Source organism: Medicago truncatula, chromosome 3 (genome assembly GCF_003473485.1).
Source record: "Medicago truncatula cultivar Jemalong A17 chromosome 3, MtrunA17r5.0-ANR, whole genome shotgun sequence".
NCBI classification, from domain to species: domain Eukaryota; kingdom Viridiplantae; phylum Streptophyta; class Magnoliopsida; order Fabales; family Fabaceae; genus Medicago; species Medicago truncatula.
This window is the reverse complement of record NC_053044.1, coordinates 55,329,459-55,399,606: the sequence shown is the minus strand read 5'-3', so window position 1 is coordinate 55,399,606 and position 70,148 is coordinate 55,329,459. Positions and strand designations below refer to the sequence as shown.

Below are 70,148 nucleotides of genomic sequence, written 5' to 3'. Positions count from 1 at the left end.
TGTACAATAAGGAGGATATTCAAGCTCACTAAAATCGCACGCTTAATTCATTGTCAATAGATACTAACTATTCAGTTGACCCATCCAATGTTGGTTTCGATACCACTGTGAACTTTTACCGAAATTGAGATAAAGAAGTGTCTGAAAGAAAATTATTATTGAATGATATTATAGAATGAAGACTTCATTTTACAACTGTGCATTACTCTTTTTTATAGAGGAGTATGACTCTAACTAACCTTAATTACTTGTCAGGCAAGTAACCAGTCTGTTAGTTACCACTATCATTGCTAACTTCTAGCTTCTGTTAACAACTTTGTAACCTACATCACAAACAACAACTAATCTCTTATTTGCTAGCTTGAATTACAATCAACAATATACACATTAAGATCCCAAAGGAGGTTTTGTTGAGAAAACCTAAAAGTACAAGAGCTGCAACATGTTGTACAATTACAATCTAATTTATGTTTTGGCAGTACGAGCCAATTGTGTAATTGAACAATTATCTCTTGTTTAATTTTCCTCTTGTAACAGATAAACAATTTCCTTTTAAATTGTACTATTTCCAAGTTGAATGAACTTGAATAAAATACTATTCATTATATATGTGATGTAATGATGAAGAATTAAAACACAAAATATAGCTGTGCTCACATGGCTCAATAGTAAAGCCTATGGAAATTTAAAGGAATAAAGAAGAACTGTGTATAATTATGCTTGTAAGCACAAAATATATGGAGTAGTTATAATATGTAGTTTAGTGGTAAGATAAACAATTGTCACATGATATTCAATAAATTGCTTATTGGAATCTTCACGTAACCATATTTTAGATTCTAATCTTAGTTTTCCCATTCACAAACATGTGCAACATCAGATCATCAATTGAGATGCTTCAAAATAGTATAATTAAATCTAATTGGGTTTAGAAAAATAAATGTTATGGTGGTTAAGATTGTTACTTTGTAAACCTATATTTGTTTCTTTTGTGTACAAAAATAAACGTATGTTGTAAATCTACAAAAAGAAAGTCAAAGCAGTACAATAAAATTGATAAGGTAAAATGATGTAAGATCTGCAAGTAGAAATAATATGCGTAGAGATACTCTGATATATCAGAATTGTACAGAATAAGAACAAGGATAATATTAATTTGGCACCGTCAACGTTGCAGATCCGGAGACATGAGTATTCTGGAGACATAAATATAGTCATATTAGTTAAATTTATAGGCATAGGTACTTTTCCGTTTTATGCTATTAACATTGATGTTGTGAGTTTGTTCACAAATTCATCCCTTTTAGCGAATTTGGATTTGAATTGTATTAATGTACTCTATCAATTTGAATGAATGATTATTTTTGTTAAAAAAAAAAAAAAAAAAGAACAAGGACAATAATTTTCTCCAACAAAAAAAATGAGAACGTTACGTTTACCTTCAATATATATATTTTTGTACACACTATATTTTATTTATTGTTACGTTTAAACTTTATATCTAACTTTTTAGGCAAATGAAAATAAATATAAATTAACATTTAGGAATTAAAAATTTAATAATAATATTAAATTAACAATTTTTAATTTTTAAATACTTTAAACATTAATTGATATAAACTTTATTATGAATTAAAAATATCTTTTTATGTTATTTTGCATCTATCAGCTAATTGAACCGCTAATTTTACCAAACACTTCAAGTAGCTTATCAGTTATCAGTCATCAGTTATAAGCTATCAGTTATCAGCCGTCAACTATGAGATATATGCTCTGTTTGGTAAAAATAAGCTATAAGTTATAAGCTATAAGCTCTCTTTGGAATGTCCTAGAAGGAATACCCCATTGATTTGAATTTGGAAGTTGAATGGGTATATGCAGCAGGAACCAGCTGAAGGTGAGAAAAACACAAGAAGGGGGGGTTGAATTGTGTTTTCTTTTTCTCTTTTAAAAATCTTCTTCTGATATCACTTCAGAAGCTGTTTGAGAGTGCTTCTGATGTGATAATATTTCAGATGCAATTAAATTGCTTCTGATGTATTGTTCAGAATCGGATACGCAACGGAGTAAAAACAGAGTAAAGAAAAGAAAGAGAGACACAAGCAATTATACTGATTCCTTCCACAAACCGGAAGTAGTCCAGTCCCCCTTGCACTTCCAAGGAGATTTCCACTAAGAAATAATCATACAGATTACAACTGCTCAATACTACCTAGTATGAGACTTCACAAATGCTCAAGCACACAGGCAAGAGACTTCCTATGCTCAAGCACTAAAGCAAGAGACTTCCTTTGCTCAAGCACTAAAACAAGAGACTTCTAATCAAACAGAATTACACAGTAAATTGTTTGAGTTTGAACACTTGATATACTATCAGTGGTGTTCACAATACAATGCAATTGAAAGACTCTAGACTTAAGAATTTCTAAGATATATCAAATCAACACAGAAATTCAAAGTGCTTTTTGAGAAACAAATTTGGCAGAGTTTGGGCGCTTTTAACTTGTTGTATTGTCTTTGCTGATCTTCAAGTCTTCACTCCTTTATATAGAGGTGTGTAGAGAGACGTTGAGATCTTTAAGCACGTCAAAAGAGTCGTTGAGAAACCTTGATCAAATACCAATGATCTTTTTCCTGATTTGGATGTTGTCCTATAAAGAATCACGTTCAAATCCATTCCTATCTTGAAGGAACATTTCTGCAGGCAGAGCTGTTTTTCTTGTCTTGTAGCGTAGACACAAACAGATTCGTGGAGGTAGTGGTTGTACACTTGTACTTTGTCAACTCTTCAATGAAGGACAAGCACCCAGTGCTTTTCAAATGAACGTTGGCACCTTCCTTTTAGTCTTTCGCTCTCTTAGACGAGGTTAAATCCAATAGACAGCTCTTAGAGTCTTCAGGTTGAATCTTCTAATCAACTTGCAGTTTCTGATGTTATACAGCTTCTGAACAAATGGGTTCTGAAGGTCTTGCTTCTGACGGATTTGCTTCTGATGACGTCATCATATGCATTTTGGCTTCAGACGCACTTTAGACTTCAAATGCTGATTTCTTCAGATGCTTCTAGGTTTCTTCTCTTCTTGTTGATTCCTTTGCTCTCTTTTGTTCTTCCAAGACCTATTATGTTGATCAACTTGTCTATGGTCTTGTACACTTGAACAAATATTAGCAATATCCAATTGACAATTTTTAATACCTTGTTATCATCAAAACTCATTAAGGTTTATTGTAAAACACATTTTGTTCCAACACCAACCAGGAGGTTCATAATCAATTTTCTCACGCTTTATTGATATTTACCTATAATAAAATTGTTTTCAATTGTCCTTTAAGATAATTCAGTTGGTAAGACTAATGTGTTATAAAATATAGGGATTAGAGTTCGAACACATATATTTTCATTTATCACATAAGATGAATTCTAATCACTAGTTTACTTAGAAAAAAAAGATTGCTTTTAATAAGAACATAAATACAAATTTTATAAAGAAAATTAATGGTAAAAACTATTTTATAAAAAAAGATCATGTTAATGAGTGCGTCCGAATCACTAGTTAAGAAACTCATAAAAGAAAATTTTAGTCAAAAAATACAATTTTTAAATTTTTGATGTATTGTCTACCTAACTTCCAATTTAAATAGGGAAATGTTAATTTGTGCCCAAAAACTAAACATAGATACTTTTTCTTGAAAATTGTACATTTATTGTATTAAAAGTTTAAAATTTTATATTTTCAATACAAAAGTTAACTTTTAATTTCATTTTTAGTTTTTTAACTTGTACTCTAAAGACACAAGTTAACATATAACTCGATTTAAATATTACTATATTTGATTTTTAACTAGTCTCTTAGTTAAAGCATTTTCCTATAAAAAAAATTGAAAAACTATAAAAGATTCTTATTCAATCAAACTAGTAGAAACATGATTTATGACAGATGCGAGATGGCAGTTGAAAAATAATGATTATACAGTATTAATATTGTTGGACATTTTTTTTTTTGAAGAAGCAATATTATTGGACATTTTACTAATTGTCTATCTTTCTAAAACCAATCAGATTATATTGTTTTGACAATCATCCCATGTGGTTTCAAGACGGATCCAAAATTTGGTCTACATCTTAAGGCTCATAAGTCAACTTGCTAATGCATGTACCATTATTACACATTCATTCACTTTTTTTAATACATTGATTAATGATTAACAATGTCAGAATATTTTAAAAAGATATACCAATTAATTGATATAAAATTGCTAAGAAAGATTTGTCTCATGCTAAAACCTGTCAACGCCTTAACAATTCCATTTAAAAAAACGCAACAACCTAATTAATTCTTGGCGACATACAAATTCTTAAACTTTTGTAGGGTCTTTATGCGTATAAATTAATTCTAAGATAGGCTCTCAATTTGGTGTTCTCATTTTACAAAATAAGTTAGGCACTCAATTAACATACACGCAGAATAATTAATTAATGTAGGTTTGAGATTTGAACCTGAACTTCCATATTCATGATTAGATTAATGGACGGTGCAAATGTAGTGGTCAACTATGGATTTTGGCTTGTTTGTTGGATGCATCTTCGAGAAGGTGTTGGAGTTTAAGTGTGGTTAGTCCTTACATCAGAAATAATTCTAAATGAATCATAAATCGAATATTTAATTCAAATTTTCAATGTTTTAGGATTTTGAGCGAAAATGTGGTAACAAAATGTCTTCATAGTCTTAGTGCATGTTTCAATGAACAATATAGATTTGAAAAAATAATAATGACACATTGATTTTGTTTAAGCTCAAATGGTAGCTTTTGCCAAAGTTATGGCAGTGATAATGTTTCTACTATACTTACCGTAAATTCAAACATACATATCCTTCATGCGTAACTGTAGAGACTAATCACTCGAATTTTGTAGGATTCATATTGACCGTCAAGTGACTTTAGTTCAGCTAAAAGATATTTATATCATGTCTACTAGGTGATCTTGGGTAAATAAAAAATTGGATTGATTTTAATCAAAAAAAAATAATTGGTTTGATTATGTTCATGTAAGAACGTATGAGGTGTACCTTGGCAAAGGCTACGGTAGCCGATCTCTTTGGGTCTCCTACCGTAGGAGACTTGACTTTTTTTTTTTTTTTGGTAAAATAGATGTTAATCATTGAATAATGTAGTTCCATGATTCTTAACTTACACCATCAACACTGAATATTTTTTTCGTCTTATTTTCACTTTCTCATTCTCTCTCCTCTCTATCGGAATCATTCTTTCTCTTACCCAACAACAGCAACTGCAGCAACCACAAGAACACCCAAATCTTCATCTCCTTCCCCATCACAATATAAATCCAATTGCTCCTTTTGTACTTGCATGTTGCTTGCTCCTCGTGATTATATTTCACTTAAATAACTTGAGATTGCTTCTCAAACTTCATCAACACAGATCTGCTGCTATATTTAATTTCAATTTGCATGAAAAATGCTTCAATTTCAACTTCGGATGTCCCCAAAGGAAATTATTGAACGATCAAAACAAAACAAAGCCAAAGTATTATTGAAAGATGAATTTGAATTCCAATTTGATTAGCATTTTAAAAGGAATTGTCAAAAAATTGATTAAATCTGCAGTTTTTTTTTTTTATCTTTGATGAATATGAAAGTTTTAACATTTTATTTATTGGGCTTGTTTGAAATATTAAGAGTAGAACAATGAAGGAAAATTGATTAGCATTTGAGTACCATTCTTTTTCAAATTTATTCCAGATCTGAGTATTACTTTTTTGAACAATTAAGAATAGAACAATGAAGGAAAAAAATGGATATTTAGATGGTTGGAAAATCTAGATCAAATCCGATGTTCGTATTATAAGGAACAAAGAAATAGTGTAATTGGCAAAGGGAGAATAAACAGAGAGGTATATAGAGAAAGGTGAAAGCTCATGAGAGTTGAGAGGAAAGAAGACAAATGAAAAGATAATCAAGTGTATTTGATCTATGGTATGTTTAACCAATCTAACGGTTAGGAAATGTCCAAAGGTAAAAAAAAAAAATAAAAAAAAAATAAAAGAGGTCATGTACGGTAGGAGACCTATAAAGATCTCCCACCCTAAACACCGCCGTGTACCTTCACAGTCGGTGGAAAACTCCCACGTCACTGACCAGACTCCATGAATATCTTTAGCCATTGTTTTACCATCAAATGACCAAAATCAAATTGCCAACTACCGTTCAAAGTGTCAGCATCCATGAAGAGCTTGCAGCAATATAAGTAAGAGCAGGGAATGGCAAAGGATAACGAAAAAAGCGATACCCATACATAGCGGATTGCCACTATGGCACTATAATTTTTTTTTTTTTTTAATAAGTTAAAATGGAATATATTAAGAACCACTTGTGACTCATCTCGCACAAGTCGTGCAGAGGAAGTCATCAAAAAAAGTTACAATGTCAATGGCTCTGATGCATCTTACCGATAATATATTTGTTAATGTTGCTTAAATTTAAGGTATGTTTTTAACTCTGATGCATCTTTAAGTGATGTGTTTTGGGACATATTGAACATTAGTTGTGACATTGTTAATGTTGATGATATATTATAAGTGTATGTTTGAATTACAAGTAAGATTGACATAAATGCAGTGATCAATTACTTGAATACAGTGTCAAAATTAGTTAAATTTTGTAATTTTACAAAATTTCGGTGTCACCATCATCAATTCAAATATAGACTAAATAAAGTTTTACTATTTGAAAAAAAAATGTTTGACCTTTTATTTGGGATCGTATACATATTTGTTAGATATTTTTTCTTCTTTTTATAAAAGTTGGAGTTTAATTAGTTGGTTAATTAGTATATTTTTTTTGTTTAAAAAAAATTAGTGTTTTCTAAAGGTGGTTGATTAGTATTAGTTGCAAATTATTTTAGATTGGTTATTTCAGTTATGATCATAATATGAAGAGTGTGTAACCACTTGAGTTGGTCTATGGTATTAGCTTGAAATGTTAGAGTGTGCTCTTCTACAATGTCTTAAATTTGATTTTTACTATATCAATTTAAGTTGATTAATTTAACTTAAACAAAAAAATATATGAAGATTGTCCTACATATTTATTAATCGTGTTTTTTTCACTTTATCGATTCTAAATAATCAATCATCTCAAAAAATAAATAAATAATAATTGATCATCTTCTTGTCAAAAAAATTAATCAATCATTTTAATTACTTCCAAATTTTTTTCTTTGTTAGGCTCCACCATGATTCACAATATGGAATCATCGGATCTTAATTTTAAGTTATTAAAAAAACAATTCTTTGGATCTAAATTTGAAGTTATTAAAAAAACAATATTCGACTCCATTAACTTTGTAGGAATTTTTTTTAATTTTATAAAATCTGTATTTGTTGACAAGAAGAAAAGAGACTTTTTTTTTTAAGAACAATGAAGCAAACAATTAACATTCATTTCTGAAAACAATGAAATGTCAAAAATTGTTATTTTTATTATTTTATGAAATGCATCATCCCTAACAAGATTTTATCTTCTCACCATCACAATGATTTTTTTTAAAAATTTATTTTCTTCTTGTGAACCAGTCAAACTATCACAAATTTTTAAAAATAAAAAATATTTTCCCAAAGAGTTCATGGTAAGTTTGAATGTGATATATTTGTCGTGTTGATGTCAAAAGCTTACTCTCACATCACACTCATAATTCATAAACTATTTATTTGGGAAGTGGAAAGTAGTTTATGATAGCCTTGAATTTCAACATTGAAAGTACTCCCACAGTCCCACCTTATCCAAATCCCCTTCTTTGAAATTTAATTAAAGTACTTGTTAAAGTATTTTTTAAGATGACGAATTTTGTGAAAGATGGTGCAAGACAATTGCCTAAAATAGTAGGCAACTATGTTAAAAAAATTGATTAAGATGATGAATTATGTGAAAGATGGTGCAAGACAAACAATTGCCTAAAATTCTTGGGACTTTACATCCATTCCTTAGTTTGTTGGAGTGGTTAGAAATGGTAGTTACAATTAAAAGTCATAAACCGTGGAGATCACAAAGAAATTATTGGTATGTTATGATTAATTAATCGTCTGCCTTGTTTAATTAGGAATTTTCAATCTAAAAAGTGGATTTTCTTTTGACAAACGTCGCACAAGTGAACTTAAAAAATTACATCTACCTAGCAATGGAAAGCCTAAAAGTAAGCTTATGCTTTTTCATGAAAAGAATATGTTATTTTCACTAATACTTGGTAATGTAACATATCAAAATCAAAATGAACTATTCCCCGATTATGCACTTTATTTATTTGAGCTTGATAATTCAAATCAGTGAATCAGATCAGAAAGTGATTGAGGAAACACAAACCATGCGGGGTCATGACTAATTTTGTGTCGTGTCTTGAAATCTAACCAACTTTCAAAGCAATCCACATGACCGACCACTAATTGAAATCCCATTTTAAAGTTAAAGCTTATAATTAAAGAATGTGTTTTGATAACTAATTCTAACAAATTTTAGTTGACAAATCTGTGTCCTACTACTTAAGGGCTTGTCTTTGACCAAAAAATAAGCAAAATGAAGATAGAATTGCAAGTACCTATCAGTTCTATGCTCAACGCTCTTTTGACAATGGATATATACTCTGCTCTGAAATTTTTTGTGCTTTGAGAACTCTCCAAGTTATTGACCAAGCGTTCTAGGATTATATGTGTGCATGCCAAAAATGTTAGGAAATAAATAAGACAATTTTCACAGGTGCGTTCAAAAATTCGATAAACATCGATATAATCGACCTATGAATTAATAGTTAAATATGAATGGAAGTAGACTTGGTCGTCCAACAAGAGCATATGACCTAGTATATTTAAGGTCTAGCTCGGCTCGACTTGTTTAGTAACCAAACTGAGTTTAGAGTTTTAAAAAAAGTCTATTTACTTAAATAAACTAAATTTGACCTTTTAAAAGACTACTTAAACTTAATCAATAGTCAAACCTATTTATTTTATATAATTAAATGTTACAATTTGTGATATATAATATTATATCATTATATAATAATATAATATTTATTAATATATATATATATATATATATATATATATATATATATATATATATATATATATATATATATATAACATATGTTATCTCATATTGGTCGAGGAGTTAAGATCTTCTTCATTTATCATCCTCTTCCTTTTTATAATTTGGAGAGATAAAGACACACAAAAGAGTAAAAAGTAATTAATGATGATAGAACTCACTTAATGATAGAACCCACTAACTATTTTATGTATCTATCTCTCTCCAAATTGCATCTTCCATTTATTTTTATAAATGGAGAGGATCTTTACTCTTGGTCGAGAGCATCTCAGCATAGCGTTAATAGATTGGTAGACCTTCCTAATATTTAAACATACTTAGTTTTAGGCTCATTGGTCCATTTAATTACATTATATCTAAAGACATCAATATAAAATATATTTTTAAATAGGCTTTCTGATCAATATAAGCTTTTAAAAAGAGTGAACTAGACCTTAAAAATTGACCTTTGATAGGTAATAAGTTAAACTCAAACTTTAAAATTTTATATCAGCCAAGTCTATTTAAGTTAAGAGTTGTGTTATTTGAAAATCCATTTATATAACAATTTTTGAGACAACTAAAATTTTATAAAGAAAATAAGGTATTGACACAAAAACTAAAGCAATAGAGAGAGAAAGTAAAAACATAATATAAGTATGAAACTGAAAACTCTCATAAAAGTTGTCCTATTTCCCTCCTTATAGGATTCTAAACACCCACTTCTTCAATCTATTTATAATTTTTTTTTATTTCCAACCCATATCATCTATTATTACATTAGTATAAAACTATAAATCGTTAGTTGTCGAAGTTAAAAGAGAGGGTGATTCTTTGTCAATGATTGACATGTGGTAGGATGGTCAAGATTCACATGTGAATAAAAAATATTACATAAAAAAATAATAGTTTATATGCATTATATTTACTTAAAAGACTCTTTTATTAACGTTTTTTCACAATAATAATGATGGAGAAAATACCAATTCAAATAGAATGGATTTAAAACGATATTATTGTAAGGGCACATGATAAGAATTCCAATAATGGAAATTATGCATTGGAAATTGTGTTAATTTATTGTTCAAAATGTTTAATATTAATTTTTTTCATTAAATTCTTATCATTAGAGGAATGAAATTAGGCTCTGTTTGGTAAAAAGAAGCCATAAACTAGCTGATAGCTGAAAAGCTCACTTATTAAAAATAATGTGTTTGATAAAATTGGTAGTTATAAATATAAAATGACCTAAAAGTACATGATAATTTAATTTAAAAAAATCAAAGTTATGTATAAAATGACCTAGTAATTAGGATTGATCAACTTATAATTCCTAGTTATTAGGATTGACCAAGTACACTTCCTGTGACGTTTAATTAGCGGTGAAGGTAGCTAATTATACGATTTAATCAAGCAATGTCAATGTCACCTTATATTGCTAAAAAAACAATAGAACTCGTAACCTGCTACTATCAAGCTTACTCTAGCATAACACATTCAATTCAACCCCCCCCCCCCCCCCGCAAGTGTGTGTAAACAACTTCCTCGTATTTTCACTAGTTGCTGGTAACTGGTAAAGTATGTCACTTGTTTTAAAAACACAACAAATATATATATGAATCAAGACAATTATCAACAAATAAAAAAATTACCAAAATTAACATATTTTCTTCTAGTTCTTGTTTCTGAATTTTTGAGGAAGAAACCCAATTCTTTTCCAATAAACTTAATGAAAAAAAGTGAAAACCTTCAAACAATTTTAAGAATTTATAACGTGCTAAAGAAATAGTGGATGAAGCAATGAAATAGTATCAGAGAAGAGAAAAACAAAACGTGAGTGAGTGGGACGGTTGGTTTGTTTACAGATGAGTGAAAAAGTAATAAAAATAAAATAATAAGGTTATTATTGGAAGAAAATGTAAAAAGCTATCAGCTATAAGTTAAAAAGCTACTTGAAATAGCTTCTGAAAAAAGCTATAAGCTCGTGAAAAAAGCTCGTTACCAAACACATCATGTTTTCATCCAACAAGCTTATAAGCTAGTCCAACAAGCTATAAACTAACTTTTTTGTGTTACCAAACACAGCCTTAATGCTTAACATGTGCCCTAAGGGCACAAGTTAACATGACCCTTTCTTAATTTATTGGGGTATAAAGAGGAAAGAAACCTTCCATTGAAGGAAAAATGCGTAACTATCTCGGTACTCACATTGATAGTGTGATGTGCATGCCTTAATTAGGCTGACAACTAAAATATATTTTTCTTCAAAAAAAACTAAAATATATTTCCTCTTGTCTTTGTTATAAAAAATGACTTTTTAACTTCATTGTGTAAGTGATATATCTAGTTTATATTTATAACGAGATACATTAATTATTCAATTAAAAGTGATAATTGAAAAAGTTAATGTATATGGTTTAAAATTTAATCAACATACATAAAATTTTCAACTACTTTTTTTGTTTATATTCCATTTCAAATGAAGTAGATTACCAAGCTTAGCACCCTATAGAGGCCGATGATATGCATATCTTTAGGGTTCGTTTGATGATGATGATATAGAGAAGGGATATGGATAATAAAATCTATCATATTTTATTCTTTCATTTGATACATCAATGAGATTTGATAAATTGTTTCTTTTAGTTGTTATATCCTATTACTTCTTCCTAAATTTATGTTAGGTTAAAATTAACTTGTCGTATTTGATAAAATGGATCCTTATTTTTCCCGCACCTTACTTGTACCTCTCGCCTCTTATACGCTCTCTATATTGCTTCATCTATTGCCTTCCTCTCATCTTTTTCATCCTCTCGCCCATCTGCCATCAAAGTGATATTCTCTATATTTCCTCAAAATTCCTCCTCTTTTTTCTCAAGTTCAATTTTTTTTTTTATAGATCCCCCTTCTATTTTTTATTTTTTTTATCGATTTCAATTTTAGTTTTTTTCTTTATGGTTTTCTTATCGATTTCAATTTGTAACTCTTTATTTTATCCATTTCAGTTTTATGATTGAAATTGATTCCTTATCAATTTCAATATGAGTCTTCTTTTTTTTTTTTTTTTTATCCATTTCATTTTTTTCCTCTTCTTCTAATTGATTTCAATTTTTGTTTCTTTTTTATAGAAATTTTGATAGTAATCACAAAAATAAAATAAAAAAAAAGAACGAAGAAAATCAATTGTATTAAAATGACAATTTTGTGATTTAAATATGATATATATCATATCATGTTATTATCAACATGTGTGTTCCATATGAGCAACAAACAAATGATATGATAAATGTTTATCTCATCTCTAACTAGTTTTGTTGATGCAAAATCCCTAATTAATTTTAAAGATAATAAACTTTAATGATTAAGGATTAAATGGACTTTGATTAATTCCTTGATATTTAACTTGTGCTCTTGAATGTTTTACTAAGACAGGAACAATGTTTAAATAATACCAAGATACAAGAATCAAAGGACATTGAATCCATGAACTAATTCTGAAGTTCAGAAAGTTAGATCAGAATGTTGATCAAAGAGTTGGTCAGAACGTTCTGATGATAATTCAGAAGGTTGTTCATAAGCAAGCCTAGAATCATCAAGAACATGAAGAACATGCAAACTATGACATAAATATATGTCCATGAAAGTACAGTTGCATGGATGTATTAGCAATAAAGGATTGGACAAGCAAAAGTGCCAAAATGGCCTTCAAGGTTCATTCAAGACTATGAACACTTGAAGTTCTAGGAATATTCCAAAGAGGATATTATCCTAGAAGTTACTTTACTGCACTTCAGTTGTGTCTCTACTAGTAGGATTGATTACATCAAAAGTAGTCTTGCAAATCATCCTAAAGTAAGAGCAAATGAAACATTCTGATGGTCAGAATATTCACTCATGCACATGTTTTCCAGCTATGAACAGTGTAGTTGGTAGAAAGAAGAAAAATGTAGCAAAAGGAGATCTTGCATCAGAGATAACTTGTACTCTGAACAAAATCTAGCAAATCTCCTAGAAGCACGGGCATGAGTTGCAGACCCACTATCCTCTCTCTCCTGCACAAAGACCAAGGCAGATTTGAATCAATTTTATCCTACTTTATCCAGCGACTTTTGATGCATATGGAGAAGTTACTTTTTTGTGGATAAAGCCCAACAAATCTCATGTCACTCCTTGAACAAACCCAGAAACTTATCAGACATTCATCATTGATGAACCCAGATGAAGAACATCATGAATATCAACATTTTGATGAAGAACACAACAACATTCTGATGTTCACCCAGATTTTCAAGTAAAAGCTTGTGGGGCCCAGGACACGTGGCATAATACCATTGGACACCCTACAACGACTATATGAGCCCAAAGACTCTATAAATAGAGATTATGGCCTTAGCAAAACTTGCATCATTGCAAAGCATACAAGAAAACAACTTGAATTGTTTGAAGCTCTTGCAATTGAAATTTATCATCACTGAAGGCTCTTTTTACCTTCTTGTAGTGTACATTAATACTCTTTGCTATCTCTTTTAAAGATAACTTCTTCTTCCTCCCCTGTTTGATTCTCAAACATTCAAAATCCACACAAAGTGCAAAGCATACAAGAAAAACAACTTAAGGTTGTTTTGAAGCTTTAGCATCTGAATTGATCTCTTTGAAGATAACTTTTCCTTCCTTTCTTCTCTTGTTTGATTTCAATCATTCAAGCTTCAAACATCTTGTAAAGTCTCATCTAGCTTTAGGGGTACTAAAGTGTTAGTTTGAGCTAAAGGTGCAAAAGTCTAAGTGGGTAACTTGGTAAGAAGAAAAGAAAGTCTCATCTAGCTTTAGGGGTACTAAAGTGTTAGTTTGAGCAGAAGGAGTAAAAGTCTAAGTGGGTAACTTAGCAAGAAGAAAAGAAAGTCTCATCTAGCTTTAGGGGTACTAAAGTGTTAGTTTGAGCAAAGGTTGTAAAAGTCTAAATGGTTAACTCCGCAACAAGGTGCAAGCCTGCTGAGGCTTAGAGAATACAGAGTTGTAGGTGTTCAGGTGAACACAAATTGTAAGGTGCAAGATTTGAGAGGTTATCTCAAGCATCATAGTGGAAACTCTCACTAGATTGTGAGGAGTGAACTAACCCACATTGGGGGAACCACTATAAAATCTCTGTGTGTTGATTCTCTCTTCCCTATACTCTTTATTTACTGCATACACAACACACACAAACACATTTACTTCATTAAATTGTTTTTGCACTCAGACATCATAACGTTCTGAAGTCTGCTTTTAACTTAACCATTCCAAGTTTCAACTTGAGAATCAATTTTAAGTTACAGATTTAATTTTTAAAGAGTCACAATTCAAACCCCCTTTCTTTGTGACTATTTTATCAACTTCAAATCATATCTTTTGTGTATCAAACTTTATATATATTAACTAACTTCATATCATATCTTGTGTGTATCAAACTTTATATATATCATATCTCTATCATGTGCCTATTTGGTACACATAATAGGATAAATAATTGGTTATGAATATGATATTATATTGACAGGATAAACATCAGTGTTCACATGATAAAAAAGAAGATAACAATAATTTTTTTTGTCGATTAATATGAAGCAACAATGGACTAAAATATTTTGCAAAAATTTAACACGAGAATATTCGTGAAAACACAAACTCAAGCATGCAACAACGATGCAAACACAAACTCAAATATTCATGACAAAAATTTGATGTTGATTAAAACATAATTAGGAATCAGAAATTGATATAAATTTATGTCGATTAGAAATGGATGTAAATTAGGAACAAAAATTGACATCAAATTGATATCGATTGGAAATTGATGTAAATTAGAATCAGAAATTTGAAGTCGATAATTAGGAATAGAATTTTTTTTTTTTAAGGAAAAAATTCATTGCTTTTCATTAGCTATCAAGTCTCGAATACATGACGGTACATCATCATAAACGTGGGAGCTAGCATGAGATGGAGCTACCCTAGCTAATTCATGAGCGACCCCATTGGCTTGCCTCCTATTGAACTCGGCATGAGAGTTCTGAAAATTACAATCAAACAACTTTCTACAAGCCTGAATAATACAACCTAGTTCACTGCTATCACCTAGGTTTGAATTAAAATGTTCAACAACAGACTTGCAATCCAAAACAAAATCAACATTGTCATAATGAAGATCAGCCACCCATTGTAGTGTCGTGTGAAGTCCAACAGCCTCGCCAACATCAACATCACAAAGAGGAGAAAAACAATCTGTCTTAGCCATGACAAAATCACCCTGATCATCACGGATGCATATGCCAATACCTATCATATTCAGAGAGTCAGAAAAGGAGGCATCAATATTACATTTGTACCTACCATATACGGGATGAGAAATTGATGTCGATTGGAAAATTAACGTCATTTAGAAATTGATAATCAACATAAAATTGAAAGACAAAGTGGTTGCAGTAAGAGTCGAAGATGGATCCTTTGTTAATAAAACAATACGTGTGTGATGTTTTTACTATCAGGTTGTTAACCCACCAAAATTCAAGGATTAGAAAAACAAATGGTGAATAGGATAAGATTAGAAATAGCCTTAGCTTATCATTTTCTATTGGTGCACCAAACAACAAACAACAGATTTGATGAAGATATGATAGTTTAATCATATTCAATCTCTTTATCATGTGCATCTAATGGACCTTAAGACGGTGTTAACTTATAAGATAAATATATTTGAATTCATAAGTAAATTTGTAAGTTATATATCTAACAAACAAAATTTTCTTCCACTTAAAATTTTTCAAGAAATAGCTGTCTTTTTTTTTAAAGGATAATTTTGGACATTTACTATTGCAAAAATAACATAGACTATTTTAATGAACTCTGCGGTTGAGTTTATTAAAAAACAATGTTAATGAAACTACTAATTTCTAGCAGGGTGATCACATGATAACGCTCACGTTTTCTATGATATTTTTTTGAAGGGATTTTCTATGATATTTGAATATGTATTCTTTCAATATCTATATATTAATTCTAATAAAATGATTTAGGATATAGTGGTATTGACTTAGAATCTGAGAATCAAGGTCTCAAATTCAATTCTTTTCGGTGTTAATTTGGGTGGATTAATTTAACTTATTCAAATTTTTTTAATAAAATGATTTAGTTTTGCCATTGTTTGACAAAAACAACTTATATACCTCGTTCAAATTTCAAACAAACTTGAGCTCTAAAATTAAAGAATTGAGTTTTACGTTAATTGACATGGCAGGTTAAGTAAATAACACATGTGATCCAAATAAATTGTAGAAATAAATCTTAACTAAATTTTGCAGTGGTTGAGTGTTGTCCCCTCAAACAAGGGCAACGACCAACCAAACGGTATGTATATACACGGGCTAAAGCCAGGATAACTTGAAATGTAGGGGAGTAAAAAATCATGAGGCACACATGTACACAAAAGATATTTTAGCAACATTCACATATAATATTAAATAGACATAAAAAAAAAAGATGTTTATTAGATATGGACATTTAAAAATGATAGAAAGAATTATGTGTACTTGAAAGAAAGACTCAGTTAAGTATCTAAAAACGTCATCATTAATTTTTTTTTTGTCAAGTTGTCTAACGGTTAAAATTCATCTTTATTAAGGTGAATAAGTGGGGTGTCCGACATTCGAATCTCAATTCCTTCATATAACAATACTTGTCTCTATCAACTGAGTTATGTTCACGAAAAATTAAACTTTATAGAAGAGATTGGTAAGACCACATACAATGGTGGTGTTGCAAGTCAATTTCAACACTTGGTGGGTTTGCAATGGAGAGTTGAAGTTGGTTGATAAATGATGTGAAGGAAAGAGGAGATGAAAGTATTCAACATGTTGAATGCTGAAAAAAGCCAGAGACCATTTGCCACGCGTTGCGTTTTTGTTGGCCACAGGTAGCGTGTGAGATGCGCGCGCCGACAGACGCGAGTGGAGAAAACAGTGACTCCTAGAGAGAGAAGAGGTGAGAGGTTAAGGTATAACATGTGGCGCATTCTGATTGGCTGCCTGAATTTATTTCATTTTAATAATTTGAACTCAATTATTTCATTGCAAATTATTATTTTTTTTTTTTTTACCAAAATTCATGATTTTTTTTTTGTCTATAAATAGAAACTTGGTTCATTTGATTTGGACGCAGAAAAAAAAAAACGAAGTTTTTCACTAACTTAATATTATTATTATTATCTTTCTATTAACTTTTCTTTTGAAGTTTTAATATTCTTTTCAGTGAAATGGATCCAATAATAATCATTTCAACACCCAGAATTCTTTTAATTACCCATTTAGCTACCAAAATCTCAACAATTATCAAAATCCAGATCAATTTTCCAACCAACGTCCTCAAAACATACCTAATTTTGATTTTGCACCAAATTTCAACCAGTCATCCTTTGTTCCAAACTTTAATTCATATTATGGATCTATGATGAGATATCCATCTCTAACACCCACCGTTTAATGGTTATATGCCAATGGAGAATGAAAATTTTCCGAATGTAGTTGCACCTGAATTTCCCGAATTTTCAACACAAATAACTCTTGGTGTTAGCATATGGTGTGGCAGCATATGCGGTCGATGAGTACATCAAAATAGGATGTACTACAACTTTGGAGTGCTTACGTAAATTATGTAAAGGAATCATACGATTGTATGAGCAAGTGTACCTGAGAGCACCAACATATATACTCGATCGAGGAAAGTGGATCTAAAACACCGCAACCATACTCGACCAAGGAGTTACCCGCTTTTGCAAATCATGTGCGTGCTAGATCCGAGTTGCGTGATCTAAATGTTCATCACGAATTGCAAGCAGATCTAGTGAAGCACATATATGGACAATGTTTGAAATGTTTCGTGATTGAAGATGATTTGTATTGTACTAATTAAGTTACTTGTGTGTTGTGTTCTTAGTTTGTTGTCTTGCATTTTAAGTTATTTGTATGTCACATGCTTAGTTTGTTGTCTTTCATTTTAAGTTATTTATGTGTCGCGTGCTTAATTTATTGTATTGTATTTTAAGTTAAGAAAATAAAAATAAATTATTTAAATAAATTTTGTTTTTACAAAAATCTAAAAGATAAGTTGTCAAGTGTTTATTATTTTAATTTAATTATAATCGATAATTGTAATTTTATGTAATCATAAATACAAAAATATGAAATTAAATAAGAATATGAAATAAAAAGTGGTGGAGTAGAGTGTTGAATAAAAAATCATTTTTTTTAAGGGGAATGAAAAACCATTGGAAAGTGTAAAAATTGAATGAGTGTTAAATTATTAGATGCAAGAGAGAGAAAATGATGTAGAGTGTGGGAATTAAAAAAGAGAAATGATATTTGAACATCCATTTGGTACAACTTTTGTGACAACTTTCTCTCCCATACTTACATTATTTTTAACTTTATCTCTCTATTGTTATGGTTTTTATGTCAATACTATTTTTTTCTTTGTAAATTATGGTTGTCAAATAAATTGTCACCAAATTAGTTGTTCAAATAACACTCCTCATTGAAAAAGTGGTGTTGAGTTTTTAAACTATTATAAATGGTATTTTTTTGTCTAATAATATAGTGGTTAGAGCTCACACAATTAAATATAAAGAAGTGGTGTGTATGAGGTTTGAATCCGCCCTCCCAACTGTGGTAAACTGAGGGCGACACATTGTAAATGGTCTAACATAACTAAAAACGTCATCATGTTGAATTGAAGCCGAACGAACGGCAATGAGATAATTGCAACCAAATTAATCGTGCGGGTGGGAAATATTGACTTATAGATGACACACTCACACCACACTACCAGTCAAATGTCTCTCTTTGCGACTCTGTCCTTTTGGGGAGGTACCAACCCTGTTACCTCTCCCACCTCGATTTTCCAGTTACAAGATATCTACTCCCAGTGGTTGAACTTGTTGGCATTGCATTTGTCAAGAACACTCTCACCCCCATTCTTTTATTCATTTTAAACTTAAATTCTAAATATTCTCCACCAGTACTACATAAAGATATTTTTTTTTATTGAAAATGGACCCTCCTCAACCCTTGCTTATCTTTGGGATTGGCAAACCAGTTTATTATATAGGTCAAGGAAAACAGGACTAAATATGCATTTTCGTCTATGAAATTATTAACAACAATTGAAATATGTATATTAGTCTTCTATATATAAAAACATAGTTTTAAAAAAACAAATATATTTAAAGATGAATAACTAAACTGATTTGAACTAAATTTAAAAAAAGAAGAAGATATATTTGAATATGTTGGATTCAAATTCTTGTGAAGGAGAAAAATAAATATTTTTAAGATAATTGATTAAATTAATTTTTCATATTTGTAAATCAGTTTATGCAAACCCTCTTAGTTTTTGATAAAAAAAATGTTAATATTAACTTTAGGTGCTAATTCAAAAACCTCAAATTAAGAGGTTTATTGTAAATCAATTGAAATATTATTTATTGTTATTGTATTTTATTATCTCCGTCCTTAATTATAAGTTTCTTTTGTGTTTTTTCTTTATCTCTTTTTATAAGACATTTTTCAAATTTTAATGTACATTGATTATTTCTGTACCACTATATCCCTATTTATGTTGTATTTTATTTATGCAATATATAATAAATACTCTAGGAAAACATCAACTAATTTTTATCATAAAAGTAAACAATAACAATTTTCAACAAAATTAATTCAACAATCAACTTTCTTAATTTCCTTGTTTTTCTCAAAAGGACCTTATAATTAAGGACGAATGTAGTATTTTTTTTCAAAATTATTACAACTAACCCTCGTATACCTCCACAATATAAAAACTATCCCCGTCCCTATGTGTAAGCATCATTTTCCTCTAATAAAATGATCTTAGATATATGAACGGATGAAATATTAATATTAGCTTTAGGTGCTAATTCAATGTTAAGAGTTGAATGTCTTAAACTTCAGGTTTAAAAATCAAATCCCCTTCGTCATAGCTGTAAAATGGCCAGTATACCAATTTAATTAATAAAAATATTATTTTTCCCAATTTTATAAAAATGTTTTACCTTCTTTTTAATAAAAGTTGGTTTACGAGAGGGGATGTCAATGGTTAGAACTTAGAGCATGGGGAGAATACTACAATACCAGTACAATACTCGGACCTATATCTGCGTAACTAGCAACATTCGGATACATGTCTAGAATCCCTAGGTACAAAAGTACATGTACCCATTATCTAATACTCATGTATACCCTAGGTATCCTTCAAATAAAAAAAAATATATACCCTAGGTAGATAAGTAAGTAAATTCGTCTTTCAAAAAATAAATTGTATAATTTTTATTTTTATCAAATGCAAAAAAGGACATATCATATTGAGTATTGACACAATGGAAAACGTTTTCAAAAATCATGACTTAGTTGTAATTTTTTTTTATCAAACCCAAAAAAAAGTAAGAGAGTTTTATTAAATTGTCACGCGACCTTTACTTTTTAATTAAATTTGTTACCTAATTTTTGTTTTTTAAGAAACCAAATTAACTTATTAAAATTGACATTAAACAGAATTGAACTTAAAATCTTGATAGAAATACATTTTAAGATCTCAAACCGATTATTAAACATGCACAAGTTTACGGGATATTTGAATTATGTTATAAATAAACAACTTTATTAATAGTATATAATTGATATTTGGTTTTCAAATTTCTTACAACTAGATGTAAATTTAAATTTAAAATTGAAAAAGAGTTACATGATAAAGTAGTCACAAAAAGAAGTCTAAAATAGCCATTTATTCGTAAAAAAAAAAATATATCGATGAGAAACTAGCAAGCAGGTGGATAATGGTTGTGCCAAAGAGTGAGTTTGTACTTTGTAGTTTGTAGGGTTTGTTTGGGAAGGGGGGGTCCTTGGTAGTTGGTTCATAGGTCTCCAAACCACTGACACAGCAAGAAAGGACGGGTCATGTGGATGTTTGATCAGTGAGTCATTTATATAGTAGCAGTAATTCTGACTATTTTCCTTGCCATCAATGTTTTCACCTTTTTGTACTCCTATTTATGTTTATTTAAATAATAATCCGGCTGAGACAGTGCAACATGCATGAAGTAGTAGTACTAGTCTAGTTTCAAAGTTTAGCTGTGTAACTGACATCTAGCTATAGGTTTTTTTACTGTGTGAAATTTACATTACTGTAATCCGAGGTTAATGTCAGGGTAAATTTTGGGTTAGTACACACATGCAGTTATAGCAAAGTCCACGAGTTTACTGTATACCATTAGGCCTGCATGGTCACAATCGGTTGTAAAAAGTTGAAATTGTCACTTGGCCCTCTAAATGGTCCCACTATGTTATAAGCAAGGTATGTTTTGTGAATAATAATTACATTAATCGCGACCAGGATGTGACGAATCAAACAGCCAATGCCCAATAATGCATCATTCTAGGAACTTCAAGTGCAATGTGACGAATTAAACTAGGAGTATGTTAACAAGTGTTCGGAGCACTAGTTAAGAAAACCAAATAGTATAGTAAAAGTGTAAAGAATAATATTTTTAATGCAAATATTTTATTTTTTTATTTCTTTAACTAGTGTTCCAAGGTACTAATTAACAAAACCTGTTAAACAAAAATAGTTTAGGAATTTTTTTTTTCTGCCCTATTTCTTGCCAAAAAACACAAAGCTGCCATACTTTTTCGAAAAATTGCATAAATACCCTACTTTTTCTGGTACCCCTGTCACCACACAACCCCAAATTGCGGGGTACCCTCAAAGTTGACGAATTTTTTGTCCTTATTATACCCCACAACTCCAAGTTGCGGGGTACTTTCTTTATTTTATTTTTTTTAATTTTTAACTACCAAGCAAGATGGACTTGCGATGTAGTTTTTATTTTTTAAATTTAAATACCCCACAACTTGGAGTTGCAAGGTATTTATCATGTTTTCCGCGCCAATAACAAAAAAAATAGAAAAAAAAAAACTTAATTTTAATAAACTAATAACAAATATACAATTATTACAAATGTCCTCCTGTCCCACACCCTCGTCTTCGACGATTTACTTGTGTGGTGACAGGGGTACCAGAAAAAGTAGGGTATTTATGTGATTTTTCGAAAAAGTAGGGCAGTTTTGTGTTTTTTGGCAAGAAGTAGGCAGAAAAAAAAATTCAAAAAGTTTATGTTAATAATCTCGGAATTTCTTTAAGAAGCACATAATTGATTTCATTGAGTTTTAGTTCTGAGATTTAAACATAAGAGGATTCAAATCCTTGTTTCGTTTATGGTGGAATTGACATCCCCTATGAGTTAATTTAAGTACATATTTAAATCAATGATGGAGCTTGTCAAAACCACGGTGAAACATCGTAGATTTGAGAAAATCTACACTTTATAAAATCAAGATGTCAACGTAATTTCATTCAAACACGCATTAATCTACTCTTTAGGTAGTAAAGTTTATCACATGACCGATACCCTAAAACAAGGACTTAAAAATCTCTTGAAATTTTAACAACAAGGACTTAAAAAAATTGTGTCTCAAACTTAAATAACATTTGTGTAGTAACACATTTATTTTATACAGTATATTTGTGTTAGATTAATATGGATGGATAAAGTTAGATCAAATCAAAACTTGAAAATGGTAAGGCACGTGTTCTTACAGAGGTGTCACGACTTGGCTCACAAGGTAGTGATACTGATATGATATGCATGGATGCTGCACAAAGCAGGTCATACATTACTATTTGGTTATGATCAAGATCAACTTGAGGCATCACGGGTCGGTGATCCATGTTTAATTGATCACATAATTATTGTCACATTGAAAAATTGAGATGATTAATTGATGATCAATAATTAGAGTAGGAGCGTTGACCAAATTAGATTAGAAAACCCAAGAAACACGTGGCCGTTAACATGGTAATTAGTAAACCTGATTAATTTAGTAGAATAAATAATCTTTAATTAAAGTAGGTAAATGGTGTGACTACTAAAATATGAGTATATAAATATGCAGACTACGAAAGCCTTCCCTTTTTGTACACAAAATACAAACAGCCAGGTAGTAGAGAGAAGGAGAATAGATCTCTCTCTCGAGGCGTTTAACTGCAGGGATCTTTTTGCTTTTATCAATATATGCAAAAACCAAAGTCTAGTTCGTTGAACTTTGAAGCCATTCTATTTTTTTATTTATTATCTTGATATGGCTCTAAGATTGTCTCGTTGCTTTAATTTCATTTGATCCCATGCTCTCTAAACTAAATTCCTTTGTCACCTTTAGATCCATTCTTCAAAACAAACAAAACTTCTTTATCTCTCTTATCTTCTTCTTAAGCGATAGAAAAGTGCAATACCTTTTAGTGAATGAAAATGGGTACTGGTTGGAGAAGAGCCTTTTGTACACGAGACCCTGAATCTACCATATCAGATAATAAGAACAACAACAACGGAAGTCCAAATCCTAGTCCAAGAAGCTGTGCTAGATTGAGTTTTCTTTCTGGTGGTAGTAGTAATCCTTCAACTCCACGTTTGCACCAATCTAAATCTCAACCAGTTTCTAGTCCAAGTCTTCGTTGTCGAACAATAACTGAAGCAGCTTCTCAAATAACAAATGATAGCCCCAGATTTCAAAGTAGCACCCCAAGATCAACAAAATCCCCTAGAGTTAACTCAATATCAAATCCTACTTCTCCTCGCTCTCCTTTGAAGTTGTCCCTCTTCAAAAACAGCTTCAAATTCAGGGTATGAATTCCTTTTTTCCTATTTTATTGAGATCCAAATAATGATACTGATCTGCCTTATTTATTTTGATATTATTGTTTGATTCAGAGTAGCTGTGGAATCTGTTTGAATAGCGTGAAAACGGGGCAGGGGAAGGCAATATACACAGCAGAATGTGCACATGCTTTTCATTTCCCTTGCATAGCAGCACATGTACGCAACCATGCTACCCTTGTTTGCCCTGTCTGCAACGCCACATGGAAAGACGTTCCTCTTCTAGCGGCGCACAAGAATCTTGCTTCTTCACAACAAATTCCCAATGCAATTCCAAACCACAAAATACCTACAGTAAATCCCTCTCCTGTTATCAGAACCAAGAACGTGGATCACTCTCAACAACAGCAACAAACAAAGCCTTCTGAATCAACAAGATCCTACGACGATGATGAGCCTCTCCTCCTTTCTCCAACTTCTGGTGGTGGAAGGATTAACACTATTCCCGAAGCAGATGAAAATGCAGAGGAAGAAGATGATGACAACTGCGAGTTTCAAGGATTTTTCGTAAACACTAAACCTACATCCACCGCTAACAAAACCTACTCCGATTACATTCAAACCAACGACGGAGTCGGTGATTCAAGAACTGTTCAGGTGAAGTTAATGCCAGAATGTGCAATTGTATCAGTTTCCAGAACACACGAAACATACGCTTTGGTTTTGAAAGTAAAAGCACCACCACCACTCCGCGGCGGAACCAACACACTTGATCCTTCACGGCGAGCTCCGATAGATCTTGTTACAGTTCTCGATGTTGGTGGAAGCATGTCCAGCGCAAAGCTTCACATGCTAAAACGCGCGATGCGTTTGGTTATTTCATCTCTTGGTCCTTCTGATAGGCTTTCTATTGTTGCTTTTTCGTCTATTTCCAAACGACTCTTACCGTTGAGAAGAATGACGGCTCAAGGTCAACGTTTGGCTCGGCGCATCGTTGACCGGCTTGTTACCGGTGAAGGTAACAGCGTTAGTGAAGCTTTGAGAAAAGCAACTACAGTTTTGGAGGATCGTAGAGAAAGAAACCCGGTTGCTAGCGTCATGCTATTATCCGACGGTCAAGATGAAAAGGTTAACAATAGTAAGAATCAAAATCAACGGAAGATGTATAACCACGCTTCTTCAACCCGGTTCGCTCATATTGAAATTCCGGTTCACGCGTTTGGGTTTGGTAGCAAAAGCGGTTATAGTCATGAACCGGGTGAGGATGCATTTGCAAAATGTGTTGGCGGTCTTTTGAGTGTTGTGGTTCAGGATTTAAGAGTTCAACTTGGCTTTCAATCTGATTCGGCCCGGGCCGAGATTAATGCTATATACTCTTGCAGTGGAAGGCCCACGCTGTTGAGCTTAGGAGCCGTACGGCTCGGCGATTTATACGCTGAAGAAGAAAGAGAGCTTTTGGTGGAGATGAGAGTTCCAGCGTCAGCTTTGGGGTATGGGACCCACCATGTGATGACGGTAAGGTGTCTTTATAAAGACCCCGCAAGTCAAGAGATAGTATACGGCAGAGAACAGGGACTTACAGTGCAACTACCTCAGAATCAATCTCAGAATATACGATCATCAGGAACAAGAATCGAACGGTTGAGGAATCTTTTCATAACAACACGAGCCATAGCTGAGTCGAGGAGGCTTTTAGATCATAACAGTGACTTCACAAGTGCTCATCATTTACTTGCTTCAGCTCGTTCTCTTTTGATACAATCTGGCTCGGCTTCAGCGGAGCAATATGTTCGTGGCTTGGAAGCTGAGCTAGCGGAGCTTCATTGGAGGAGACAACAAGAACAGGTTCAAGTTGAGGTTCAGCAGCAACAAATGATGATTCAAAGAAGAAGAGGGTGCGAAAATATGGTGGATGAAAACGGTGAGCCACTTACCCCTACATCAGCTTGGAGAGCGGCTGAGAAGCTGGCTAAGATGGCTATGGTCAAGAAGTCTTTGAATAAAGTCAGTGACTTACATGGTTTCGAAAATGCTAGGTTTTAATTACATGTTTTTTTTTTTTTTTTGGTTTAATAAATTTGTTTTCTTTTGTTAATTTTTTGTTTTTGAAAAATATGTAAAAACTTATAATTAGAGGAAGAAAACAATTGGGGATGGGGATGGAGACAAGGTGGTAGCAGACGGCGCGGCCCTTTGTGCATTAGAAGATGATTTTGTGATGGAGTGTATGGCCCACCTTTAAATGGGGGAATTTGATTGGTTGGCGTAACCGTCATATCTTTTTGTCTTCTCTTTTTCATATGATGTGATTAATTTTTAATCATCATCCCTTTTCAAGATCATAATCCATGAGATACTGATATACACAAAATCCATTCCAACTCAGAACTAGTGTATGTTTGGTTTCATTTTTAGAGGAGTTAAAATTGATTCTAAAAGTGTATAATTAATTATGTCATGTTTGGTTGTTTTGTTTTAAAATTACAAATTAAAGCTTTTGATGTTATAGTTGATTTTAACTCAAGCTCATTGTCCAACTTACTTTTAAATTAAATGTATACATCTTTTATTGGCAAAATCATTTTATAGAATCATTTCATACACATATATCCTAGACTTCTTGACATGGGAGATTTTATGTTTTTTTTGCCTCATTTAATGATTTGCAATTTTAGTTATATTGAGGATTTTGGTTGTGGTTTTTAATGTAGTGGATGTGTGTGGGGCTAAATATTAAGGAGCGGATCGTTAGGGATGGGGCTAACATGAGAGAGTACAATGATGAATGAATGATTACATTCTACGTGGCAACTTGATGCTTTTTTCCCCATCTCTGATTTGAAAATACCTTACCTTAAAAACTTAGAATCAAAATGAAAATACCTTAGATCGTGCTTTGCAATATCTATGGTTGAAGGAGCGGGGAAATTCGGGTACTTTTTTTGTGAGAAATAAGATTTCTAAAAGTATGTTATAGTAAGTGAATGTATTGCATGAAATTGAGTTGTACGACTTTCCAACTTAAGAGGTAAACCTAATCCAAATGGTTATAACATCGTATTTTACTTCTGTTTCGTTGTGCTGATTCAAATTTGTGATGAATTCTAGATTATAAAATAGTTAAATTCTAGTACTATAGATGATAAAGTCATTCCACATTTATTTTTCATGGAGTGACCTATCTCGGTTTGTTTAGTAGATATTTTTGTTGTCTACCTCAAAGTCTCTATTTACAAGCATCTTTAGATAGATATGAATGGGGTTTAAAGTCGAGGTTGTAGGCTGTTGATAAATACAAAGGCCAACTGATTGTAAGATTGAAAGCGTTTCATGGTCCGTCTCAATCAGCAAGCTTAGCTTCCTCTGTTTGACAACAAATTTTCAGCTACTTTGTGCAAAATAAATAAGAGAGAGGGGAAATTTAATTAAGGTAGTTTGCATCAAAACAGGATCTTAAGTAGAGAGCACAGTTGTGGAGCCCAATAAGTGTCCCAGTTGTCTAATCCATCACTATCTAGGCCTTTGTGATTCTTGGCAGACCTTGTGTTCTTTTGGTTTTACTTAGCTAGCTACCACATAAACAACAACAACAACAACACCGGTCAAGACACGATTGAGTGGGGGCATGCTTATTATTATGTCACTTAGCCTTAGTCTATTATTTGAAGAGGAAATCTGAGATTAGTTTTTCACTTTTTATTTTGAAATGAAATCAGAAAGATTATAAAAACTATGTTGATTCTTCTCATTTCATCCAAGTAAACGGGCATTACATGAATTATGCATAATCATTATCTGATACATTGATATGTGAATCTGTGCTTATGATAAACTGATAATATTCTTCTTCATAAAAGACTTGGGGTTGTGGAGGATTTCACGTGATACTGTAGGGGGGGACCGTTGTTAACTCTGTCTGTACAACACCCGATAGAGATTGCTTATCATTGCCTTCTCAATTCTTCCTTTTTCCTATGGGGAATTTGTGCCCACGTTTCACCTTTCAATTAAACTAAATAATTGATCAATATTTATGCATTTACAACCCGGCTAGAATAGATATCAGTTGGCCTGTCTACAAAATATATTTAATGCTAATGTCACATATGTTTTTTATGAAGAAGAATAATGTCACATTTTTTATTAGGGGAATAATCTAAAAATGAAAAATAGATTAAGCTTTAACAATTTCTTACCATCAAGTCACATGAACATTTACTATTAAACCAAAATTCAGCATAACTTTTTTGCTGCTATAATTATTCTCATTGCTTTATTCGTTTCAAAGAAAGGTTTAAAATAATATTGTATTTTTATTTGATATTTTAAAATATGAATTAAACATTAATAGTTTTCTTTTATCTTTATAATTATATATTGATCCAACTTACTAACACACTGTATTTCACTCACTTCATTAATAGTGTCTATTGTGAACCACATATAAGATGCTCAAATCGCATGATTGAATGAAGCTATGAACTCGAGCTAAGTGCACTTTTAATTGGTTGGCAACTGTAACACCTATTTCTATTAAAGCAATAAAACATGCGAATAATAATAATATTCAAGAAATAGTCGTTACTTTCACCAAAGCAAAGGAAATCAAAATCGAATCAACGGTCAACATGCATGTATATAAAACCTCAGTAGTCGCAGCGGATACAAAATTCTTATACATCAAGCATACATGTCAAACGATCTCAAAAATGCATAAGCATAAAAATCTCCAAGTCCGACAAGTGGACAAATCTCAAAACATGAATAAATCCAACAAAAGATCTAGAGCTATCATACAAAATACAAAATCCCTAGATCCGAGCCGACTCTACTCTAAGACCCGATAGTGGAGAGAGCTCCCACTATCCAGCAACACCAAGTACTCACCAAGCTACTACTCCTGCACAACGTCTACTTACCCATACAGGCAAGCAGACGGACAAACCACTGGGGGTGAGTATTACATCAACATAATCCAATTAATCAATTAAGCATGAATAATTAAATTCAGGTAACATGTAATGGATCAAGAGTAGATAGTTTCCAAAGATGCATTCTTACCAAAATTCAAATATCTTAGATATGTGTTTAACAAACATAATATCATCAACAGCCATTCATTCAACAATCTTACCAATTCACAAGTTCCTCAATTCATATAGTCAATAATGACACAATTCATCAATCAATCAAATGTAATCATCACAATTACTCATTCACAACCACAATGTACATCAACTACATTCACAACTAGGACTCATGCCACAACATGATATGATCCTAGACACACCCTATATGCATGCGGTACCGGTCTCACCAATATTTAGCCCGTCGCCCTTGATGCCGACAGAACATCATAATCTCACCATTTAGATATATAAAAATATCCATCTCCATCAGTCATGTATGCATGAACATATGACTCAACAACAATGCATATGTTCACACAACAACTCGCCATATTCTCACCAATATTACTTGCATAAATGCATTCACACCAATTCATCATTTCTCGACATATATGAACTCCCAACAATTCATAACATATATATATATATATATATATATATATGTATATTTACCCGCCTTATCATAATAAACAATGTATATGGATTCACCAATATCATCACCTTCACATAATTTCACATCAATTACATGATTTGCTCACATTCCAAGTAAAGAGGAAAATACGTCACCTTAAGATAAACGTCACAATCCATATTCAACTATCAATCCAATACTTCCATATAGTCATACAAAACTAATTACGAAAGATTTATAAGATAATTGACTCAAAATAACATTTTCCGATAAAGTCCATCTTTCCTTTTACAACTTTAAAACAATGAGACAATTGAACTAAAACTGAGTATATAAACTCTAGGACCTCAACCATGTATATACACAAGTCACATATGAGTGCAGTAGTGTATACATCAACGTCTCATAGGCCAACTTGCTTAAATTCAAGTTTTGCAAAGATTCGTATCCTAATTGTTTCATTAAAGTCAAGAAAACACAAGGACTCACTAAGCCCTTATTACAAAGCTATCTCTTCCATAAAAACATCCCTAGATGATTAGGATAAAGTCCCTACACTTAGGAAGAAGTTTGGAAGCAATTGGAGCGAAGAAAATTGCATTTTTGAGGTTTTTGGTCAAACAACATCGTGGCACGTTGGTTTCCCATCGTGGCACGATTTTTCCAGGATCAGACAGGCTGAAAACCTGGTCAAAATCGTGGCACGTTGGCCCCGAATCGTGGCATGATTGTTGTTTGACAGACAACATCAGATTTTCAACTTCTACGTTTTCGCGCATAAAAATCAAACCGTTAATCCGTTTTCGACGCCGTTTTCACTCACATGCTCCTAACTCTTAACACTATCATAATGCACAGAAAAATCCCAATTTCAACAACCCCAATTCATTTTACAAACCTCACACAAACACTCATTTTCCAAAACGGTTAACAATTGAATTTTCAAACGAAACTCTCGTTTTCTCCCAAAATGACTCGACTATCATATCCTCAACATAAAAACAGAAATTCCATCAAGGTTAACTCATCCAACAACATCGACAACTCAGTCAACAACTTTGTATATCAAATTTCATTTTTGGGTCCTTCACATGAACATCTAACACAACTTCACCAACACAAACAACAACTCATATCTCATCATCAAATCATGATTTGTGAACACCCAAACCATGAATCATCAACAACAACATCTCATATCAACAACAACATCAATTAAGCATGAATTCATCACAATCAACAACAACAACACTAATTTATGCCAATTTGAGCAAAATCAACAAAGTATACATATAAACATGTATTGAGCATGCAATTTCATCATCAACAACTTGATTATCGAAAATTCATATACCCAAACATCACATCAAAGCATGAGCACGAAATTCATCAATTAAATTTGAAATAATCACTTATTTCAATTAAGCACTTAATCATACAACAAATGAAAAATTACACTAAATGATTATGATGAAGACTAACCCCCTTACCTTAGATAATGATTAATCCAAACTTAGACTTCACTTTACCTCCTAGATTCACCCTAATTCTTGATTCTTCAAGTTTCTCCTTCTCTAACCCTTGTTCCTCTCTTCTCCACTTTCTCTCTCTACCTCTCTCTAGGAAAATATCTTATGAAATGAAATGAATGATATTTTCTAAGACAACTTCATAAGGTATATTCCCCTTAATGGGCTTAACTTAGTTTCTAGTGAACTTAACCCATTTCTATTCAACTCGCAAATGTTTCTACACTCTAACTGGTAATTCACTAATAACGGTAAAATGTCACTAACGGTCTCTAAATGGTAAAATCTCAACTTTACTCTAGTAACTTAATGAAATAACTATTCTCACTAATCACTAAAAGTAATTCTCACCCAAAATTATAATTCTACCCGTTCTCACCAAATGACCAAAATACCCTTAAGTCTAAAATGACTAAAATATCCTTCTAACACGGAAACCCATGAAAATGCACCCAATGATGAATAATCACACACAAACACATAATAAAAGTAATTAAAATAAATCTAGCTAAAAATCGGGCTGTTACAGCAACACTTAAGCAAATATACATTAATGTAGAGTTTCAAAGGGAAAGAGAATTGAGTCTAATGTAGTAAGTAAATCGTCAAGACCCATGAGCCCAAGAAAAATATATTTCGGCTCAAGTGACTTAGAGACTATGAATCCTATTAGACCATGCATCACCTCCTTCTAGAAGGATCTAGATAGTTTCAGTATGACAAATCATTGATTAGTTTCTTAGAATATATCAATGTTATAAGTAAAGTATTAGTGAATGCAACCGTCACCAAGAATGAATATGAAAACGAAAATAGTTTTAAGATAATGTAGTCCTAGTCATAGTCTCCTTCATTGTATTTCCTTCTTATTTGTACCACGAAAAAGTGGAATCTTACATAAACACTTAAAAATACAGTAATACTTATACTTTCTTCTCTCTAGTGAGTTTATCATTTGGCGTCAGTCACTCTCGATTACATAGTTGTAAGGAAAGTGTGGCATCTCTAGCTATGGCGCTGATCACAACCGCATTTTACAATCTAGGGGGAAGTGTGCCGCCACCTTTGGCTATGGTGTTGTTGATCACCCGATTCACCTCCATGCCCCATGCTGGTGGAGAGTGTGGATGAGACATGGAATACATGTGGGGTTTGCTCTCAAATTGGGCCAACTGACTTGCATAAATGGAAGGTCCATTTCCGGAGTGGGCCGACTTAGAACGGGTCAGTCAAGACTATACTGAACAACTACAATGTTTCATACATATAATGAATGAAAGAGGTTGAGATAATATTTTCAACTTAAAAATAAATTTAACACATATTTCAGCTATTTTAACTCGTCCAGAACGTTTAATTTTGAGAAATGATAAATTAATACAAAAAGTGACACCCGCGGTGTATATCTGTATGGTTGGTGGTTCAATTTGCTTTATAATACTCCGTCTATCGTAAGAGTATTTTTTTTACATATCGTCTTTTTTTTCTTCTGAAAACAATGCTTAAAAAGGAACTAATGTAGTAATCATTTAGCCCGTCTCGGGTTGCATGCAAGACGCACACTGTCTTGTATTACCTCAGTTTTACTTACGATGTCGGCAAAAGTTGTGTTCAAATAGAAGTGTTTAAATTTAATGTCTAAAGACACCTGGTTCCACGGCTTGATAAATTATATAGTATCTTTGTGGTTCCTTGCTAAAGGAGTAATGGTTATATCTGCTATTCTAAACTCTTGGGCTGTGTGAGTTTAGGATGGGAGTCGAGGAAAAGGATTTTGTGAAAAATGACGTATGAGATGGAAAGATTTTGGGGGTTTGAACAAATTATCCAAATCCAATCTAGTCAAAGTTATAATAATACACTCAAGGTTAAAAATATATTAATATTTAATAGTAAGTAATCATTTATCATTAGCTAAAAAAGACCCAAAAAATTTAAAAGATTTTTCTATTTTCCCTTCCACTGTCATCCCTCAAAAGCACTCTCTTCCATTCTCCCTCTAAACTTCCAAACAAAACCTTTAAACACAATAATAGACTCTCCAAGAGCAACCACAGCCATGAATAAAAACAGAATCTTGAAAGAAGACATCGAAAATTAATCTCATCCTTACCAAAATATATAAACTTGGCACTAATTACAATTACCCGGACAAATTTTAGGCCAATATAATTTGTAGTAAATACAATGCTCATAAAAACATCTTCATTTTTGTATAATACAAAACCAGATGGATGTGTAGACACATAAGCCATAAAGCCCAAATGAGTTTGGACAAGCAGACGCATAGACACAACAATCAATGGAAGCTCCACCAAGGAGACTTCTGCTGTTTCAACTATGTACTAAATATACACGATTTCATATCCTAAAAATGGTGAGGGTGTTTCCTCTTATTCTAATGAAAGGAAATAAATGTGTATCGTCAATGAAGTTGGTGTTGAATCCATCTCACTTCTGGTTTTGTTCCACCTTAGCTCGAACTTTCTGCTCCAAAACAGATATTTCAGTCTCTAGGCTGAACATTCTATTCAAAGCATGCATGTTCTCAAGGGTCTCAGTTAGAGTTCGGTCGTCACTCCCATCACACCTTAAATGTTGCATTGGACCATGAAGCATCCTATTCACAATACCCCGACTAAGATCATCCACAGCTTTCCGCGTCTTCTTTGAGATATCATCACCCATCTTACCCAAGCATTTCTCAAGCTCAGCAACCCTGATCCTTTCAGCATAGGCTCTCAATTTTTTTATGGTAGGAACAGTTTCCAGTGAGTCTCTCCAAGCTTCAAATTGTTTCAACTCTTCACCAATGATCGCCTGCGCTTCCATTGCTTTTCTAAGCCGATCCTCTTTGTTGGCAGCCACAACCTCTTTAAGGTCATCAACATTGTAAACTCGAACAGATTCAATATCTGAGACACATGAACCAACATTTCGAGGAACAGAAATGTCAATGAAAAGGCGAAGGCCTCCAACATCTTGACTTGCTGGAGGAAGGTCCTTGACATCATCTTTCATGAATAATGGGGTTTCTGATGCTGTACTGGTGAATACTACATCTGCTTCACAAACACAAGAGAGCATTTCTGAAAGAGGTTTGTAAATTATTTCAATATCCTTCAGTTCTTCGCGTATTGCAGCAACTCTCTCCTCGGTCCTATTGACAACAACCATCCTTGTGCAACCTTTCGAAACCAAATGTTTGATCACCAGCTTTCCCATCTTCCCAGCACCGATAATCAGCATCCTGGCATTATCATGTGAGGCTTCAGGTAGCTTCATATAGGCCAACTCCACAGCGGCTGAACTCACAGAAACTGCCCCAGCAGCAATATTAGTCTCTGCTCTAACCCTTTTTCCGACAGTTATTGCGTGCTTGAATAGACCACTAATGTTTCTTCCAAAGCCGTTAACTCCTTGTCCAACTTTGACAACTTGCTTAACCTGAGCAAGAATTTGACCTTCTCCCAATACAAGAGACTCAAGACCAGCTGATACTTGAAAAAGATGCTGTGTGGCATCTTTGTTGTAAAGTAAAAATCGGTGCTCGCAAAGCTCTGAAACAGGAACGGAACTTGTCTGCAAAAGAGAACAGGAACATTAAATATTTTATAATGCACTACAAATATGATTTAGGAGATAAACTCGTCACTTACTTTTGACATCCATTCCATGACCTCTTTGACACCACGGTGTTGGGACAGAGCGACGACATATATCTCCATTCGGTTGCAGGTGCTCAGAACAGCTGCTTCTTCAATATGATTGAGACTGCACAACTCTGCAATAGCTCTAGGCCATTCTGCTTCCGGAATGGCAAGTTTTTCACGCATTTCTACCGGAGCAGTGTGCACACTGAGCCCAATGACGACAATGCTGCTCCTTTCCTTTGTGTACCCTGTTAAAGTTAATTGTATAAATTATTTGAAAGTCACAACTTGCAAGTTTCAGATTGCAAATCAACCAATGAACAACATGCTATCCCGTCTTACTTTCTTTTGGTAAATAACCCTCTAGATGTCATCACAACCGTCAACCACAAGTCCTAAAAGCTTCAAATCTTCGGAACATTGATGTGTAAAAAGTGATGCAACATAAAAGCCCAACCGCTTAAGAAATATAACAAACAGAAATTGATCTCCTAGAGTGAATTAAACAGACTCAGAATGACTAGTGCAAAAAAATAGAAAATGTTAACATGCAAAAAAACTTCATCCTTTATTTTGTGAATACTATGAAGAAAAAAAAACATGTTTCCTGGTAAATAGGGTGCTGCAATGATTTAAAATTCGACGGTTGGATACAATATACCATCTGGAGAAACAGTTGAATCATCCAAAAGATCATAAACTTTCAGAGATAAAGTGCAGTAACAGGTAAGAAATTAATCAGCATTTTCAACAGTAAACAAATAATTATTACCTTAATCCATATGTTTAGAGGATTACAACAAATTAAGAAAGAAAGGGTATAAAATGTTTAATGAAACAAAGGAAAAGTAGATAATATCAAAGACGAATTCAATTCAGGGAAATGAAGCATTGACTTACTATCAGCTGCAGAAGTTTTGAGGAGCTCAAGAGCAGAAAGGGTGGTGGTGCTAGCAATAGTTTGATCAGAATTTTGAGCATCACATCGAATAATTCCTTTTTGAATGAAAGTAGTTCTGGGTTTCCCAAAAACTGATAAATGGGTGGGAGTGGGTAGCCTCGAAGAAGATTTGAGGAATAGTGACTCCAATTTGGGACCGGAGAAAGTGGTTGAAACGGCCATTATTGAGTGAGAACCCTAACCCTAGATTGAAAGAGAAGGAGGAGAATTGAATTTGAAAAGAGATGAAGAGGAAGGGGGAAAGAAATGAATAATCGTGTAATTGACCCTTCCACTCACTCTTGGGTTTTTGAGATTGTAATAATTAATATTGCGATTTGTTCTCTGGGTTCTGATTGGCCTGTGTTCCGCGCGTTTTATCCACACTCTTTCCATCTCTCTCTCTTCTATCGTGGACCCTACTCAACAGTATAATAACTTGTAAATTGTTTTGCACACTATAAATTTAATTTCAATTTTCATTGACTATTAACTATTGTCGGTTAAAATTTGTTGATGGAGTTATAATCGTAATTTTGTGGTGTTTTCCATAGCAACTTTTGACATGAGAACATCAATTTTCTAGTAACTTTGGGGGTTCTCCCTCTCCAAATTTGATAGTTAAGATTTGAGATGATCTCAATTATGATCAAAGATAGTTAAGGTTTGATATGATTTAAATTAGTTCCATGCATCATTTTTAATTAAGACCTAAAGAATATGAGATTCGAATCCCAAATTCATATAGTTCTACTCATTAATTATTGTAACCGTTAATTTCAAATTGATGGTTGAAATTTGAGATGACACGAATTATTGACATACGATGCATATTCTTGGGTCTTTTCAACATATTTTTTAAATAGTTGGAATTAAAATAGACTTCGCATAAATTTTGGTATGACTCATTCAAATTTGAGGGATGATATATGGTGCGATATCCCGTAAATTCGCGAATGTGATTTTTTTATGTTTTTTATTTAAATATTTATCATTCTTTTCATGAAAAAACAATTTTATTTCGACAAAATTCTCTACACCTAAATGACTTGAATCACCGCCTCCATAACCACCAAGATTTCATATTTGAAGCTAATGTTATTTCATGTTTATAAAATAATTCAATCGTTAATTTTTATCAAACAAATTCAATCGATTACCTTATTTATTATGAACTATAAGCTAAACAGCTCTATTCACTATAAATTCATTCGTTGTAAACTAATTTATCAGTCTATTTGCTTTTATTTACCAAACACAATTCTTAGTAATTACACCAAATGTTAATTTAGAGGAAATACACCAAATGTTAATTAGGTCGTTCTCAAACAGTCGATAACTTGTGCGTGTGTCAGAAAATTATTTTTACTTCCTTATTATAGCTCAATCAGAAAATTATATTATCTCTTTCAAAAAAATAATTTATTACCACTATTTTCTATTGAGCACCCTCCATTTGTTTTGATACGCTCTTTTCATAAAATGAGAAAATTTACAAAACTAATCCTTTTATTATGGTGTTGTAAATGCCAACGTGGCACTCACAAATTCATTGCATCTCCAAGGCATATGCTTGACATTGAAAATCAACAAAAATTAAAAGATATTTTTATACTATTGAGAGAAAAAAGATAAGGCAATGAAGGGTGGGCTATGAGGATGTGTGATCCTACTTGCTCTTTGAGATTTCAAGGTCTCTTTTTGCCACAGTTTCACTTAGAAAGTTTAAATTGCAGCCACAATTACAATTCTTCAAGATTCTGATCATATTGTTACCTTGTTTGTGGACCCCAAAACAATCTATATGACAAGGGTTGTTCATAGGATAAGTGAATCAAAATGGAATAAAGCCTTTAATTTTGACTTGAAGCCACCTACAAATATTTGGTAACAAATAATTATCATAAACTGATGGAAATCAAGAATTAATTTGCAATTTTAGGAAAGAAAAAAAAAGCACATAGATTAAATAAATAAAATAACAAAAAAAAAGCAACTTTGGAGTATAAGAGTTTCATTACCAAAATTCAAGCAATGTAGATATAAGAGGTAATTGCCAATATATTGCTTAGAGAGATAATCATATACTGATCAAAATCAAGAATCAGTTTCCTTTTATAGGAAAAAAAACGTGGGATAAATTAATAACAAAAAAGAAAAGGCAGATCTGAAGTATAAGAGTCTCACTACCAAACTGATGCACTGTAGTAGTTCTATCCATGCCTAACATCTGTACATATAGTCAGACAGTCTTGCCTTGATGAACACAGTATTTTCAAGTTGCAATTTACTTTGAATCTTCAATCTTATAACTTAAGCTATGTGCTTCATCCCATTTTTATTTTTATTTTCATAATCAACAAGTTGATTTGAGATCATGGTTTTTTTTTTTTAGTAGTCTTTAAGTTGAAATAAATCTCCTTTCTATTTATTATATATTTCATAGGGTTTTAGTATAAAGATTTTTTTTAACAAGTTTTAGTATAAAGATAACTAGTCGAGATACCCGTGCTACAGCACGGATAGCGTGGCTTCGCCGCGTGTTGCGTCTTGGCTGCGTTTGCCATAGTGATTTTTTTTTTTTTTTGTCCATAGTGAAAATATGTAAAGTATTTAAAGCATAATAATGTATATATTGATTGGTAGTAATGAAAAATTGCACTCATATAAATTCTATCAATATAAATAAGAATACACTAATATATTTCCGTAAAACAAACATACACTCATATAAACATATTTTTATTAATAAAACTTAGGCAGTCACCGTGTTTAAATAGAGATATTAAAAAAATACTAATATTTTTTTGAAAGATTAAATAATATTAATTAAAACTGATCACTCGTTATAGTTACTAAAATGAGTCCCGTGTTACAATTGTACACTCCAATGGGTTTTTTATTAATACATTTAAAAAAACGGAAAAAATTGAAGTATGATTAATCATAGTATATTATAATTTTTTTGTTTGTTTTAGTATTGACGATATTAAAAAAAATGAAAATACATTTCACAAATAAACATATACTAATATTCCCGTATAAAAACATATAGTTAGATATATTTTTGTTAATATATAGTTCATATACTCATTTGTATTTTATCAATATATAGTTCCCATTAAATTTCAGAAATAAGAATATATTAATATATTCTCATAAAACAAACATATACTATTTTTATTAATATATAGTCCATACACCCACATATATTTTATTAATATATATTAATAAAACTTAGGCAATAGCGATGTTTAATTAGAGATATTAAAAAAAAATACTATTTAAAATTGATCATTCGTTATAGTTACTAAAATGGGTCTCGTGTTACAATTGTACACTCCAACAAGTTTTTTAGTGATACATTTAAAAAAAAAAACATAAAAAATTGAAGTATGATTAATCAAAGTATATTATAATATTGTTCTTGTTTTAGTATTGACGATATGAAAAAAACTAATAAATAAAAATAATCATAAATTTTATTTACTAATATGTTTGAGTGTGAAAAATTTTAATATGTGTCCCGTGAAAAAACATAATTAAAGTATTATATAATAGTGTTATCGTAAAATACTAAATCATATTATGCTATAACAACAACACTTGTTAGTTTCCTCTATAAAAAAAAAAAAAAAAAAAAAACTTGTTAGTAAAACTGAATTGAAAATTAGTAGAGAAAATGAAAAATGAAGAAAGTTGGTAAGAAAAAGATAAGAGAGGAGAGTAAGATTGAGAGAGAAAAGTTTATTATTAAATAAATAAAGAAGAGAGAGAAAAATTTATTATTATAAATAAAGAAAGATGAGAGAGAAAAGTTTATTATTATTAAATTAATTTTTAATTCCTAAATGTTAATTTATATTTATTTTCATTTGCCTAAAAAAATTAGATATAAAGTGTAAAAAAATTTAAATGTAACAATAAATGAAATATAGTTTGTACAAATATATATGAGATTTGCTAGAACACACCTACTAGTTTTATGTGAAAGTGTTTTAACAAGTTATAACTAAAAAGTTAATAAATACACCTTAAGATGTATGTTGCTATAACACACCTTCTAAAAAAAATAAGTGGGTGTGTTCTAGCAAATCCTATAGGCATTTGCTAGAATACACCCACTTATTTTTTTAGAAGGAGTATTTTAGCAAGTGAATAACTAAAAATAGGTTAAATACCGTAGCTTTACTAAAACACTCCCACATAAAAACTAGTGGATGTGTTCTAGCAAACCCCAATATATATATATATATAGTGAAAGTAAACATAACGTTCTCATTTTTTTGTTGGAGAAAATTATTGTCCTTGTTCTCTTTTCTGACAAAAAGAAACTTATTGCATTTCATTCATAATAATAGTAGAGATACAAGATGGAATCCTAATATGAATATGAAAACTAGCATGACGTAAAGCCACTCTAGCAAAACTATGAGCGAATTCATTGGCTTGTCTTCGAATAAACCTAACATCAGAGGTTACTAAATCAGAAGCTAACAGGCGTCTACAGTCATTGATTACTGCGCAAAAATTAGAGACCCCACTTTTCCTGTCATAAAGACTATCCACCACACTTTTAGAATCAAGCTCAAAGTCCACAATACCTAGCTACAGATCACGAACCTAATACATGGTTGATAATAAACCTAAAGCCTCACCTAAATCCACATCAAGGAGTATTCTCCTTGTTCTTATTCTCTACAATTCTGATATATCACACAAAAATAACGTGTCATTTCGCAAAAAAAAAAAGGTGACATTAAATATTGAAATAGTCCCAAAAAAAAAAAAAACGTAACAATTGTAACGAAAAAAAACTTAAACGGAAAGGTAAAAAAATATCTTTTTCTATTGAGAAAAAAAAAAAAAGGATCTTTCATTCATAAAAAAATAGCATTCATATTTAAAACATATGTATTTTAATTTATAATATAATAAATGATTAAGGATAAAAAATAGAATTTAGTTAGAATAACAAGGGTAAAACTGGAAGTAAAAGTGAGAAGCTGCAAGCTTTAAACGCTACTTGGTAGGGGTGGACATCGGACGGTTAGGGTCGGAATTTGGGCTCGAAATCGGAAACCGAGTCTTCCGACGGGTGAGAAACTTCCACCCATTTCCGTCCATTTGTTATCCCCGGTTAGATCTGTTTCGGTTTACTCGGTTTGTCGGATTTTTGGACGAGTTCATTCGGTTGTTCATGTTCCAGTTAAAAAAAAAAACAGAATAGCAAGGAAGAAGAATCGATGGAACAAAAATACTAATACATACAAACAGAAACCCACAAATTCATTACAAAATGCTCACAATACATACATACTAACATAAACCCACAAAAGTTACAACCCTGTGAAACTTCCAGATCTAGAACCCCAATACAAATCAAAGAAAGAATGAAAGAAATGATATCAGGTTGGGAATGAAGAGCATGAGAGAAACATCAATCATTCCAAATCAGTGTCTTCCTTCCATTTTCGTTTTCGATGAAATCTTCCAAATCAATAAAATTTTGAGCTGTTCTTGTTGTTCCTGAAGAGAAAAATTAATTAATAGAGAGGTCGCCGGAGCAAAAAGAGTTTTTAAACGCCGGAGATCGGAGAAAACTAGGAAGAGATGACATGTTTGTGAGCGGCGGCTGCTACGGTTGTTGATGGTTACAGAGAATTTGTGGTGAGAACTGAAATATTTACATAAACACAGTACGACACCGTTTGATACAGATTTAATTATTAGAATTTTATATATAGTAAAATAATTATATAATAAATATATATTGGGTCGGTCGGATACGGGCTTTGCTAGGTTCGGATCACCCACCTGCAGCCGACTGAACCAAACCAGTGAAGACCAGGTCTGCTTACCCGCTTGAACCGAGTTATCCGTTTGAACCGACCTGTCTACCCGCAGGCATATCGTTCCGGGCGGATTGGGTCGGACGGCCCAATTTTGTCCAGCGCTACTACTTGGCATATCGTTCATGGTGAAAAAGTGTTACCAAACAGAGCTTTTTTTGTCAAACGAGCTTATAAGTTATAAGCTAAGAGCGATAAACTCTTTTTTAGGTATTACCAAACAGACCCTAAGTAAATTCATGGAGTCTACGTAAACTTCTTACTTTTTGTTTAGATTAACATGATATTGGTACGAAGTTTTTTCCCCTTATCAATAACTAATTTTTGTCAGAAAATATGTCGAACACGCAAGATGAGTTCTTTTTTGGTCAACAAATAAGATGAGTTCAACCTCCCAACCGATTTTTTCATACGCATAAGTAAGAAATCAATCTCTGACTAACATGATTGATGAGTTTAAATCTCTTATCATTTGAATTAATTGAATGTTGGTCGTAATCTTCCTACTTTATCTAATATAAAAGCAACGTAATTTCATTAAAACAACAATAGTTCAACATTTAATTTCTATAATAAAGTATAAATATTTATTATAAAATAATATTGACCAAAATTTTATATTTTATTGGTTTAATAATTATACAAATAATCCCTATTTATAGGGATCATTTGAATATTAATCCTTGTAAAATCAAAGGGTTAAATATGTTTTTGGTCCCTATAAATATGTCAACTTTTCGTTTTAATCCCTCTAAAATATTTCTTCAGCTTTTGGTATCTAAAATTTTTTTCATCTCCACTTTTGGTCCCTCCTTTAAAGTAAACTCATATGTATAATTCATATTTTTGAATAAAATTATGTAGAAAAATTCATAATATTATGAGAATCTCTCCTTAAAAAAATTAGAATTTTTTAATAAAACATGAATTTAATATGAATTTTTCTATCTTTTACGATTAAAAAATCATATTTAATTTGTGTTTTGTTAAACAATTCTAATTTATTTTGGGAATATTTTTTACAATATTCTACACATTTATGCACAATTTCATTAAAATATACAAAAAGTCATGATTGAAAATTTATTTGGTATATTTATAGGGACCAAAAACATATTTAACCCAAAATTAAATCCTTTCAATTTGATATATCACTAAATTAGAGTCACTTCAGCAAAAAAAAGTCAACAGAAGGACAGAATTAAAAATGAAAATGCAGGGTTAAATAGAAAGGATTTAATTTTACAAGGATTGAAATTCAAGTGACCCTTAATTACAGTAATTAAGCATATTTTACTACAATCATATATATATATATATATATATATATATATATATATATATATATATATATATATATATATATTAGACCGCTTAATATCAAAGTGAGATATTTCGTCAAAAAAAAGAAAATCAAAGTGAGATATCAAACAATATTGACTTTTTGTAAAAAAAAAAAAAAAAAGTATTGACCAAACATTTATATTTTATCGTCAAATCAATGATGAATTGTAAACTACTAATAAATTTATGTCAGTTTACTTCAACTTGAAGCTCTGAGACTTTTCAATACCGAAAATTCCATAACCTATGGACCACTCAATGTGAATTCTTATTGTAATCAATTCACAAAATTGATCATTTTATTACAAAAGAGAGTTTACATGTTAGTTAATTAACTCATTTTTTAATCTAGAATCGTAAGCTCATGAGAGATTGAGAATTAACTTGAGGGTTTGATCACTTTTAGCTTGAGTATCAAATTAATATCAAGATCCCTTGGCAGATGCACCTCCTGAACGAGGTTTGTTTGATGATGTGTGACATAAGCAAGTTCCGTTAAAGATATCTTTATTTGTTTTGAGACTTCTTCGTAATCGGCTTCCAACTAAAGACAACTTAGTTCGGCGACAAATCCTCCATATTTGATGATAATGTGTGTGTGGGAGGATGCAGCTTTGTGGAGACCGCGGACCACCTTCTCTTTAGCTGCGACATCTTTGGCGGTGTGTGGTTCATGGTCTTGCAGTGGCTGGGCTTACATTTTGTCGCTCCCTGTGGGAGTCGCGATCATTTACTTCAGTTCGGCCACTTGACTGGGTTACCGCGTTGTTCTCATTCGTTCCTACGAATAATTTGGTTGGCTTATGTCTGGGTTATTTGAAAGGAACGAGATATTTGAGTTTTTCATCAGAAGGTTGCAGACCCTCAAAGCATAGCAGACCGTGTTAAACTGCTATCTTTCATGTGGCGAAAGGCTAACATGCTCACTTTTGTTTTTAGTTATCATGACTAGTGGATGCACCATTTGTCTTGTATTACGATGTAATCTTCTTATTATTTCGTTTTCTTTATTACGACGGTGTGCACTGTGGATGCACCGATGACTTGACATTGTTTTGTATTTTTTGTGATTCTCTTTGGACGTCATGCGCGAGATGAATAGTGGTTATTATTATATTTCATTTTGGTTTGTTCAAAAAAAAATATCAAGATCCCTTAGCTAATTTATAATTGTCACATTTGTGCTAATTTTTTCAGAAGGGTGCGAAGAGAATATAATTTTCCACTAAGATGAGAATAAACTAACCCGATCCAAATTTTACAAGGCAATCCTGAGTCGGACGTGTACAAAAAAATAATAATCCTTGTAAAGTTGTTTGTTGTCGGATATTGCCTTAGAACTCAACTCCAATATTATATTAATGTTAACCCTTCAATTTTCAATAAAATGGCTGTAATCCCAAGTTCGACTTCAGTTGTGAAGTAAGTATAATCTAATAAATAATCTTCTCCAATACGCAACACATATTATTTTTTTAATCAAGAAAAGTCTAATTTATTTGAAAATATTTTTTTAAATTGTTTTAATCGATTTATTTAATATATATTAGGGCAATGAAGATGATTTAAAAAAAATGTTTTTGTTTATTTCAAAAGAACATGTTTTTGTTTGTCAAGTTTTAAAAAAATGTTTTAATATACATATTTAATATATATTTTTAATCTGTAAAATAATTTTTAATCTAATCTAAATATAACATTTATTTATAATTTATAAAATGTGACATCAAGACAAAGATTGAAAATCGTTTAGTCATTTTTATCCATTTATACTGTTTGTTGAAATCGATAATGGAGTGAGTGAAGTATGGAGAAGCAATTTATATAGTTCTCTTCATATCTATTTTTAAAAAGCCATCGATGTGGGACTTATCCCATTTATTTGTTTGAAAAATTTACATCAAGTCCACAGCCAATATGCTCAATGTGGGACTACTATCACTATGTACTCTATGGAGTATTCAACAACACAGGTTTTCTCCCATGCTTCATTGCCTCAACAGCCGACCACTGCACACCTCCCTCTTCCTTGAACAGCAATAAACTCTCCGAATTCGTTGTCGTTGCTGAAACCTTGCTGATTACAATTATGCTTGTTAGTTTTTCCAATTCATTTATTATCCTTTTTTTTAAATAACATTTATTATCCCTTCTTTACCTTTGTTTTCAATCTGGTATATAATGTCTACTGTATTTTAATTCTATTCTTTTACTTTTGAAATTTAGCAAATTTTAAGACATGATAATTTGGTTGTGTTGGATTAGATACCATACCACTATGTTTAGTAGATTGTCCTTTATATTCCAAAGTTGCTATGTTGTCTGAGATACCATTGTCATTTACTTATAGGAGTGAGTATAACTTATTGAATCCATATATAATACTCAATATTTGCAATACATATACAAGGCTACAAAAATAGTTTAATGCCTACAATAAGTAAGTGGTATAACTAACATAACGCAAAACCAAAAGAGCTCCCACATTATTACTGAAATTTTCTCCCCTAATTTCCTTTTTTTTTTCTTCATCGTTGCTCTAAGTTCTTTTTTGTTACTTTTCTCTATTTTAAAATTAAAATGTCTAGTTTTCTCTTAAAACTTTAAAATCTGTTGGCAGCAATTTGTTTTGATTGCATGTGCTGCTTCAAAATTTGGTGGTTTCAATTTAATAATATAATAGGCTGATTACATCATTGGTTGATAAAGTGACTTCTACAAATAATGTACCAAAATAGTGATTCATTTTTCTGATTTTCAGGTTAATTGTGCTTTGCAGGAAGATGAAAGCCTAAGGAGAAGCTGTTAGGTTGCTTGGAAAATGATTTTGACGGTTTGTTTAAGGAACTTGTGTGTGATCCTTGTTAGTGTTGTATAACAATTTATGTAGGGCAGGTCACTTAAGATGCCTACAACTTGAATCCTTCGAGAGAATTTCAGATAAAGGATGGTGTGAAGTTGCAAAGAAGTTTCCACTATTAGAGGAGGTTGACATTTCACATGGCTTCCAATCTGAGAAATCTCTTGAAGTTGTTGGCCAAAGTTGCGCTGTTTTGAAACCGCTATCACTTTACGGGATGTCATTTAATGGCCTCAAGTGGGATGATGCTGTGTTTGCTATTGCAGACACAATGCCTGGCTGGTCTACACTATCTTGATATTCACAGAAACCCGTTAAGTGAAGTTGGGTTGCCTGTCGTTTTTTTATGGATGTCCTCTCCTTGAATCTCTTGACATTGAAGGATGTAATAATTTGTATACCAGTGAAATCTTGTGGAAAATGTTGAATGGTCAAATCAACATAACTGAAGAAACTTGGATGTTAATGTTGTTCTAAAGGATTTTTGAGGAAGACACTGGACAGCTTGGTCTTTTATTTTTATGTAACGCAAATGGAATGTAAATGTACTTAAATTTCCCAAGAACAAACCTTGTAAGCATGCTTCATTTTGATCTGGTTTATTGGTATGCTTTATTAATCATGTAATTTATCTTTTATATTTGTTTGCTTAAAATTCTGAAATTAGTTTTAATTTCACTTCTCTTTGAAAAGACTAATGAAAACAAGTGCGCTTTCCTCGGTCCTCACTGGTGTGGTTCGTCTATATTCTCCTCTTTAAATCAAAAGAGGAAAATTAATGAAAGTTTGAGATAATTTCATTTTGCTATTAAGTTCTTGCATGGAATTTCAGGTTTCCATTGGATCACATCCATTCAAATTTTGTAAGACATTCTTTACACAAAGGCCCTACTTTTTCCCCTTCTATTTGGTTGTTTCTTAATAAATTTCAACACAAATCAATGTATGTTTATAACTTAGAACTCTTACATAGGTCAGTTAGCATTGTCATGACTCATGAGTTGCCAACTTGCCATTTAGAAGTAAGAGTGAAGTCTAACTAGAAGCACATGTTAGGACTGTTGCAGCCAACTGACTACTGAGCTATAACTCATATAGTTATTTGGTTTAACCAATAATCTAATATTCTTTTCATTTTATAATATTTTCCTTAACATCGATTGCAAAAGGTATGATTATGCGACATGAGCTGATATATTGTATTGAAAAAGGTATGATCATGAGTTGATATATGTTCTGTTTTTCTTTTTACCGATTCGGGGAAGTTCTTTGCAGCTAGTAATTTTTGTCATGAAAATAATGGATCTGTTTTTCTATTTGCAACCAATGACAGTGCTATTATCTATATTGTACACTCTATCAAGTTAGTAATTTGTATGTAGTCTCTAATATGGACCTAAAGTAACATTTCCCGTTGACCAAATATGTCCGTGTCAAAATTTGGATATTCGTAAAATATTAAATTCAAAGTATACTTGTGCATATATTGTGTTAATTTGCTGAATATCTTAGTTCTCTACTTCACCTGTCATCACATTAACTAAAAGCATATACTGCTTATGCAGGTCCTGCTTCTATACTCAGGTTCATGTACAGAAATATGCTTAGACTGATTAAATGATTTAGACACTACTAAAAGGTTAATATATCACTAAACATCATGTAGGGTGATTAGTGCAACATATACACATTATACATACTTGTACTAAACGGTTAATAACAAGAGTTCAATAAAATTTAGGTTCTTGATTATGAATTATGATTGTGATATCATATATTAGACACTAGTGTTTGAACATATTCAATATAAAAGACGAAAATTAAGATTTCAAAAATTGCTATATGTGTAGCTCGGGCAACGCTAGGAGTCTACACCAGTTTCTATTAGAAAGTAGGTTTCCTATTTATCTATTAGCAATCACTAAGATCACCCGGTAAGTGGGTTGAGCACCTGTCCAACAAAGATGATTGTTCCAGTCAAATCTTCTCTAATCAGAAATAAGAAAGGGTGGTCAGCTACAAAGTCTAGTTGAGATGGAAAGCTAAAGCCCTTGGATAATATTGCAGCAGTGGCTGCGGCAGCTTCAACACCTTCTTCATTTACTTCAATGAAAGATTTGTGAAATATGTTACTTACAGAAAGTATCTTACCCATAAGAGAAGAGTCCACCATTTTTGTAAAACCTCCAGGTGAGAAAGGTAAAACCACTCCTAGCTTCTTTAGCATACGAGTAGCTTCAAGCTCAAATGAAATATTGAATTTCGGAATTTTAAAGTTACCTAGTTCCTTTTGAGAAAGACAAAGGCTCCGGTGTAGGAACTCAGATGTAGAGGACACTTTTTCAACTAAAGCTGACAACCCATCTTTTGCATTTGGAAGAAAAAAATACATAGAGAATTGGCGCTTATCTTCACCTTTCTTATAAGGAAGATGAAGAACTTTAAAATCATCATAAACTTCAATAAACTGCTTCTTATTGCTGGTCATGAAGGGAACCTTGACTGAGCTACCATTTAGAAGGTGAAAATCATAATCTTTAGTTTTCGAAATGTTGTGAATTTGATGAGAAAACACACCAATAACAAACATAACAAACTTGATGTGTGGAGCAAGGGATAGTCAAGCAACCAAAACAAAGTGTTTGGAACAATTATAAACACAAGCCAAAAGTAGAAAACAGCGAGAGAAAAGAAGAGAAGAGAGAACACAAGAGAATTTGTTGACCCAGTTCGGTCCAAATTGACCTAGTATGGGGGAGAGAGCAGCCATCCGTTTCACTATATGATGAGTAACGTTACAAAAGAGACGTCAATGAGTTACAAGAAAAGTCTCCCGCCTAATTCTACCTAAAGCCCCAATCTCTTCTCGTAACCAAGAGACTCAATCCTAATAGTGTTTCCCAAGGTGAATCAACCCTCAAACCCTAGTGTTTGTTCTAAAGAGACAAACTCTATACAAACCCTAGTTTTGTTGTTGCCTTTCTAAACCTTTGTTTCAGCACCCTCTATCTCCAGGTTTACTCTGATTCAAGGTCTATATTTATAGTAAAAGTATAAATCATAAATTTGGAACGAATACCACACTGAAGATACGTTTTTCTTTCTCCTTCAATGAAAGAATATTTACATCAAAAATATAATATTCCCTTTCAAAATATATTTGCATCAAATCATTCTTCATACGGTACAAAAATATATTTATTGTCCATAAATATATTTTCAGCACAAAATATATTTGAAACAAATCTTTTATATTTTTAGCAACAATATTCTTCATCCATCAAATTTTGAGTCATACTACAACACGAAACATCAAACTTCTCATTCCATGCTCCTCTAAAGTACAACGCATTAGCAAAGATGAGGCTAGTTAAGCTATCAACTGATCCTGGAGGAATAAGTTCTTTAATAAGGCCATTTGTCTCTTTTTCAACCCATATGTTCACTTCCTTACGCACTTCTGGAGCCTAAAAAACCATATCAAATTTAAAAATCAATTATGCAAATAGATCAGATGATTTCAATAAGGAGAGGGAAGTATCCTTCGTCAATTGTTTTCATAGAAGTTGATACGCAGCTCTAAAATAATTTTAGTCGCCTAATGCTAAAGGATCAAGAAAGTTTATTTCTCTTTTAACTCTATAAAATTTTGAATAACAGAGTTTGTCACAAACATTGAATTGCTTTGATCAATTTAGAATTGGTAATTTACCAGAATCATAAAGTTGTACTATCAGAGATTTAGAATATAAAACAATGGTTTTTTCTAGATTACCTTTGAAGAATGGTAGGTAATTTACCCACAAAGGTTATGTATGCTCAAGTGTAAAATCATAATTGCTCAAAAGGCTAATGAAATAAAAACTAATTGTTTATGATGGTATATCTTTTAGTTAATTAACATGAAATAAAAGCAGTGCATAGATTGTAGGGAAAAGAATAAGATATACAATATATATACCTTGAACATGAAATCAACGGAAGCCAAAGTGGCCTTATAGTCAGACGACATGATTTGTTTGAAGGAAGGTTGAAGAGAAAGGGTTTTTTCTATCCATACACCATCGACGAAGGAGAGGTGAGGTCCACCGGCAGAAGCAGCGTCGGAGAGCACAATAGAGAAACAAGCTGTGAGGCGAGGTAGTTGAGATGATCAGTTGATTTGGATCGTAGGAAGTCGAGAAGTTGCTGCGGTGTGGGACAATCAGAATGCTGAGCACAACTTGCAGAGACAATGGCGAAAAGACGATGTTGTTTTCTGATTGTTTTGAGAACAAATGTTTGGCGATTCTGAGGGAAACTCGTGTTTGGTTGGTCATGGAGAGACATTGTTCTTACGATATTTTTTTTTTCTTTTTCTTCTTCTCTTTGACTAAAACACAATGACCTGTTGTTTATGCGACTAAAACACAGACTATTGTATGCAATGAAACAGTGCAACCCTCCCGTGCTTTAAATAGAGGTCGCATAAAAACCCTAAATAAGAGAAGATTCATTCTTCTTCTCCAAGAAATAGAGGAGCCTTAGGAGTTAAGACTTGATTTTATAATATTGTTACAATCTTTTGTTCTATATACAAAATAAATCTTGCGTTATAATAGGGTTTTTTCAAATCAAACATTGATTTTTCTTAAAAATAAACAAATTTATAATTTTATATTCATGTGGTTTAAAAAATTAAATCAATAAGAGGTTAGTTTAGTAAAAGAAAAAAGAGTGATGATAGGTAAACACACACAGGTGGCATACCATCTTATACACACAAAAATAATATTAAATATTCATACAAAGTGCCAGCTCAAAAAAAAAAAGTAAAAAGAAAAGTTTCAATCTCATTCCCAATTCTATCCCATCCTCCCTTTCTCTTTTCTAAGTCTGTTTCATTCCCTCTCTTGCTGCCTTCTCTATACGTCTCTTCCGATGACCGTCCACCGTACCGGCGGCGATAACACCATTGACTGTCAATTATTCTCCTCCTACCACCACTGTCCTCTACCTCCATCACAGACGTCTTTCTCTCTCTCGTCCACCCCTGCCCAGATCTGAAAAATGGACGGAGGGAAATAATGAGAGAGTGACGTGGATCTGTGTTCAGAGAGAAGAGTCAAAATCTACCTAGTTAGCACCATGATTCCCACTCCAATAGCTTGAATCATCACTTCTATAAACTCAAATCCTTTCACTCGCCATGATTGTTTCAAAATTATGCACAAAATTATCTATTAAAAGCCATTACCCCAATTTACAAAAGGGAAAACGAAAAATGAACTGTTAAAAGTCATATCCAATTGATTCATCTTATGTTAATTATTTATGTAAACCCATTAATTATTAATTAATTACTCAACATAAGAGGGAAAACAAAAAATGAACAACATTTTAAAAAAAAAACATTTGAACATGGAGGATTAGTGTTGGAAGTGAGTGAAGAATTTGTGAGAATAAATTAAATTCTAAAGCCAATACGCGATTCTCGGCTTGTGAGGGTGAAAAAAAAAGGGCTACTGAAATCCCAATTTCAGCCCTTGTTTTTTGACAAATTTACAAAACTGCCATCCACATGGGCAAGTGTGTATAAGAGTGGTATAGAAAAGGATGTCTACCAAACATAACCCAAGAAAAAACCTATAAACCATATGAAAAGGTCCTTTAAGACAATGAAAACAAAATTAATATAAAATCTTGTATTTTTTTAAATTGTAACAATCTAGTAACAATTATATATGTGGCTTTCAAATTGTAACAAATCATACTTATCTTTTTTTAATAATTATATTTGTGGCTTTTAAATTGTAAGTTTGTAACAAATCATACTTATCTTTTATTAATGGCACCAACCATCTAGTAAATATAATATAAAATCTTGTCTTTTTTTTTTCTTTCTTTTTTTAAAAAAATATTGTCTTTTTCAATGTCACAAATAATCTAACATTCTTATAAACAAATTTATTTAAGGGTATAATTGGAATAATGAAAAATCCAACCCAAAATCCCGTATCTCTTGGGCCTGTTTATCACATTCTTTTCAAATTGTAATAACTCACTATTGTTTTTTTAAATAACACCAATAATATAACAAATATAATATAAATTTTTTTTTTCTTGAATTATACCAATAACATTATATTCTTATAAACAATTTGTTTAAGAGCATAACTGTTGGCGTTCCTAACAATCGATGGTGCTTCAAAAACACAAGGAGAAACCACAAATGTTGGCATTCCTAACATTTTTTAAGGCTCATTCTGTCTTTGTTGCCCTCGCTTTTTTGGTGTTGATTGATCCATGTTGCCAATGCTCTTTTCAAATCTTAGGCACATACGCCAAACATAAACTTGATATGGAGAATTGAATTTTGCAATGGTGGAAGTTGGTTTATCCTACATGACATTCCAAATTTGTTGCCGAACTAGATATTTAGTCGAGGTATCAACTAATAGTAATCAGCTATGATTCTCTTTCTCAAAGCAATTACGTTGAGGAAAGAACTTTGTCCCTTAGTTATGGGTTCTATACAGGCCCGACCTTGAGGGTGTGCAAGGTGCTCAACCAGGCGGGGCCTCCAAATTCTATGGGCCTCTAACAAAAAATTAAATCTAATACCCACCCCCCACTTAAATAAAAAATATATATGTTATATCCTTTTCTTTCTTTAGTCCACGTTTGAGTTTTTTCTAGACTCTAGTTCTCTTTTTTGTACATAAATCAGATCCTATCAAACCACCCCTAATTTGTATAATCACTTAATCAGTCAATTTGAAAAGCTATTTCATTGAAAGAATCACAACAATCATTTTTTTTCTTCACATAAACCATTCGTTTTACCCTTTTCCACAACATAGAAGTGACAAATCCAAACGACACAGTTGGTTAAATTTCACCTCTTTCACTTAATTTTTTTTAATTCCTTTCATGTTTAGAAGTTCTTCTCATTCTGATTTTTTTTTAATGAAATTTAGCTACACAAAAAAATTACGTTATATTTTAATAGGAGCCTATTTTAAAAAGAGAGTCGAGCCTACTATTTCACAGGGACGGCCATGGTTCTATATAACTACTCCTTTGGAGCGTTTAGTACAATTGTTTTCAGTATTTTTTTGCTGCTGAACTAAAAAATGCATGTAAATAAAGATCAAGGCAGAAAAGTTAAAGAGATAAAAATGTGTAAATAGCTTGTATTTGATCGATTGTGTGTTGAATAATTTGTACAAGATGAGTATTTATAGACAAAACTATTTCTATTGGCCCGAATGATATGACATAGAGTGTTTAGTCTTGCTCGACTATTCGTCTGGACAATGCGTTAGCTTTCTTTCGTTGAGGGGGTGTGTGGTGCCCCACGTTTGTCTAACAACTTCTCATTTGACAGTGTGATCCATTGACAAAGTACAATTTACACAACCTCCTAAAAGCATGCTTCCTAGTGTAATCTTCTCGTTTCGACTCAACTTATTTTCAGTTCGTGGATAGCAATGAGTGAAGCCAGCGACCCCATTGATGTTCGAAGGGATCCTAAACCTTGGGGTATTGGGCCAAAGATGCGTGATCAATGCGGAACCTTAATATGATATTGATTGGGCATGTGAATTAGGGCCATAATACTTTATAGTCTAATGTGTAAAATATTTGAATCGAATGGTTGAACTCAGCTGCTTAATAAATTTTATGTGTGCAGTTTGATTTTAAAAAATGAATACTAAATTCAATCCAAGAATTATTAAAAAGTATCGACGTCCAAATATATCGAATAATATTTGATTGGTTTTTGATTTTTTTTATAAGTATTTTTTAATTTGATCGATTTGGATAATAAAACCCTTAAATTTCTACCCCCTCCACACAAAATCAAGGGTGGATGATTCTTATGAATTAAGTCACGTAGACGATGACTGTGGTAAAAGAAAAATAGAATCTGAACAATGGTAATATCTTAACCAGGGTAAACATGAAGCTAACGTGTACCACAACTCATAATATATAAAAGGGAGGTAATGATCGTTGCAATTGCATTGTATTTTTGTCAACTCTTAGCAAAACTCAATGGCAGACAAGGAGACAACAAAAGAGAAGAATGGATCAGATTTCAGAAATGGAACAACTATTGACAACGTTGTTGGGCGTCGTGGGCTACCCATGATCCAAACCCACAAGAAAGTTATGGATTCTTCAGAGATATGTCACGACGACAGCAGCCCATCGGTGAAAGCCCAAACAATTCACGAACTTCATTCTCTACAGAAGAAGAAGAACAACAAGTCAACTCCTAACACTCCTATCAGATCATCAACAACAACACAATCTCCCTTTGCCTCTATTTCTGAAGAGGAACGCCAAAAACAAAAACAACAACTTCAATCCATCAGGTACCTACATATTATTATTATATTAATGATCGATGCTATATATGAATTGAATTAATACTAATTTTGTGTTTAATTAATAATGGATCAGTGAATCGTTGGCGTCGTTGACAAGGGAGACAGGACCTAAGGTGGTGAAAGGAGACCCAGCCAGCAAAGGGAGTAGTTCACACGTGGATCATCACCAGCATAGTCCTCTTATTTCAACAGCATTTGATGTTAGTGATAGTGCACTCAAATTCACACATGTCCTATACAATCTTTCCCCTGCCGGTATTATATTATATACTCGACTTCATAATCTCTGATCATTGCATGTAATATTTTTTGGTTTAATTTGTATATACTTACTTCTTCAATTATAGAGCTGTATGAACAAGCGATAAAGTACGAAAAGGGTTCATTCATAACAGCAACGGGTGCGTTAGCCACTCTTTCAGGAGCAAAGACAGGACGTTCTCCACGTGACAAACGGGTTGTTAAGGATCAGACAACCCAACATGATCTTTGGTGGGGAAAGTGAGTGTCCTAAAAAAACATTACAATTAATATTATTATCTTAAAATTATTATATGCCTGTTGTTGTGTATATATGTTATAATGTTGACGAATCCAGGGGTTCACCGAATATTGAAATGGACGAGCATACTTTCTTAGTCAACAGAGAAAGAGCAGTTGATTACTTGAACTCCCTTGAAAAGGTAAGAAATTATACATTATTTTCAAGTAAGGGAACGGGATCCATGCCTTAAATCTTGGGATCTTTTTTTCTTTCTTAAATGTACTTATCTTATAACGCTGATCACGGGAACATGATGGATGATTCTATGCGTGATTAAGATCTTCTTCTTCTCCAACAATAATAATAAAGTGGACTTTATGGATCAACGTGTCCTTTGGTAATCAGATAGCTTGAGATAAGAAGAAAGTATATATCTACCAATGCATGGGCGTTCGAGAGTGACAGACATGTCTTCATATTTCAATATATATCCACATCCATTATCATTTTTTAATGGATAGATAGCGATTCCGATCCATCCATAAGTTTTTTAATTTTATAATTTCAGAAAGAAAAAAAAAACATAGATTATTTTATTTAATTATTATAGTTAGATAATATTTAAAATATTATAGTTTAAATTATATTTTATTAAAAATATTGAATAATATAAGAGTGGCTATAGTAGTAGTACAATGGGGGTCGATTTTTCTTTTTGGAGAAGTAGCCCATCAAAATTAACATCGACGAGAATGAAAATTTTGAGAGTAGCACACTTCAAAGTCTCAAATTAAATTAATCGGGTAGATTTCTAAGATGTGATCCATTGATTTTTTTATTTTTTTTTTACTCCGTTATATTTAAAAAATAAGTAGAAGGACTACAATTCAGTTCATCAATATTTAATTTACAAAGGCGATGGATTAGATGGATGAATGATGAATTATTAGACTCAATTGCACCCTTTGTACTTCTAAGACTCTATTTGGGAGTTTGGAGGGGATGGGAAGGGAGAGTTTGAAGAAAGAAAAAAAGGAAGAAAGAAGTGGAAAGAATTGAGAGTTTTTCAGAGGGAAAGGGCTTTGAAGAGATTAGTTTTCTTCATAATACAAAATCTCTCTAATTTAGAAGACAAAAATATTGTATTGGAGGATGGTTTTAGAGGGTTTGGGTAAATTTTCCAAATCCAATATATATCGTTATAATACTTGCAAAATTAAAAGTACATTAATCCTAAATATTCTTTTATCATTCACTAGAAAAACACACTCTCAATTTTTTTTAAAAGATTTCTCTATTTTTTCTCTGATCTCATCCCTCTAGAACCCTCACATCTCTTCCCCTCCAAACTCTTAAACAAGACCTTAGAGTTTTGTTGGGTGTGAGTATCTTTTGTAGGTAAAATTAATTTACTTTAAAATAGTTTTGTTGATACCGTATGTTGGAAAGTCCCGCGACAAATAAGTAATAGAGTGAAAGTTGCCAAAGATTGCACTTCGTTTGGACAAAACATTAAAGTAGAAAGTGAAGGGCCACAACATGTGAGAATCCACCTAGAGAGGCTTTTTTTTCCTACATTTAGCTAAAATACCAGAGAAGGAATGAGTTGCACTTTGAGAGTCCAATGTTTTATTTTATATTTTATTTAGTGATATATTTATGTCATTTCATCATACACTATTTTTCCTTCAAAAAAAAAATCATACACTATTTTATTTTCTCATGTCTTACACAATCAAACAAAAGGAGAGAAAACAATGAGTATCAATGACTAGTTTCCCTGTTTCTGACCTTGTAGTTGATCTGAATTCAGGTTTATGTGAATGATCAATTTCTGAATTGGGATCCAGAACACAGAATCAAAGTCCGAATAGTATCTGCAAGAGCTTATCATTCTCTATTTATGCATAATATGTGAGTACTAATGGAATCACCTATCTTTTTCACACAAATATTTTAAGCCGTACCAATTAATTCTTTGCAACCTTAAAAACTAGATTTAGCATGCACAATTATACGACAATTTTTTTACAGGTGCATCCGACCAACACCTGAAGAGCTAGAGGAATTTGGTACCCCAGATTTCACTATATACAATGCAGGACAGTTCCCTTGTAATCGTTTTACTCATTACATGACTTCATCAACTAGCATAGACATGAATCTTACAAGAAAGGAAATGGTCATCCTTGGCACACAATATGCTGGAGAAATGAAGAAAGGTCTCTTTAGTTTAATGCACTACCTCATGCCGAAGCGCAATATTCTCTCCCTACATTCTGGATGTAATATGGGCAAAAATGGCGATGTTGCGCTCTTTTTTGGATTATCAGGTGAAGTTTGATAACTACCTTTTATCAATTGATGTTTGCGTGTAGTATTGAGTTTCTATTAATCTGGTTAATTTTGTGATCTCTTAGGTACTGGAAAGACTACTCTTTCTACCGATCATAACCGGTATTTGATTGGAGATGATGAGCATTGCTGGAGTGAAAATGGGGTGTCAAATATTGAAGGAGGTTGCTATGCTAAGTGTGTTGATCTTTCAAAGGATAAGGAACCAGATATCTGGAATGCCATCAAATTTGGGACAGGTAACAAACAATCTTCAATTAAATTTGACGAAATCTATGGTGTCATCCCACCTGACAAACAATTATTTGGCTTGCATGTATTTGCAGTGCTCGAAAATGTTGTTTTTGATGAGCATACGCGAGATGTAGATTTCTCAGACAAATCTGTAACCGGTAAGTATAATGACATAAATGTGTTCAAGCATGATAAAGGATTTAAAAATGCAAAACTGAATCATATAGGAAGTGATATATTTTAGATGGATTCCTACTAATGCTTTGCAAAATAACACATATTAGCTATGAATATGGTCGGCATAAAACTTAATGCGATAAAATTGCTAAAAGTATTGATTAACGCTGGCATGATTACAATGAATTGGAAAATTATGAAATAACTACAGATTGAAATCATTGGTTATATTACTGACTATTATATCATTCAAGAATCAGGGATTAAGGCTTACTAATAGTTTGGAGCTTTTGATCTTGCAGAGAATACTCGTGCAGCGTATCCTATAGAGTACATACCTAATGCTAGGATACCATGTGTTGCTCCCCATGCAAAGAATGTCATCCTTCTAGCTTGTGATGCATTTGGGGTACTCCCCCCAGTAAGCAAGCTGAGCTTGGCCCAAACAATGTACCATTTTATCAGTGGCTATACGGCATTGGTATTTGTGATTCCTTTCATTTCTTTTTATGCCTTCTTATCATTGGCATCCTATAGTTGTTGAGAGGGTATGTAAGATGCTATACTGCATCACAAGTTTTTATAGTTAAATTTTTTTCTTATGGCATAGGTTGCTGGGACAGAAGATGGTATAAAAGAGCCACAAGCTACATTTTCTGCTTGTTTCGGTGCAGCATTTATAATGATGCATCCTACCAAATATGCTACGATGCTGGCTGAGAAGATGCAGAAGCATGGAGCTACTGGATGGCTTGTCAATACTGGCTGGTCAGGGGGAAGGTGTGAACTCTAACAATGCAACTGCATATATGGTAGTTTTTTCCTCACTAAAACTAATTTTTCTTCCCTGTAATTTGGCAGTTATGGATCAGGCAATCGGATCAAGTTAGCGTACACGAGGAAAATCATTGATGCCATTCATTCTGGCTGTCTCTTGAATGCGAAATACATTAAAACTGAAGTGTTTGGGCTTGAGATCCCAACAGCAATAGATGGAGTCCCATCTGAAATCTTGGACCCCATAAACACGGTTAGTTAATACTTAATATTCAGTATATAAGTTTTATACAACTATATCACAATCTTGAAGGTATGAACTGTACTTGCATGAACTGCAGTGGTTTGAAAAGAAGGCCTACCAAGATACACTTCTGAAATTAGCTGGTCTATTCAAGAACAATTTTGATGGATTTGTGAGCTACAAGATAGGGAAAGATCAAAAGTTAACTGAAGAGATTGTCTCTGCTGGTCCTATATTCTGATTGGAGCACTTAAGCTGGAAGTGCTTCTAAGCAAAACAAAAGATACAGGGTTGGAGATTTATCCTTTTAGAAGCATCTCACTAATCACTTTCACTCTAAAGTCTTCACTGTTTTTGGTAGGCTTGAGCTTGACTATAAGTCTATCAGTTTATTTTATTATTGTTTATGCTTTCGTCCATCAATGTGTAAATTTGTTTTTGTTCGCATGTATTATGATTGAGGTTCCCCCTCTTTAAACAAGGGTCCTTCATTTTGCGTTCCTGGGAATATTTCATCCTCTTCAAAAAGGATTATTCGTATAAGAATGTTTATCCCGCATAGCGGCAGTTTTTACTTGACCTCATGTAAACTATAGTATGAATCAAGGCAAACTTCAAATTACAATAAAGCATAAAAAAAAATTAAAAAAAAAAAAAAAAAAAAAAACACAGGACAAAAAGCTATTATATGTCAATTCAGGAAAAACATACTAAATGTAGTGTAGCTTAAAGAAATAGGTAATCAACTTTTTGCTTTCACTAGACAAATTAAAAAAAGTTTATCAATTCAGTGTTCTATTTAAATTGCCTTTTTTGGGCAGGGGGTGTAAAGTACATAAACAGAAACTTCTTGGGAGTAAAGGAGACCAACTTAAAAAACTCATAATTGATGAACCAATTCTATTAAAACAAAACACGCTTGCAAGTGGAGAAGAACAACTCCTAGTAAAAACCCAGTGGGATACTATACTTGATGAATGTAATAGAAGCAATAGCCTCATTCATCTTCAAAATCATTTATCACAGGGGACCCCAGAAAGCGGTATGAAGGGCGCCAATAAGCTGTGTGGTAGAGAGTATCAGAAAATGAGACTGAAATTATCATTTGACAACAAAAACAAAAAAAAAAAAGAGCACAAGAAGCTTGAAAATGCTTTCATCAAATCTTTGAACAAAGATTTGCAGTTATACAAACTAGAGTAGAAGATGGGAAGACAGATAAGAGAACACGAGAGAAGTAAGACTCAGTCAAAACACATGCACAGACACACACATATAACAAGGTAAAGACGGCCAATCTCAGGTTGTAACCTATATTCCTGTTTCTTCAGATACCTCTCTAACTTCATTGCCATAATAAATCGTGGTTATCAAAAAAATCAGTAAATACAAAATAGTAAAAATAAAAAATTGCTTAATGATGCAAGGCCAAAAACCATATCGATAGTTTTGGTAGGCAGTATAACCATACATTTTCTCAAAAAAATAAAAAAAATAAAAAGAAGCGTGCAAGAAGAGCACCCCAGGTGAAAAAATTGGAAAGTAAAGTCAAATTTGGACCATGTTGACCCAAACTTCAGTTGCTTTAAAATTGCCAACATGTCTATAGTCTAAACAATTATCATCACTTTCAGTTCAGGCAAAGTTTCAATCATACTTAGACATACCCGCATTATATTATCAAAATACCAAAAGATGAACCTTTTTCAGTCAAACACTTCATTGAAAATCAAGTTCAGATAAAAATCACTGGTAATTCACTATCCATGTTGTATGCAATATATAATAATTTGTCGGTGCTTTTACGGATCTCAAGACTTCAACGTCTGCAGCTAAATGTGTGTAGTTACATGAAAGATCCCGTAAAAACGCAGTCAAACAGCTCATTTATTTCCCTTTGACAGATTTGATAACTATAAAGCCTGATTCTACTTTTACAGCTTTAATCAGACATTGATTAACTAAGATTCAGCTGATGTGGTTGCATCGTCTTTGTGCTTGATCATACCAGAATCCACAAGAATGGGAACCTCCGCTGCAAGCCACGGGGCAAGACCCAAGCAAAGTGCATGTGCTATACCAAATCTAGGGCTGTAAAAGAAAGCCAAGGATACAAAAAATTTAGACTGATTTATACGCTATCAAAAGTTTAATATCACTAAACAATAAACATCATGTAGAGAAATTAGAGCAACATATACACACTATACATAGAGATTTGTCATAACACTGCTGCAATAACTAGAGTGCAAATAAAACTTAGGTCAGTGAGATTCTTGATTATGAATTATGATTGTGAGATCATATATTAGACTCTACATGTTTGGGTACAAAGCTGTCTCTTTCATATTTTAAGGAAGCTCCATTCCATCACAACTATAGCCACTAAAAATATAATTTACACTCATCATATTCAATGCTATTGTTATGATCGAGAAAGTGACAGGTTTAGTGAGAATTATGGATTGCCTCAACAATTCCCAAATGGATGGAAAGTTGGCATTGGACTATATTGTGTTGGTTTCATCTGCGTCTATGGATTCATAAAGTGAGTAATTTAGTTCTCTCTTGTTTTTTTCTCCAGGTTTCAAACTCCCTTAAGATGTCAAGACCCCTTTGAGTTTATGTGTACAATTCTCAAGCTCACAGGGTTTGTGGTTTCCGCACCCATGCTTTTTAGGAATATTTGTAGCAAAAAGGTATCATATCTCAGTGTTCATGTCCCTGTATATACGCCTCAAAAAAATGGCATCATAGAACACAAAAGTTGCCGTTTATGTATGCCTCTGGCTCTCCCCAATTCAGGGTTGAAGCTCTGTCCACAAGTGTCTTTGTCATCAATGCCCAGTCTACGCGTGATTTTTTCGGGCTATAGTATCAATCATAAAGGCTTCTTGTGTTAGGATACCACTTCTCATCGCTTACGTATCTCTAGGGATTTTTTTCTTTTATCAATAACACTTGTTTCCCATGTTCTAAACCTTCCTCTGATGGTTACGTTACTCTTGTTGATTTTTCTCATGATCCTCCTTCCCTAGAACGGTTTAAATCAGGTCAAATTTACGTTGATACACAATTTTAGTTTGTCCTTGACCCTGCACTAGCACTCTTGCTGTGACCCTCACATGGGCGTCTCCCCCGCCTGATATGCATGAATTTGGGCACATATTCCTTCCAGAAAATTTCACTTGGGACATTGTTCCTCAGCATCCAATTGTTAAACTCATTAGGGGAAAATGAGTCTATTTAATGAAGTTTAATTCTGATAGTACTTTCAATAGTCACACTGGGTAACTAAACAGAAGTTTGGTGGGATTGTGACAAGCCGTCTGCACCCATTGCACAAATGACTAGTATTAGGACCATTCCAGCTATAGCTGCTTGTCAAGGTAGTTCACTTACTCAAATATTGGATGTGAAAATTCATATTACCATCAAGGGATCGTGTTGTAAGATGGTGAGTATAATCAAGTTTTGATCCTTTACTCTTAGGAATTTGAGACATTGAGGGATCAATTAAGTTTTGATTCTTTAGTCGTCAACCATGATGGGACTTAAATACCAAAATTCTCGGTAGTTAGAATTCAGCAAAACAGTAAGAGGTGTTGTAAAATCTTCCATACCCATCACAAAGTTAACATCATTTGATCACCTAAAATTATTTCATTCAATTCAGCAAAACAGTAAGAGGTGTTGTAAAATCTTTCATACCCATCGCAAAGTTAACATCATTTGATTACCTAAAATTATTTCATTCAATTCAAACCAATCTCATACTAAGAACATGATTATATTTCCACTTGGGCCTGTTTGGATTGACTTATTTGAGCTTATCTATTAGCATAAACACTTGTGAGGCTATTTGGAAGAGCTTCTAAAAACCAATGTTGTTAAATAGCGGCACTATAGCGTTATTGGCTGCATAGCAGAATTTGAACAAATTGGTATTTCCCGCAATCTGCTATTGACAACACTGATGGAAACAACTTATTTTATTTATGACATGTTCATAAGCTTACGAAAGCAGCTTCAATTTATTTTATCTTTTGTTATAAAATAACTTATCATACGTGTTTATACCATAAACACTTATCCTAAGTGATTAATTAAGTTATTTATCCAAACATTGTCTTGTTCAAAGACTAACCAAGAGCATGTTTCGATAAACAGCTTATTTCCAGTTTATAGTATAAGTGCTTATGTATAAGCTTTGCATAAGATATTTTTATAGCAAAAGATAAAATAGCATTAAATTGTTTTTCTATTATATGCTATAAGTTTTTTTTCTAAGCTATATTTTATAACTTATGATAGTGAGATGAAAAAAGCCTATGAAAATTGTCATAATCTGTTTTCAGAAATTCTCTCAAATAGTATCACAAAACTTATGCCAGTAAATAAGGTCAAATAAGTCAATCCAAACTTTCCCCAAATCCTAATACGAAACAATGTCACAATAATCCCTAAGAATCTAACTATAACATAACAATGCTTTAAGGAGTAGAAAAAGTACCAATTTTTGGCCCAGAGAGGCTTGAAATGAACAGTCAAGCATATCTTTCCACCCCTATACATCTGAAAATAAAACAAATGAAAAACGATATTAATTAATTGATAATGAAAAAATGAAGATAAAATTGAAATTGAAAAGAGAAAATGACCTTTTGAGTCTTGCCATCCAATTGAGGGAGTTCAAGCTCGGGTGCAGTGGAAGGATAAGTGACGGGAATATCGAATTGAAGATCAAATTCATACTTGAGAAGATTATAGACATACCAACATTTACCGGTCCAACGAGTACCTTCAGGATTAGAGGCAGAGATACGAAACCAATCGTTGTCGTTGGATTTGTTCATCTGAGTGTAAGCAATAAGAGACTTGTACTCTTCCTTCAGCCTGGTCGTCCATGCCGCTCCGTCTCGGGGACCTGCCTTTGTTGTTAGCAATGGGATCTGTGTTAGCGTCGACTTCGTGTTTGGGTCCCAGCCTTCCATCTCTCTCTTCTCTTCTTCAGCTTTCAACACACGAACCTAGTTATGCCTAAAGATCACTCACTCAGAATAACAACATTTTTTTTAACAAATCAATATAATTTGATATACTTTAAGAATTAATGAGATAAATAATATAATTTTTAATTCCACCATCACAGCACGGTCAATTTGTTAAAATCAGTCACAGCCTAAAAAGCACCAATTATGAAACCCTAACCCCCAAACCAAAATTGGAGAAAATTGAAATATTTATTTGCTTGCAGAAATCACAGAACAGATTCAAAGGCATGATTATTATCAACTAGAATCGAAAAGGAAGAATAATATCTTGAAAATTGAAGATTCAACCACGGTGAAGAATGAGGGGCAAAAGGAATAAAAAGACAAACCTGCAATGCGATACGGGGACGAGGCTGGTTGATAGATAGAATAGATGAGTGAAAATCGGCAGCCTTGTGTAATAAAATTGGACCCTTCAAGTGTACAAGTCTCACTTCCTTCAAAAGAAAAAAGAAAGAAAATAAAAAAAGTACAGTTACATACGTCAACCTTTTCTTTCTGTCTTTCTTATAACACTAATTTTTCGAATGAAACTCGTATCTATTTTTTGTGTTAGAAATAAAGTGTTATGATAATTTTATTGGGAATAAAAAAAATTAGGGATGTCTTTACCAAAAAAAAAAGTTTATTTTTTAAGGAAATTAAAAAAAATTACAAGAAGAAATAAAAAGTTATTTGTTAACTTTTATTTTTTTAAAATCATATTAAAATTTACATTTTATTAACGAAAATTTAGAAAAATTAAATTTTATTATAATTGTAAATCATAAAAAAATAATATTTTTATTCTTCAAAAAAACAACTTAGCTAACAATTATTTTAAAGATAAGTGTATTGTTACATTCATATTTTTTAGTGTAAAATAAAAAAAAAAATCTAATGTAATAACCAAAATTTGTCATGAAACTCAGATAGATCGGTTTGAGTTTTCTTAACTAGTTTGTTCACAGGTCATAACTTCACAAATAAAATTGTCGAAATAATTAAGTTAGACATCGTAATTTGGGTGACATCCCACTAACTAGGGAGTTATTGCACAACACCTCCGAAATTAGCGTAATAGAGGTTCATACATCATAATAATTAACACATTCAATCAATTAAACACGTTTATTTCATACTTTTTTTTATCATGTTACTTTCGTGTATTTATTTATGCATTTTTTAGTGTAGCTTAGACTAAAAAACAATCATATCTAATCATCTACCGGAGAAGTTAAAGAATCCACATCTATGAACGGAGTTTCTCTCTTCATCATGTTACCTTCGTGTATTTATTTATGCATTTTTTAGTGTAGCTTAAACTAAAAACCAATCATATTTAATCCTCTATCGGAGAAGTTAAGGAATCCACATCTATGAACAAAGTTTCTCTCTTAACGTTAATTATTTAAAATAAAGGGAGTCACGACTGAAAAAACTCATTCGACATTGGCTAATTTTAGCTTCTCAACCGTCTTTATTCTCTCTTAACGTTGATTATTTAAAGCAAAGGGAGTCACAACTGAAAAAACTCATTCGACATTGGCTAATTTTAGCTTCTCAACCGTCTTTAACAAAAAAATGATGTCAATTTAGTGTCTTGCATTTTCCAAAACAACGAAGACATATGAATCGAAGGAGCTGAAGAAAAAACAATCTATTTTACTAAGGAGATAGATGAAGAAAATAGTACACTCGACGAAATAGTTCATAACAATGATGCTTTGACTCAAATTGGAATAGTCTATTTTGATGACCAAAAAAATGAAGAAAACGAAGACTTGTCGAAGGAAGGAGTTGAAGATGAAATAAAAAGTTTGATGAGCAAAATGAAGTAAACTCTCAAATAAATACGAAGGGGGTTTTCCTCCGTCATACAAACTAGTTAATACCTCGTCATTGATTTTTTTTAGCTTCATCTCTCTCTCTACCCTATCCAACCACCGCCTCAGCGTCCTTCTTCAAATCTCCTCCAACATCCAAACTGCTTTCAGCCAAGATGTAGATCCGGCCTCAGGTGGTGCTTGCGTCGCTTCTCGACGACACCACCTTTCCTTCCTGTCGAATCCAAACTTTCCTTTTTCAACCCTCGCCGCCGGAGATGAGTGGTTTGTTGTGTGCTTCGTCTCCAGTGATCTATTGCTCCATATCCTCTTGGTTCGTCGCCGTTCTTGTTCGTTGTCGTATGCAAGTTGGTGTTCTTGAGTTGTTGGTTGGGGTTTCGAAGACAAGGTCGAACTGATCTGTTTCGCCGGTTGTTTGGGGTCGAGGTCGTAGCTGGTGCCACGCTGTTCTTCATGTCATTTTTCGGGTGGCTTTTTGTTTGCGACGGCGGTTTGTGCTTTCTGTTTTGTTTGTGTGTTGTGATATTTGTTTGTTTGATGTTTTCGTTTTGTATACAGGAAGATGAAGTTGGTGGTGGTTTGATCCGGATGGTTTTATGATAATCTTAAATCTTGATTATCTTGATTTAGGATCTGGTTACAAAAAGTTCTATTTATCTGTGTGGATTTGATTCGACGGGTATTGCTCGAAAGAGTTAGGTGCGTCGTCGCTCCGTGTTGACGGTAGTAGTCGTTAACCGTACCTATAGAACCGTTTCATCCGTCATCAGTTGTGCTGTTGGTGGACAGTGTCCGTTGCTTGCTCATTGATCTGAACTTCGATTGGATTGATTTGGCCCGAAAGGGCGCTTTGGCTTGCTGAAGTTTTTTAGGGAGCTGTTGGACCTTGGGTCGTTTATGTGTTGGCAGACGATTCATACGCCTACCTTGATACTCTAAACATTCATGCTGCATTTTTTTTCCAGTTTGGTTTCGTATCCACATGTGGGTTCGTTGGGCTGGCTGTAGTAGTGTTGTTTTAAGCTGTTTTTATTTACCACACTTGTACTGATTTGTTGTATCATCTGTTAGGGTTTGAGTCTGTGGTTATTGGGTCAGGTTCATGCCCCCCAACTTGTACTTCCTTTTTATTTTTAATTCAATTTCTACTTTGACTAAAAAAAGATACGAAGGGGGTAAAGATTTTGGACTGAATTTTTATAATTTCAATTACACGCCCTTAAACAATTTTTTCTATATTAATGTTGTATTGTTGTTGGTATTAAAAATGATAAGAATTTTTACTGTATTTGTTAAATTATTGTTGTTGGTAAAAAAGATAAACATGTTCTTTTTTTTTTTTTTTTTTTTACAATTTAAAAGTCACAAATATAGTTGAGGAGTAATATTTTGACTCCAAGGGTGCGTTTGGTTTGCAAAACGGTAAGTACTGGATATAACAGTACAAGACATAACAGCACAACACAAGGCAGAACAGCACATGACAAATTTTTATGGCATTGAATAATTTTTTGTTTTATACGATTTTTGGGGGACGAAATGTTATTTTGGTATTAAAAACAACTTGTACGTGGGACAAAAAGTTGTGTTGTGGTTTGGTGAGGGACAAAAATATCAGTTTTTGTCCTGTCCTTTGCCTCCAGTTTGTCATGTACCTGAAACAGTTTTACAAATTAAACACTGGACAACTGGAGTTGTTCTGTCCTATCCTTCATTTTCTAGCAAATCAAACGCACCCTTCTATGTATATAGGATTGAATAATAATAATTGTTAGGGTGAGGTTTAATTGTTTTCTCAACTTGAACACACCTAACGCAACAAAATGCTTATTGCTGCAAAACCACAAAATCATCATCATAATCATAGTTCTGACTCTTCTCCATTCCTTGATTTGAAATCAATTTTTTCCATCGCAAATTATAATAGTCTTTCGAGTGTCTCAATTTATTGTATCAAAAAGGAGTTTCTTAATTTTTTTTATTCTATATAAGTGGTTTGTCAAACTTTGATTACTCCCAAAAAGAATTTATTTCTTTAATTTTCGTTTAGATTATAAGTATCAATTGAAGAGGTGAGATGCTCGTGGATAATTATTGTAGGCAATGAAATTCACAATTCGAATGATTCATGCGATATACAGTGAAAAATAGCTGAAAAATTGTTTTGTGATAAAAAAGCCGAAATAGTCCAAGAATTGCAAATGGAAGGGATAATTTTTGCCTGTGAAGAGGTTCACGCATGCAAAGGAGGTGAATGAAAAAAAACATCAATCAATTAAAAGTCATTAATTGCTTGGTTGTTCTGTGGTGATGAGTGTTCAACCAAAATATACATAAAAATTAAAGTCTATCATATCAATTATTATTAATCAATCTAAAATATTAGTTGATATTACAATCAAAGGTCAAAATTTGAAGTAAGTCTATATAGACTTACTCTGGAGTCAAAATATCCACACTCTTTATAATTTTAATCAAAATCAAAATTTCATATAACATATTGTTCATAATTTACATGTGTTAGCGCAACGTGTCCGTCTTTTCGCTAGTGGATTATAAAGTGGATAAACTACATCAATGTGTGTTTTTTGCATCCAATTTACCACAATAGATAAGGTTAAATTTGGATGGAAGGTTCGGTTCAGATGAAAGCTAGAAATTAAATGTGTTTTAGGCAACAACTTGTTAGTTGTGGAGGAATGGAACGATACATGGTGGTGCTTTTGTTATTCCAATCAAGCCTTGGTTAGAGGTAAGTTGGAGAGTGTAAACATTTTTTTTTGTTGACAAAAACAAAGGATATTCATTCATTCAAATTGATAGAATGCATCAGAGACAATAACATGATCAATATCGCTAAAAACGTATAGGATGGATATGCGAACAAACTCACAACACCCAAGTTAATAGCATACAACGGCAAAATGCCTACAAATAATATGATGAAATCTAAATCACCAGAATACCCATGCTTCTGGATCTGCAACGTTGACGTCCAAATCATTGATTGAATTTGCGATTGTCTGAAGCTGATCTTTCAATACGAACCAAACGAACACCGCACAACAAATGATGCAAAATCAAATAACGCCGCACAAGATGACGAACAACACAACGTCACACTAAGACGACGAAATCACGAAAGAAAAACTTGATGCATGTGAAAATCACTTATTTAGATTGAAAGAAAGGGGAAAAAAGATGCAGAGAATTGACCTAGAATCACCCCTCCTTGATGAGTGAAAGAGGAAGAAAACTTAGAGAGAAGACAGAGTTTCGGAGAGTGTAAACATATATGTTGCACATTTCACCCTGGCATACCCCAAATTTTGACCATTTAAAAGTTTTACTCGTCTTTTAAACGCCGAAAAACCTCATCATTTCAGACCAAATTTCGACAGAGATACCCCAATTTTTGACCAAAGATTATACAATGGGGGTAGATAATTGTGTGAACGAAGTAAGCACTAGAAAAATTTTATTTGGAAATGATAAATTAAATAATTAATTTGATCATTATTAAAAAAGTGCTTTCTTGGCCCCCAAGTTTTGCTAAATTATTTTAGAATACAATCTATAATATTTTGGAACACAATCTAAAATATTTTGGTAGGCAGTCTAATATATTTTAGTGCTTGATCTGAAATATATTTTGATACTCAATAATATATATTTATATACTGAATAAAATATTTATGTACTCAATAATATATTTTTGTACTCAATATGATATATTTTGGTAGACAATTGGCATATTTTTGTACTAGATGAATGATTTGTTCCCAAAGTTTCTCACCTATTAGTTGTGAAGTTTCTCTATAAATAGAGGGCTCACACAATGCATTCTGGACACCGAAATTCACAGTTGATGATTCCCGTGCCTTTCTTCTCTTCTCCCTCTTTTGACCTGCGTTGACGAGTCTTTCTTCTTTTTCTAATCCTTTCTGTCCCTTTCGGTTTCAAGGTATTTTATTTTATTTTCATTTTGCTTTATGTTATAAAAAACTACAAAAAAAAAAGAAGATTTTGTGGTGATCCAACGTCACTACAAAATTCTCTAACTACAAAATTCTCACTACAAAATTCTCATACTTTTCTTTGCTACGTTAGTTTTATATATTATCGAAAATAACAAAAACATTCAAATAAAAAAAAACTTCAAAAATATTTTCTTAATAAACCTTGGTTTGTAACCCAAGTTTGCTTTTTCCTTTTATTTTCTTAATCAAATGCTTAATTGAATTAATATTCATACTAGACTTGATTTTCTTGTAATTAAAATTTGACTAACCTCACCTTATTTTCTCTCATGCCTTAAGGCCTCTTATCCCTTCTTAAAACCATTTTCTAAAAATTTAAAATCAACCAACCCACCAAAAAGAAACTTTTTAGGTGAACTACGTTGGTTTTGATCCCCTTTCTTTAAAGGTATGTAGGCAGAGGATTTTTATCCTTCCAAATCAAAGAAAAATAACCAAAAACATACTTCTTCTCCCTCCATTCTTTCACTTAGACTTTTAGGTAATAATTTTCAAATAAACAAATCAATTTAGCACAAGATAATCTAGGTAAGAGGTTCTTACGGAATACCGTAGACGCTTAGGGTGCTAGCACCTTCCCTTCGCGTAACCAACCCCCGAATCCAAAGTCTCGATAAGGGTTTTTACTCATTTTTTCCCTTCCCACGAATAAAAATCGAGAGTTCAAAGATTGACGATTCAAATCAATTAATGGTTTGATATCCGAAAATCACGAGCACACACCCGCATCAGGTATTAGTGGATGGTAACTTAGTGTTGAGGAATGTTTAATGACATTTAACTTATTTTTGTTGGGTTCACCTCAGTACATATTGAGCATCTCAAAGTAATATTTTAGTACGATGTGGAAGAGTTACGGGTAATGATACAAGTTTGGATTTTGTATTTTTCTAAGTGTGTGGCCCTTATATTGCAAAACTTTTAGGGCGAGGGTGTTTGGAGGGTTGCGATTGATATGTGATCGTGGAACCATTGGAGCGGATCTGCAGCTCCATGGAATTTATTGAGCATTATTCATA

The 70,148-nt window shown here is 32.5% G+C and overlaps 4 protein-coding genes, 1 long non-coding RNA gene and 1 pseudogene across 7 annotated transcripts; 3 read left to right on the top strand and 3 right to left on the bottom strand.

Moving 5' to 3' along the window:
- Positions 1-23,170: 23,170 nt before the first annotated feature.
- Positions 23,171-26,212, top strand: LOC11442306 (E3 ubiquitin-protein ligase WAV3). The gene is made up of 2 exons (XM_003603646.4): positions 23,171-23,868; positions 23,956-26,212. The coding sequence occupies exons 1-2, from the start codon at positions 23,491-23,493 to the stop codon at positions 25,882-25,884; spliced, it is 2,307 nt and encodes a 768-aa protein (XP_003603694.3). The 5' UTR covers positions 23,171-23,490; the 3' UTR covers positions 25,885-26,212.
- A 6,789-nt stretch (positions 26,213-33,001) lies between these two features.
- Positions 33,002-35,846, bottom strand: LOC11437109 (glutamyl-tRNA reductase 1, chloroplastic). Its single transcript, XM_003603643.4, has 3 exons — positions 35,465-35,846; positions 34,571-34,812; positions 33,002-34,493 (listed from the first exon to the last, which is right to left on the bottom strand). Exons 1-3 carry the CDS (start codon positions 35,685-35,687, stop codon positions 33,363-33,365), a joined length of 1,596 nt encoding a protein of 531 aa, XP_003603691.1. The 5' UTR covers positions 35,688-35,846; the 3' UTR covers positions 33,002-33,362.
- An 11,507-nt stretch (positions 35,847-47,353) lies between these two features.
- Positions 47,354-50,012, bottom strand: LOC11433246 (serpin-ZX-like; annotated as a pseudogene).
- Positions 50,013-53,558: 3,546 nt separating this feature from the next.
- On the top strand, positions 53,559-58,788 carry LOC11433679 (phosphoenolpyruvate carboxykinase (ATP) 1). Its single transcript, XM_003603636.4, has 12 exons — positions 53,559-53,923; positions 54,012-54,193; positions 54,286-54,439; positions 54,537-54,621; positions 56,236-56,336; positions 56,457-56,755; positions 56,843-57,016; positions 57,104-57,169; positions 57,491-57,669; positions 57,799-57,968; positions 58,050-58,218; positions 58,307-58,788. Exons 1-12 carry the CDS (start codon positions 53,601-53,603, stop codon positions 58,448-58,450), a joined length of 2,046 nt encoding a protein of 681 aa, XP_003603684.2. The 5' UTR covers positions 53,559-53,600; the 3' UTR covers positions 58,451-58,788.
- A 1,101-nt stretch (positions 58,789-59,889) lies between these two features.
- On the bottom strand, positions 59,890-63,752 carry LOC11426822 (ubiquitin-fold modifier-conjugating enzyme 1). 3 transcript variants are annotated; one of them, XM_024778515.2, is made up of 4 exons: positions 63,593-63,752; positions 62,871-63,249; positions 62,723-62,784; positions 59,890-60,300 (listed from the first exon to the last, which is right to left on the bottom strand). In XM_024778515.2, exons 2-4 carry the CDS (start codon positions 63,201-63,203, stop codon positions 60,171-60,173), a joined length of 525 nt encoding a protein of 174 aa, XP_024634283.1. In that variant the 5' UTR covers positions 63,204-63,249; positions 63,593-63,752; the 3' UTR covers positions 59,890-60,170. The 3 variants fall into 3 exon arrangements, with proteins under 3 accessions (XP_024634283.1, XP_003603682.1, XP_024634284.1); XM_003603634.4 differs by having other exon boundaries at positions 62,871-63,239; XM_024778516.2 differs by having other exon boundaries at positions 62,871-63,223; positions 63,593-63,738.
- Positions 63,753-65,271: 1,519 nt separating this feature from the next.
- On the top strand, positions 65,272-66,325 carry LOC112420426 (uncharacterized). Its single transcript, XR_003010485.1, has 2 exons — positions 65,272-65,556; positions 65,648-66,325. It is a non-coding gene; the product is annotated as an uncharacterized lncRNA (long non-coding RNA).
- The last annotated feature ends 3,823 nt before the right edge of the window (positions 66,326-70,148 follow it).

What these genes read in the sequence shown, in the direction of transcription:
- LOC11442306 (XM_003603646.4), top strand. Translation starts at nt 23,491, where the DNA reads ATGAAAATGGGTACTGGTTGGAGAAGAGCCTTTTGTACACGAGACCCT. An exon ending in AAAACAGCTTCAAATTCAGG is followed by an intron (nt 23,869 to 23,955) that starts GTATGAATTCCT and finishes TGTTTGATTCAG; the next exon opens with AGTAGCTGTGGAATCTGTTT.
- LOC11437109 (XM_003603643.4), bottom strand. Translation starts at nt 35,687, where the DNA reads ATGGCCGTTTCAACCACTTTCTCCGGTCCCAAATTGGAGTCACTATTC. An exon ending in CAAAACTTCTGCAGCTGATA is followed by an intron (nt 34,813 to 35,464) that starts GTAAGTCAATGC and finishes TAACTTTAACAG; the next exon opens with GGTACACAAAGGAAAGGAGC. An exon ending in TCATGGAATGGATGTCAAAA is followed by an intron (nt 34,494 to 34,570) that starts GTAAGTGACGAG and finishes TCTCTTTTGCAG; the next exon opens with ACAAGTTCCGTTCCTGTTTC.
- LOC11433679 (XM_003603636.4), top strand. Translation starts at nt 53,601, where the DNA reads ATGGCAGACAAGGAGACAACAAAAGAGAAGAATGGATCAGATTTCAGA. An exon ending in CAACAACTTCAATCCATCAG is followed by an intron (nt 53,924 to 54,011) that starts GTACCTACATAT and finishes ATAATGGATCAG; the next exon opens with TGAATCGTTGGCGTCGTTGA. An exon ending in ACTGGCTGGTCAGGGGGAAG is followed by an intron (nt 57,969 to 58,049) that starts GTGTGAACTCTA and finishes GTAATTTGGCAG; the next exon opens with TTATGGATCAGGCAATCGGA.
- LOC11426822 (XM_024778515.2), bottom strand. Translation starts at nt 63,203, where the DNA reads ATGGAAGGCTGGGACCCAAACACGAAGTCGACGCTAACACAGATCCCA. An exon ending in TGGATGGCAAGACTCAAAAG is followed by an intron (nt 62,785 to 62,870) that starts GTCATTTTCTCT and finishes TTTTATTTTCAG; the next exon opens with ATGTATAGGGGTGGAAAGAT. An exon ending in CCTCTCTGGGCCAAAAATTG is followed by an intron (nt 60,301 to 62,722) that starts GTACTTTTTCTA and finishes TTTCTTTTACAG; the next exon opens with CCCTAGATTTGGTATAGCAC.